Source organism: Triticum urartu, chromosome 7A (assembly GCF_056163025.1).
Source record: "Triticum urartu cultivar PI428250 chromosome 7A, HENAU_Tu73, whole genome shotgun sequence".
NCBI lineage: Eukaryota > Viridiplantae > Streptophyta > Magnoliopsida > Poales > Poaceae > Triticum > Triticum urartu.
Genome location: NC_141879.1, coordinates 684108384 through 684180472, shown reverse-complemented (window position 1 = coordinate 684180472; position 72089 = coordinate 684108384). Strand labels below are relative to the sequence as shown.

At 44.5% G+C, this 72089-nt stretch overlaps 3 protein-coding genes and 1 pseudogene across 3 annotated transcripts; 1 reads left to right on the top strand and 3 right to left on the bottom strand.

Annotated features, from left to right (window-relative positions):
• The first annotated feature begins 24923 nt into the window (after positions 1 to 24923).
• LOC125529773 (histone H2B.3-like) lies at positions 24924 to 25555 on the top strand. The gene has a single exon (XM_048694190.2). The coding sequence runs from the start codon at positions 25018 to 25020 to the stop codon at positions 25432 to 25434; it is 417 nt and encodes a 138-aa protein (XP_048550147.2). The 5' UTR covers positions 24924 to 25017; the 3' UTR covers positions 25435 to 25555.
• Positions 25556 to 43463: 17908 nt separating this feature from the next.
• LOC125529772 (histone H2B.3) lies at positions 43464 to 44103 on the bottom strand. The gene has a single exon (XM_087533697.1). It carries the CDS (start codon positions 44005 to 44007, stop codon positions 43591 to 43593), a length of 417 nt encoding a protein of 138 aa, XP_087389823.1. The 5' UTR covers positions 44008 to 44103; the 3' UTR covers positions 43464 to 43590.
• Positions 44104 to 46358: 2255 nt separating this feature from the next.
• Positions 46359 to 47892, bottom strand: LOC147961477 (uncharacterized; annotated as a pseudogene).
• A 12390-nt stretch (positions 47893 to 60282) lies between these two features.
• Positions 60283 to 60949, bottom strand: LOC125529771 (histone H2B.3-like). Its single transcript, XM_048694189.2, has one exon. The coding sequence runs from the start codon at positions 60867 to 60869 to the stop codon at positions 60453 to 60455; it is 417 nt and encodes a 138-aa protein (XP_048550146.2). The 5' UTR covers positions 60870 to 60949; the 3' UTR covers positions 60283 to 60452.
• Positions 60950 to 72089: the final 11140 nt, after the last annotated feature.

The window sequence follows — 72089 nt, the reverse complement described above, 5'->3', positions numbered from 1 at the left end:
CTCTTGCTATAAGAATTTGATTTGCATATTGCTGATAGAAAGTGAGCTGAGAACCCCGTTGCAGACAACTTGTCTAGGTTAGAAAATATTCTTGATGACCCACTACCTATTAATGATAGCTTTCCTGATGAACAATTAAATGTTATAAGTACTTCTCGTAGTACTCCATGGTATGCTGATTATGCTAATTATATTGTTGCTAAATTTATACCACCTAGCTTCACATACCAACAAAAGAAAAAGTTCTTCTATGATTTAAGACATTACTTTTGGGATGACCCACATCTTTATAAAGAAGGAGTAGATGGTGTTATTAGACGTTGTGTACCTGAGCATGAACAGGAAAAGATCCTACGCAAGTGTCACTCCGAGTCTTATGGAGGACACCACGCTGGAGATAGGACTGCACATAAGGTATTGCAATCTGGTTTTTATTGGCCTACTCTCTTCAAGGATGCCCGTAAGTTTGTCTTGTCTTGTGATGAATGTCAAAGAATTGGTAATATTAGTAGACGTCAAGAAATGCCCATGAATTATTCTCTTGTTATTGAACTGTTTGATGTTTGGGGCTTTGATTATATGGGACCTTTTCCTGCCTCTAATGGATACACACATATTCTAGTTGATGTTGATTACGTTACTAAGTGGGTAGAAGCTATTCCAACTAGTAGTGCTGATCATAACACTTCCATTAAAATGCTTAAGGAAGTTATTTTCCCGAGGTTTGGAGTCCCTAGATATTTAATGACTGATGGTGGTTCACACTTTATTCATGGTGCTTTCCGTAAAATGCTTGCTAAATATGATGTTAATCATAGAATTGCATCCCCTTATCACCCACAGTCTAGTGGTCAAGTAGAGTTGAGCAATAGAGAGCTCAAAATAATTTTGTAAAAGACTGTTAATAGGTCTAGAAAGAATTGGTCCAAGAAACTTGATGATGCATTATGGGCTTATAGAACTGCATATAAAAATCCCATGGGTATGTCTCCATATAAAATGGTTTATGGAAAATCATGTCACTTACCTCTCGAACTAGAACATAAGGCATATTGGGCTATTAAAGAGCTTAACTATGATTTTAAACTTGCCGGTGAGAAGAGGTTATTTGATATTAGCTCACTTGATGAATGGAGAACCCAAGCTTATGAAAATGCCAAGTTGTTTAAAGAAAAAGTTAAAAGATGGCATGACAAAAGGATACAAAAGCGTGAGTTTAATGTAGGTGATTATGTATTGCTATACAACTCTCGTTTAATATTTTTTGCAGGAAACTTCTCTCTAAATGGGAAGGCCCCTATGTTATCGAAGAGGTCTATCGTTCCGGTGCCATAAAAATCAACAACTTCGAGGGCACAAATCCGAAGGTGGTAAACGGTCAAAGAATCAAACATTATATCTCAGGTAATCCCACAAATGTTGAAACCAATATTATTGAAACCGTAACCCCGGAGGAATACATAAGGGACACTTTTCGGAACGTTTCAGACTCTGAAAAGGAATAGGTATGTGGTACGGTAAGTAAACCGACTCCGAAACAATTTTTAAGGCAATATTTCTCCGTTTTGGAATATTTAGAAAAATAGAAAAATAAGTAGCAGTCCGGGAAGGACACGAGGGCCCCATGAGGGTGGTGGGCGCGCCCTACCCCCATGGGCGCTCCCCCTACCTCGCAAGCACCTCGTGTGACTTCCGGACTCCGTTTTCTTGCACAATACATATTTTGGTCAGTAAAAATTCATTATATATTCTCCCAAAGGTTTTGACTCCCGTATCACGCAAACCTCCTCTGTTCTTGTTTCGAGCTGTTTTCTGTCAGGGTTTTCCAGGCTAGGCATCATGTCGTCTCCCTCCTCCAACAATGGTGACAACGATGCTTGGCTAATGAAGATAGATCTAAAGAGGGAAGAACCCACGAGGGTCAACAAGGATGAAAGGATCAAGAAGGCCACGGAGGATCAAGCTCCAGCAGCAAAAGACACCCTTCAAATTGATCATAACCTTCTTACCCCAACTGAGATTGAAGCTTTCATGATGACTGAGTTAGCTCGTGTTCAAAACAAGTATCTCACACAAGAAAATATTTTGTTGAAGGAGTATATTGTTGCACTCAAGGGCATTATTCGCAAGCTGGAGGACCTCTTACGCTCGATGTGCGATTATCCGTCACCGCCACCTTCTTCACCAACCAAGGAGACATAATCACATGGGTATGGGCACTCCCCTTGGCAACTGCCAAGCTTGGGGGAGGTGCCCCGGTATCATATCACAATCACAACTCCTATCTTTACCGTTTTTCTTAGTTCGATCCTATTAGTAGTATCTTGATCTAGTAGAATAAAGTTTATGGCATGATCTAGTTTTGAGTTTTGCTTTATGATCTCTCTATGTAATCGAGTCCGTGAGCTATATATAATAAAGGTGTTGAGTCAAGGGCTTGATTATTTTGCCATGATCTTGGGTGAATAAAAGAAAAGAGAAAAAGAGTAAAAAGAAACAAAAAGTTCATATTGATCTTATTGAGAGTAATGACTTCACATAGAAAGAGTATGATGATTAAAAGTTGTTGGGAGTTGGCAGACATAGCTTTGGTCATTGTTGCAATTAATAGGAAGTAATAAGGAAAGAGAGGTTTTCACATATAGATATATTATCATTGACATCTTTTATGATTGGGAGCACTCATTAAAATATGACATGCTAAAGAGTTGATGTTGGACAAGGAAGACAACGTAATGAGTTATGTATTTCTTATATCTGAGATAAAGTATGTTGTAATGGATCCTCTAACTTGTTGAGCTTGCCTTTCCCCCTCATGCTAGCCAAATTCTCAGCACTAAGTAGAAATACTACTTGTGCTTCCAAATATCCTTAAACCAGTTTTGCCATGAGAGTCCACCATATCTACCTATGGATTGAGTAAGATCCTTCAAGTAAGTTGTCATTGGTGCAAAGCAATAAAAATTGCTCTAAATATGTATGATTGATTGGTTTGGGAGAAATAAGCTTTATACGATCTTGTGATGTGGAAGTAATAAAAGCGACGGACTGCATAATAAAGGTTCATATCACAAGTGGCAGTATAAAGTGACGTTCTTTCGCATTGAGATTTTATGAATCAAACCATAAAAGCGCATGGCAACCTCTGCTTCCCTCTGCGAAGGGCCTATCCTTTATCATTATCTTCTACCTTATGCAAGATTCATGGTCATCTTCACATTTTCTTTTTCATTTTATCCTCTCGCAAGCTCAACATGTTGGATAGAACATGATATATATATATATATATCTAATTGGATGTAGGGGAGCATGAACCATTATTGTTGACATTACCCTTGAGGTAAAAGGTTGTGGGGCAAAACTATAAGCCCCTATCTTTCTCTGTGTCCGATTAAAACTCCGTAACCACAAGTATCGCGTGAGTGTTAGCAATTATGGAGGACTGAATGATAGTTAAGTACGTGGACTTGCTTTTTAGCTCTGACATAGACTCTTTCCGATGTTATGATAAATTGCAATTGCTTCAATGACTGAGATTATAGTTTGTCGGAGCCCAATAAGGTTTATGATTTATGCTTTTGCATTGTGAATAGATCATCACTTGAACATAAGTAATCATATGACAAAATCTATATATGTTGCTATTATGAGAATAATCATGATGCCTTCATGTCCGTATTTTATTTTTATCGACGCCTCTACCTCTAAACATGAGGACATATTTATTGTTATCGTCTTTTCGCTTGAGGACAAGCGAGGTCTAAGCTTGGGGGAGTTGATACGTCCATTTTGCATCATGCTTTTATATCGATATTTATCGCATTATGGACTGTTATTTCACTTTATGTCACAATACTTATGGCTATTCTCTCTTATTTTAAAAGGTTTACATAAGGAGGGAGAATGCCGGCAGCTGGAATTCTGGTCTGGAAAAGGAGCAAATATTAGAGACCTATTTTGCGCAACTCCAAAAGTCCTGAAACTCCACGGAATGTCTTAAAAGAAATAAAGAAAAATCCACGCCAAAGATGAAGGCCACGGGGCCCACACCCTGCTCACGAGGGTGGGGGGCACCCCCCCTAGGCCGTGCCCCCCTACCTCGTGGGCCCCCTGGTGGCTCTCCGACGTCCATCTTCTCCTATATGAGGTCTTTCGATGAGAAAAAAATAGGAGGGAACTTTTCAGGACGAGACTCCGCCGTCACGAGGCGGAACCTTGGCAGATCCAATCTAGAGCTCCGACAGAGCTGTTCTACCGGGGAAACTTCCCTCGGGGAGGGGGGAAATCATCACCATCGTCATCACCAACGCTCCTCTCATCGGGAGAGGGCAATCTCCATCAGCATCTTCACCAGCACCATCTCATCCCCAAACCCTAGTTCATCTCTTGTATCCAATTGTTGTCTCAAAGTCTGGGATTGGTGCTAGTAGGTTGCTAGTAGTGTTGATTACTCCTTGTAGTTGATGCTAGTTGGTTTAATTGGTGGAAGATCATATGTTCAGATCCTATATGCATATTATTACCCCTCTGATTATGAACATGAATATGCTTTGTGAGTAATTACGTTCGTTCCTGAGGACAAGGGAGAAGTCTTGCTATGAGTAGTCATGTGAATTTGGTATTCGTTTGATATTTTGATAAGATGTATGTTGTCTAGCCTCTGGTGGTGTTATGTGAACGTCGACTACATAACACTTCACCATTATTTGGGCCTAGAGGAAGGCATTGGGAAGTAATAAGTAGATGATGGGTTGCTAGAGTGACAGAAGCTTAAACCCTAGTTTATGCGTTGCTTCGTAAGGGGCTGATTTGGATCCATATGTTTCATGCTATGGTTAGGTTTACCTTAATACTTTTGTTGTAGTTGCGGATGCTTGCAATAGAGGTTAATCATAAGTGGGATGTTTGTTCAAGTAAGAACAACACCCAAGCACCGGTCCACCCACATATCAAATTATCAAAGTATCGAACGCGAATCATATGAACGTGATGAAAACTAGCTTGACGATATTCCCATGTGTCCTCGGGAGCGCTTTTCCTATTATAAGAGCTTGTTCCGGCTTGTCCTTTGCTACAAAAGGATTGGGCCACCTTGCTGCACTTTATTAACTTTTGTTACTTGTTGCTCGTTACAACCTATCTTATCACAAAACTATGTGTTACCACTTATTTCAGTACTTGCAGAGAATACCTTGCTGAAAACCGCTTATCATTTCCTTCTGCTCCTCGTTGGGTTCGACACTCTTACTTATCGAAAGGACTATGATAGATCCCCTATACTTGTGGGTCATCAGGCATCATGGTGGCATCAATGGCAGAGAGCCTGGCAAGGTCGATGCGTTAGTATCTGCTCTGAAAGATGGATCGATGGAAGACGATGGTGACGGCCCTTGCAGTGTGCGCATGTGGTGCCCACTAAGAGTGCGCCGGACCGGTGTGTGACCCTGTCCACGCATTGTGGCTTGGATGGTGTACCCGACTTTAGATGTTAGGCTTTGATGTGTTGTCTGTTTGGTATTCAGCTTGGACATTCAACACCCCTTCATTAAGGGGATAGTAGTGGCAGGTGTTGCCAATATGGTGGCTTCAGGTTTACTGATGTATTACTTTGTAAGGTCTTTGTGGCTGCATGCACCGTCCAGATGCAGAGGCCGGGGGTATTTCCTCCTTTTCTAAAAAAATATGAGTAGATAAACAAGAATTTGCATCAGATGATATGAGTTCCACAAATCTGCATCGATAAATCCACTCGCTCGATAAAATGGCATATAGAAACATATGAATGGCCTATGTGAGTAAGCAAGAATAGTGGCATAAAAGAAGGAGTAAAGAAATAAATTGCCTGTCAAATTGCAACTTTAATCCATCAAACTCCGCTCGGAAAGATACCGTATTAGTAATGCACATAATACGAATAGTAGTTGAATAAGCGAAGCAAAAAAATTAGGTGAATCTGAACGGAATAGAAAGCACCGGATCAGACTAGATGAAAGAATTGTGGCAATGTACATAAGGAAGAAGAGTTCATCCATATTAAGAATGCAGAGACATGATGAAGGAGATGAACATGATATGAAGAAGTAAGGGGCAGTTCTTTTCGCCTCATGATTCTCCAGAATATGATTTTGGGAAACTGCCCACAGAATCGTGCCCAAAGAATCAGGATGACTAGGTAGAGTTCTTTCCATCGTTTTCTCTCTCCCTTCCTAGTCTCTCTACTTGCTCCATAGTGTTTCCTCCCCCCCCCCCCCGCCTATGAGTTTGATTTCTTAGGGTGTGTTTGGTTCGAGAACGTAGTAGAATGGAATGTCATGGTTCCATTCCATAGGAATGGGTTGGTTCCGTTCCTGTGTTTGGTAGGGACAAGTGAGTGGAATGGAATGATTACATTTGAGTGTTCGATTGAAGAGATGGAATCGTATGGATTTAGTTCATCTGATCTAATATGAACAGTTGTAGCTATATTCTTAGCGACATTTTTGACTGAATATTTACACTGAATTGAATTTTGACATCAAACAAACAACGCATACAAAGATAAAAAACATCAAGTGGCATGCCTATGTCGGCTTCACAGCAAGCTGCTAGATCAATCGAATTGGATGTAATCGGATCGATGTGAGCAAGCTAGCCCATGCTGGCTTCACAACAAGCTGCTGGATCAATCGATCAAGGTGGTTTGAGCTAGCTTTCAACATACATCTATCTCCTCTGGATGAATCGATCCAGTGCCTTTACCAACAGGCGAGGGACTCCCACCGGCAGCGCCAGGTACGAGACGGGATGATGTCGAGCATGGGCGTCGGGAGGAAGGTCAACAGTTCCGTCGCCGGCTCGCTAGCCTTCGAGCCTGACGACCCCGAGGATCTGCACAAGGCTTGACACCAGATCCACGCCAGGATGGCTGATGCGTTGCTTGCCTCCCCACTCTGTCGCTCGCCTCCTCCTGCCATTTGCGTCCTCTGTCGCTGCTAGCTCGCCCCACTGCTCCCATGCTCCTAGACCGTCGCGACTGCTCCGCTCCCATGGCAGCAACGCAGGCGCAGATCGAGAAAGGGGAGAGCGGTTGTGGAGAGTATCTTCCTCACATGCAGCTCGCCGCTCACCTGCCCCGCTGGTAGCTCGCCGTCGCCCCATTGGGAGGTGAGGGAGAGGCCTCGCCGGAGAGGGGGAGAGGTGGGAGTGGCCTCCGGGGGCACATATGAAGACTGGGAGAGAGACGAGGGAGTTGTGGGCCGAGCCGTTCCGCGTGGTTCCACCGAATCGGAGGTATGACCCTGATGACCCACAAGTATAGGGGATCTATGGTAGTCCTTTCGATAAGTAAGAGTGTCGAACCCAACGAGGAGCAGAAGGAAATGATAAGCGGTTTTCAGCAAGGTATTCTCTGCAAGTACTGAAATAAGTGGTAACAGATAGTTTTGTGATAAGATAGGTTGTAACGAGCAACAAGTAACAAAAGTAATTAAAGTGCAGCAAGGTGGCCCAATCCTTTTGTAGCAAAGGACAAGCCGGAACAAACTCTTATAATAGGAAAAACGCTCCCGAGGACACATGGGAATATCGTCAAGCTAGTTTTCATCACGTTCATATGATTTGCGTTCGATACTTTGATAATTTGATATGTGGGTGGACCGGTGCTTGGGTGCTGTTCTTACTTGAACAAGCATCCCACTTATGATTAACCTCTATTGCAAGCATCCGCAACTACAACAAAAGTATTAAGGTAAACCTAACCATAGCATGAAACATATGGATCCAAATCAGCCCCTTACGAAGCAACGCATAAACTAGGGTTTAAGCTTCTGTCACTCTAGCAACCCATCATCTACTTATTACTTCCCAATGCCTTCCTCTATGCCCAACTAATGGTGAAGTATTATGTAGTCGACGTTCACATAACACCACTAGAGGCTAGACAACATACATCTTATCAAAATATCAAACGAATACCAAATTCACATGACTACTCATAGCAAGACTTCTCCCTTGTCCTCAGGAACGAACGTAATTACTCACAAAGCATATTCATGTTCATAATCAGTGGGGTAATAATATGCATATAGGATCTGAACATATGATCTTCCACCAATTAAACCAACTAGCATCAACTACAAGGAGTAATCAACACTACTAGCAACCTACTAGCACCAATCCCGGACTTCGAGACAAGAATTGGATACAAGAGATGAACTAGGGTGTGGATATGAGATGGTGCTGGTGAAGATGTTGATGGAGATTGCCCTCTCCCGATGAGAGGAGCGTTGGTGATGACGATGGTGATGATTTCCCCTTCCGGAGGGAAGTTTCCCCGGCAGAACAGCTCTGCCGGAGCTCTAGATTGGATCCGCCAAGGTTCCGCCTCGTGGCGGCGGAGTTTCGTCCCAAAAAGTTCCCTCCTATTTTTTTCTCATTGAAAGACCTCATATAGGAGAAGATGGACGTCGGAGAGCCACCAAGGGGGCCACGAGGTAGGGGGGCGCGCCCTGGGGGGGTGCCCCCCACCCTCGTGAGCAGGGTGTGGGCCCCCTGGCCTTCATCTTTGGCGTGGATTTTTCTTTATTTCTTTTAAGACGTTTCGTGGAGTTTCAGGACTTTTGGAGTTGCGCAGAATAGGTCTCTAATATTTGCTCCTTTTCCAGACCAGAATTCCAGCTTCCAGCATTCTCCCTCCTTATGTAAACCTTGTAAAATAAGAGAGAATAGCCATAAGTATTGTGACATAAAGTGAAATAACAGTCCATAATGCGATAAATATCGATATAAAAGCATGATGCAAAATGGATGTATCAACTCCCCCAAGCTTAGACCTCGCTTGTCCTCAAGCGAAAAGCCGATAACAATAAATATGTCCTCATGTTTAGAGGTAGAGGCGTCGATAAAAATAAAATACGGACATGAAGGCATCATGATTATTCTCATAACAGCAACATATATAGATTTTGTCATATGATTACTTATGTTCAAATGATGATCTATTCACAATGCAAAAGCATAAATCATAAACCTTATTGGGCTTCGACAAACTATAATCTCAGTCATTGAAGCAATTGCAATTTATCATAACATCGGAAAGATTCTACGTCAGAGCTAAAAAGCAAGTCCACATACTCAACTATCATTTAGTCCTCCATAATTGCTAACACTCACGCAATACTTGTGGTTACGGAGTTTTAATTGGACACAGAGAAATATAGGAGCTTATAGTTTTGCCCCACAACCTTTTACCTCAAGGGTAATGTCAACAATAATGGTTCATGCTCCCCTACATCCAATTATATATATATATATCATGTTCTTTCCAACATGTTGAGCTTGCCAAAGGATAAAATGAAAAAGAAAAGGTGAAGATCACCATGACTCTTGCATAAGGTAGAAGATAATGATAAAGGATAGGCCCTTCGCAGAGGGAAGCAGAGGTTGCCATGCGCTTTTATGGTTTGATGCATAAAATCTCAACGTGAAAGAACGTCACTTTATATTGCCCCTTGTGATATGAAACTTTGTTATGCAGTCCGTCGCTTTTATTACTTCCACATCACAAGATCGTATAAAGCTTATTTCTCCCACACCAATCAATCATACATATTTAGAGCAATTTTTATTGCTTTGCACCGATGGCAACTTACTTGAAGGATCTTACTCAATCCATAGGTAGATATGGTGGACTCTCATGGCAAAACTGGTTTAAGGATATTTGGAAGCATAAGTAGTATTTCTACTTAGCGCTGAGAATTTGGCTAGCATGAGGGGGAAAGGCAAGCTCAACAAGTTAGAGGATCCATTACAACATACTTTATCTCAGATATAAGAAATACATAACTCATTACGTTGTCTTCCTTGTCCAACATCAACTCTTTAGCATGTCATATTTTAATGAGTGCTCCCAATCATAAAAGATGTCAATGATAATATATCTATATGTGAAAACCTCTCTTTCCTTATTACTTCCTATAAATTACAACAATGACCAAAGCTATGTCTGCCAACTCCCAACAACTTTTAATCATCATACTCTTTCTATGTGAAGTCATTACTCTCAATAAGATCAATATGAACTTTTTGTTTCTTTTTACTCTTTTTCTCTTTTCTTTTATTCACCCGAGATCATGGCAAAATAATCAAGCCCTTGACTCAACACCTTTATTATATATAGCTCACGGATTCGATTACATAGAGAGATCATAAAGCAAAACTCAAAACTAGATCATGCCATAAACTTTATTCTACTAGATCAAGATACTACTAATAGGATCGAACTAAGAAAAACGGTAAAGATAGGAGTTGTGATTGTGATATGATACCGGGGCACCTCCCCCAAGCTTGGCAGTTGCCAAGGGGAGTGCCCATACCCATGTGATTATGTCTCCTTGGTTGGTGAAGAAGGTGGCGGTGACGGATAATCGCACATCGAGCGTAAGAGGTCCTCCAGCTTGCGAATAATGCCCTTGAGTGCAACAATATACTCCTTCAACAAAATATTTTCTTGTGTGAGATACTTGTTTTGAACACGAGCTAACTCAGTCATCTTGAAAGCTTCGATCTCAGTTGGGGTAAGAAGGTTATGATCAATTTGAAGGGTGTCTTTTGCCGCTGGAGCTTGATCCTCCGTGGCCTTCTTGATCCTTTCATCCTTGTTGACCCTCGTGGGTTCTTTCCTCTTTAGATCTATCTTCATTAGCCAAGCATCATTGTCACCATTGTTGGAGGAGGGAGACGACATGATGCCTAGCCTGGAAAACCATGACAGAAAACAGCTCGAAACAAGAACAGAGGAGGTTTGCGTGATACGGGAGTCAAAACCTTCGGGAGAATATATAATAATTTTTACCGACCAAAATACGTATCGTGCAAGAAAACGGAGTCCGGAAGTCACACGAGGTGCTCGCGAGGTAGGGGGGCGCGCCCACCACCCTCGTGGGGCCCTCGTGTCCTTCCCGGACTGCTACTTATTTTTCTATTTTTCTAAATATTCCAAAACGGAGAAATATTGCCTTAAAAATTGTTTCGGAGTCGGTTTACTTACCGTACCACATACCTATGAAGTCATTACTCTCAATAAGATCAGTATGAACTTTTTGTTTCTTTTTACTCTTTTTATCTTTCTTTTATTCACCCAAGATCACGGCAAAATAATCTAGCCCTTGACTCAACACTAATCTTTATTATATATAGCTCACGGACTCGATTACATAGAGAGATCATAAAGCAAACTCAAAACTAGATCATGCCATAAACTTTATTCTACTAGATCAAGATACTACTAATAGGATCGAACTAAGAAAAACGGTAAAGATAGGAGTTGTGATTGTGATACGATACCGGGGCACCTCCCCCAAGCTTGGCACTTGCCAAGGGGAGTGCCCATACCCATGTGATTATGTCTCCTTGGTTGGTGAAGAAGGTCGAGGTGTTGTTGATGATGCGGGCTTGTCATCCATCTTCCAAGGCATAGGTTCACCATCATAGAAGGATGATCGAGTCTCCGGAATCCTCGAATCTGCAGGCAAACTCATTCTTTTGAATCTATATTCATACTCACAGTTTTGGTTTTGCAGGTCATAGATTTGGGCTTGGAGGTGCTCGATCTTCTCATATAGCTTGAAGATGGCCTCCTCGGTGTTCTTGGCATCCGGATTGTAGTTGTTAGTGAACTCCGTGAGCATCCACGCTCCACCATCCCCTGGCACTTGAAATTTTGTTGCTCCATTGTTGGGGGTTTGGTGCGACATATGCCAAAGGATGGCTTATCATGGTGGGGGCGAGTAGAACGTCGTCGGTGCCTGGAAACGGGATGAGGCGAAGGCATGCACGCCTGCGAATCTTACCCAGCTTCAGGGCTATCCGGGGAGATAATACCCCTACTGCTGCTCTGCGGGGTCTCCGCATGATCACTATGGCGAAGTGTTTACACTGTTGCTCCTTGAGGTGTTTCTTGGAGGTAGGAGAGGGCAAGGCTAGCTCTCTCCCTTCTATATGATCTGGCCTAGAGCTAATGGGTTCCAACCCTTTGCATGGGTGCCCTGGGGGGTTTATATAGGCCTACCCCCCCAGGGGTACAATGGTAATCCGGCGGGACGCGGGCCCAGCCGTCAGCGCCTCTGGCCTCCGTCTTCCCCGCCGACCGCTGGGGCCCGCCGACTGGCCTAGTACGGAGCCGACAGGCCGCGTCCGCCGCGGGCGGGTCTTGCCGGCTGCTGATCACTGTGTTGTGCTTCTGATGACGCGGGCTTGATCATGGGGTCGTGGCAACAGCCCCGCCGCCTGGCGGGCGATCACCATTGCCACTCTCCATCACATCTTGATTAATGGTGCGTGGGCCCCGGGGGAGGGCTCGGCCGACTCCCCCGAGCCGACTCCCGACGGGTCCGACTGGTGGTCCTCTTGCCGTCTACTAGGGTCTCACCGACTGGTGGGACCCGCTGCCTCTGAGCCGTACAGAGAAGCCGTCGTGGGTGCAGGATTCGGTCCTGCGGTGCTGATGTCAGGGCCGGCATGGCAACAGTGCCACGCTGCACGGAGATCTTCCGGGGTACGGCATGCTATGGCCATGCCCGCCCTTGGTAAGGGGCGGGAGTGGGCTTCACTGTAGCCACTCTCCCGCCCCGTCCCCCTTGATGAGGTCACGGGGTTTGTTGGAGTCGCAGGCCGACTCCCCAAAGCCGGCTTCTCCGGAAGTCGCCAGTCAGGAGTCGGCTTACCCTGCGGTCGTCCCTGGGACTCGGCCGTGAGTGGTCAGTCGGCCGTCTTGCCATTGACTTCTTGAAGGCGGCTCTTCGTCCTGGGGCCTTGAGAGGCGCAGCCTGCCCCGATGTCTTGAAAGGTTCTGGGCCTCGGGTTGGCCTACCCATGGCCCATTACTCCGACATCCATTGCTTCGAGCCTCATCTCCACGTTTCCGATTCCATTTGGTCCCTCAACATCGCGGATGTGCAACAACCCATCACGCATCTCAATGGTTTAAGGGTGTCGCAACACCTCCGCGAGGTAAGGGTTGATGACCTTCTCGAAGAACTTGTCCTTGGAAGCACTTGGGGACATCATGATAATCTAGATCTGTCAGAAAAACAGCTCGAAACAAAGACAGGAGATTTTTGCGTGATACGGGAGTCAAAACCCCCAGGAGAATATATAATGAATTTTTACCGTCCAAAATACGTATCGTGCAAGAAAACGGAGTCCGGAAGGCACACGTGGTGCTCACGAGGTAGGGGGCGCACCCAGGGGGGTAGGGCGCGCCCACCACCCTCGTGGGGCCCTCGTGTCCTTCCCGGACTGCTACTTATTTTTCTATTTTTCTAAATATTCCATAACAGAGAAATATTGCCTTAAAATTGTTTTGGAGTCGGTTTACTTACCGTACCACATACCTATTCCTTTTCGGAGTCTGAAACGTTCCGGAAAGTGACCCTTATGTATTCCTCCGGGGTTACGGTTTCAATAATATTGGTTTCAACATTTATGGGATTACCTGAGATATAATGTTTGATTCTTTGACCGTTTACCACCTTCAAATTTGTGCCCTCGAAGTTGTTGATTTTTATGGCACCGGAATGATAGACCTCTTCGATAACATAGGGGCCTTCCCATTTAGAGAGAAGTTTTCCTGCAAAAAATCTTAAACGAGAGTTGTATAGCAATACATAATCACCTACATTAAACTCACGCTTTTGTATCCTTTTGTCATGCCATCTTTTAACTTTTTCTTTAAACAACTTGGCATTTTCATAAGCTTGGGTTCTCCATTCATCAAGTGAGCTAATATCAAATAACCTCTTCTCACCGGGAAGTTTAAAATCATAGTTAAGCTCTTTAATAGCCCAATATGCCTTATGTTCTAGTTCGAGAGGTAAGTGACATGCTTTTCCATAAACCATTTTATATGGAGACATACCCATGGGATTTTTATATGCAGTTCTATAAGCCCATAATGCATCATCAAGTTTCTTGGACCAATTCTTTCTAGACCTATTAACAGTATTTTACAAAATTAATTTGAGCTCTCTATTGCTCAACTCTACTTGACCACTAGACTGTGGGTGATAAGGGGATGCAATTCTATGATTAACATCATATTTAGCAAGCATTTTACGGAAAGCACCATGAATAAAGTGTGAACCACCATCAGTCATTAAATATCTAGGGACTCCAAACCTCAGGAAAATAACTTCCTTAAGCATTTTAATAGAAGTGTTATGATCAGCACTACTAGTTGGAATAGCTTCTACCCACTTAGTAACGTAATCAACATCAACTAGAATATGTGTGTATCCATTAGAGGCAGGAAAAGGTCCCATATAATCAAAGCCCCAAACATCAAACGGTTCAATAACAAGAGAATAATTCATAGGAATTTCTTAACGTCTACTAATATTACCAATTCTTTGACATTCATCACAAGACAAGACAAACTTACGGGCATCCTTGAAGAGAGTAGGCCAATAAAAACCAGATTGCAATACCTTATGTGCAGTCCTATCTCCAGCGTGGTGTCCTCCATAAGACTCGGAGTGACACTTGCGTAGGATCTTTTCCTGTTCATGCTCAGGTACACAACGTCTAATAACACCATCTACTCCTTCTTTATAAAGATGTGGGTCATCCCAAAAGTAATGTCTTAAATCATAGAAGAACTTTTTCTTTTGTTGGTATGTGAAGCTAGGTGGTATAAATTTAGCAACAATATAATTAGCATAATCAGCATACCATGGAGTACTACGAGAAGTACTTATAACATTTAATTGTTCATCAGGAAAGCTATCATTAATAGGTAGTGGGTCATCAAGAATATTTTCTAACCTAGACAAGTTGTCTGCAACGGGGTTCTCAGCTCACTTTCTATCAGCAATATGCAAATCAAATTCTTATAGCAAGAGAACCCATCTAATAAGTCTAGGTTTAGCATCTTTCTTTTCCATAAGATATTTAATAGCAGCATGATCTGTTTGAATAGTTACTTTAGAATCAACAATATAAGATCTGAATTTATCACAAGCAAATACAACTGCTAAAAGCTCTTTTTCAGTAGTAGAATAATTTCTTTGAGCATTGTCTAGAGTCTTACTAGCATAATGAATAACATTTAATTTCTTATCAACTCTTTGACCTAGAACAGCACCTACAACATAATCACTAGCATCACACATAATTTCAAAGGGTAAATTCCAATCAGGTGGCTGAACAACAGGTGCAGTGACTAAAGCTTTCTTAAGTATTTCAAATGCTTCTACACAATCATCAACAAAGACAAATGGTATATCTTTTTGCAATAAATTAGTCAGAGGCCGAGAAATTTTTGAGAAGTCCTTAATGAACCTCCTGTAAAATCCGGCGTGACCAAGGAAACTTCTTATACCTTTGATGTCCTTGGGACATGGCATCTTTTCACTAGCATCAACCTTGGCTTTATCAACTTCAATACCTCTTTCAGAAACTTTGTGCCCCAAGACAATACCTTCATTAACCATAAAGTGGCACTTTTCCCAATTCAAGACAAGATTAGTTTCTTCACATCTCTGCAAAACGCGATCAAGATTGCTCAAGCAATCATCAAAAGAGGAACCATAGATGGAAAACTCGTCCATGAAAACCTCACAAATCTTTTCACAAAAGTCAGAGAATATAGCCATCATGCATCTTTGAAAGGCAGCAGGTGCAATACATAAACCAAAAGGCATACGTCTATAAGCAAAAGTACCAAAAGGGCATGTAAAAGTAGTCTTTGATTGATCTCTAGCCGACACAGGTATTTGAGAGAAATCAGAATAACCATCTAGGAAGAAATAGTGTGTATGTTTGCATAATCTTTCTAGCATTTGATCGATAAAAGGTAAGGGGTAATGATCATTCTTAGTAGCTTTATTTAATTTGCGGAAATCAATTACCATCCTATAACCTGTGATAATTCTTTGTGGAATCAATTCATCTTTATCATTAGGAACAACAGTAATACCTCCCTTCTTAGGGACACAATGGACAGGACTCACCCACTCACTATCAGCAACGGGATAAATTATACCTGCCTCCAGAAGCTTGAGTATTTCTTTTCTTACCACTTCTTTCATTTTAGGATTCAGACGTCGTTGAGGATCACGAACTGGTTTGGCATCTGCTTCCAAATTTATTTTATGTTGACATAGAGTGGGACTAATGCCCTTAAGATCATCAAGAGTATATCCAATAGCAGCACGATGCTTCTTCGGAGTTTTCAATAATCTTTCTTCTTCATGCTCTAAAAGGTTAGCACTAATAATAATAGGATATATCTTCTTTTCATCAAGATAAGCATATTTAAGATTATCAGGCAAAGGTTTAAGCTCGAACACGGGATCACCCTTGGGTGGAGGAGGATCCCCTAAAATTTCAACAGGCAAATTGTGATGCAGAATATGTTCCTGTTTAAAGAATACTTCATCTATTTCCCTTCTTTCATTCATGAACATATCATTTTCATGGTCTACCAAATAGTGTTCTAAAGGATCACTAGGAGGTACGGCAATAGAAGCAAGACCAATAATTTCATCCTTACTAGGTAATTCTTCCTCACGATGTTGTTTACTAAATTTAGAGAAATTAAACTCATGAGCCATATCATCCAAGCCAACAGTAACAACATTCTTTGTGCAATATATGGTAGCATTGACAGTATTTAAGAAGGGTCTACCAAATATAATGGGACAAAAGCTATCTTGCGAAGAAGTAAGAACAAGAAAATCAGCAGGATATTTAGTTTTCCCACACAAGACTTCAACATCTCTAACAATTCCAATTGGTGAAATAGTTTCTCTATTAGCAAGTTTAATAGTAACATCAATATCTTCTAACTCAACAGGTGCAATTTCATTCTTAATTTCTTCGTATAAGTCAATAGGTATTACACTAGCACTAGCACCCATATCACATAAGCCATGATAACAATGATCTCCTATTTTAACAGAAATAACATGCACGCCTACCACAGGTCTATGTTTATCTTTAGCACAAGGTTTAGCAATTCTAGCAGTTTCACCTTCGAACTGAATAACATGCCCATCAATATTATCATACAAGAGATCTTTAACAATAGCAATATTAGGTTCTACTTTAACTTGTTCGGGAGGTGTATAAGTTCTAATATTGCTTTTACGAACAACAGTTGAAGCTTTTAGCATGATCCTTTACTCTAACAGGGAAAGGTGGTTTCCCAATATAAGAAGTAGGAACAATAGGATCATTATAAGTGACAGTCTTTTCTTCAACTTTAATAGGTGCAGCTACTTTTACTTCTATGGGAGGATGATATTTAAACCACTTCTCCTTAGGGAGATCAACATAGGTAGCAAAAGATTCACAGAAAGAAGCTACTATCTCAGAGTCAAGTCCATATTTAGTGCTAAACTTACGGAAAATGTCGGTATCCATAAAAGATTTAACACAATCAAACTTAGGTGTCATACCTGACTCCTTACCTTCGTCAAGGTCTCAATCTTCAGAGTTGCATTTAATTCTATCCAATAAATTCCATCTGAATTCAATAGTCTTCATCACAAAAGAGTCAGCACAAGAAGTATCGAGCATGGTGCGATTGTTATCAGAAAGCCAAGCATAAAAACTTTGCATAATTATTTCTCTCGGGAGCTCATGATTAGGGCATGAATATAACATTGATTTAAGCCTCCCCCAAGCTTGAGCGATGTTTTCTCCTTCGTGAGGCCAGAAATTATATATATAATTGCGATGACGATGAACAAGATGCATAGGGTAATACTTTTGATGAAATTCCAACTTCAATCTTTTATAGTCCCGTGATCTCATATCATCACATAGCCTATACCATATCAATGCGTCTCCCTTCAAAGATAAAGGGAAGACATTCTTCTTAGCAACATCATCGGGTATACCTGCAAGCTTAAATAATCCACAAACTTCATCCACATATATTAAGTGCTCATCAGGATGCTTTGTTCCATCTCCTGTAAAAGGGTTATTTAGCAGTTTTTCCATCATACCCGAAGGAAATTTAAAAGGAGTTTCATTTTCAATAGGTTCAGTAGGTTGAGGAGCAACTCTTTGCTCTACTGGACGGGGTGAAGATACCCCAAACAAGCCCCTCAGAGAATTACTTTCCATAGTAACAAGTGACGGTAAATTTCAGCACACTATATAAATTTTTCCTTACCAAATTCCACCTACCAAAGGCGCTACACTCCCCGGCAACGGCGCCAGAAAAGAGTCTTGATGACCCACAAGTATAGGGGATCTATCGTAGTCCTTTCGATAAGTAAGAGTGTCGAACCCAACGAGGAGCAAAAGGAAATGATAAGCGGTTTTCAGCAATGTATTCTCTGCAAGTACTGAAATAAGTGGTAACAGATAGTTTTGTGATAAGATAGGTTGTAACGAGCAACAAGTAACAAAAGTAATTAAAGTGCAGCAAGGTGGCCCAATCCTTTTGTAGCAAAGGACAAGCCGGAACAAACTCTTATAATAGGAAAAGTGCTCCCGAGGATACATGGGAATATCGTCAAGCTAGTTTTCATCATGTTCATATGATTCGCGTTCGATACTTTGATAATTTGATATGTGGGTGGACCGGTGCTTGGGTGCTGTTCTTACTTGAACAAGCATCCCACTTATGATTAACCTCTATTGCAAGCATCCACAACTACAACAAAAGTATTAAGGTAAACCTAACCATAGCATGAAACATATGGATCCAAATCAGCCCCTTACGAAGCAACGCATAAACTAGGGTTTAAGCTTCTGTCACTCTAGCAACCCATCATCTACTTATTACTTCCCAATGCCTTCCTCTAGGCCCAAATAATGGTGAAGTGTTATGTAGTCGACGTTCACATAACACCACTAGAGGCTAGACAACATACATCTTATCAAAATATCAAATGAATACCAAATTCACATGACTACTCATAGCAAGACTTCTCCCTTGTCCTCAGGAACGAACGTAATTACTCACAAAGCATATTCATGTCATAATCAGAGGGGTAATAATATGCATATAGGATCTGAACATATGATCTTCCACCAATTAAACCAACTAGCATCAACTACAAGGAGTAATCAACACTACTAGCAACCTACTAGCACCAATCCCGGACTTTGAGACAAGAATTGGATACAAAAGATGAACTAGGGTTTGGAGATGAGATGGTGCTGGTGAAGATGTTGATGGAGATTGCCCTCTCCCGATGAGAGGAGCGTTGGTGATGACGATGGTGATGATTTCCCCCTCCCGGAGGGAAGTTTCCCCGGCAGAACAGCTCTGCCGGAGCTCTAGATTGGATCCGCCAAGGTTCTGCCTCATGGCGGCGGAGTTTCGTCCCGAAAAGTTCCCTCCTGTTTTTTTCTCATCGAAAGACCTCATATAGGAGAAGATGGACGTCGGAGAGCCACCAGGGGGCCCACGAGGTAGGGGGGCGCGTCCTAGGGGGGGCGCCCCCACCCTCGTGAGTAGGGTGTGGCCCCCCTGGCCTTCATCTTTGGCGTGGATTTTTCTTTATTTCTTTTAAGACGTTCCGTGGAGTTTCAGGACTTTTGGAGTTGCGCAGAATAGGTCTCTAATATTTGCTCCTTTCCAGACCAGAATTCCAGCTGCCGGCATTCTCCCTCCTTATGTAAACCTTGTAAAATAAGAGAGAATAGCCATAAGTATTGTGACATAAAGTGAAATAGCAGTGCATAATGCGATAAATATCGATATAAAAGCATGATGCAAAATGGACGTATCAGACCCCGTGCCGCATATTGAGGGAATATGCCGCTCCAGAGAATCAGTGGGTTCCGGTTCCAACGCTGAGCTAAACACGAGAACGTGGCCCAGGAACGGGTTGGACCCGTGACATTCCAGTCGATGACTGCAACCAAACACACCCTTAGTTTTGATTCAAATTTTTAGGAATCACTTGTGCAACAAATGAACATGAAACACCCAAGAAAGTGACACTAAATGAATCAGGAACTTACAATTTATTTTGTACTCTGTTTGTATTTCTTTTAGTTTTGACCTTTTTTCTGAGTAAATGATGCATAGAGGAAGCGCATTGTATGATATTATATGAGAAAAAAGTGCCATAACAGTTCAAGGTTAGATTCTCCTTTTTATGTAGTTGATTATGGATTTACGGTAGATTGCGAATGCATAAGTACAAACTAAATAACTTTACTTCTTGTGCTTTTACATAGAAGAATTAGTGCTAGCAAATTCAAAATTAATTTGCAGTGGCCTAGATGAAGGTGCAGGGATGACATAAAATTGATTGGGTGAGTGTCAGATATAGTGTCCTACATCTAATTTTGGAAACCATGTAGGTGTTCTTCTTTGGTTCCACTATTATATATGCGCTTGCTTTCCCTCGGTTTTTCTACACTGCCTTCATCTTATCTATAAATATATACTACAGTCCAGAAGAAATGAATAAAGAAATCAATTAGTAGCATGTAATGTTACATCATACTCTTGTTAATAAATTAGCACTAGAATTCAAAACAGTTTCTTGTTGAACATTTGTTCAATTATTGTTTTTTATTTTTTTTGGTGTGAACTGTTTTCTCCAAGTCCTATAAAACTTCAGTTGAGTGATAGTCATGAATTGTCTAGAAAATACCAAGTTCACTCTCATTATAGTGAAAATGAAGTTTGTTTGTAATATGCTGGGTCAATGAAGTCTTAACATGTTTGATATGCGCAAAAGAAGCAGATTATCCCACACTGATTGGGTTTTTGGTTTGTGTGCCCAGGTGGAGCAGTATGGTAAGTTTTATGATAAAGTGGTATCACAAGTTCCTCATATATGTACATGTATGTCACAAAAAATAATATGTTTTCTAGGATTCTAAACATTATAAAGTTGATAGTTAGGCACAAAGCTATTGTTCTTGCAAAATTTCTTCTTGCACTGGAATTGTCATGTGGGAAAACTCACGGGTGTAGGCGCACTTCTTACCTTTCTCTTATGTTTATGGAATCTATTCTTACCCATAGTAGCCCAGTGTACATGCCGTCATTTAGTTACCAGGTGTCAATTAATCTTCATTCTCTTCTTTCTGTTATATGTGTTTTGGACTAAGTGGTGACTTACAACATATTAGTGCAAGGCTCCTCAACGAGCATACATCAAATTTCCCTTGGTTGATTTAGATATAGATAATCTCTCGTTGATGATTTTATTTCAATAGATAACCTATATTGGATGATTTTATCATAAGGGTCTGTTTTTCTATATTTTCTACAAGGGAGTAAACGGCGCAGCAAAGCGCACATTCCCTTCTATTCCTAGTCCTCTCATTGGAATGGAGTGCTACGACGGCTGGTCAAGGGGCTTTGTGGATCGCGGTGAACTCCGCTGGCACTCCTGGCTTGATGTTGGTGCTAATCCGCCCCTCAGACATGCCGTACTCGGCGGTGACCATGCAATATTGTGGAGCAGCATGGACGGTGGCATGAGGTGGCATGGGGGTCAAAGACATGGGTGGGTGGCTTCGTACCTCTGGTCGAGGGTCTGCTATCCGTAGCAGATATGCATCGTTGAATTCGGTTCCTCAATGGCATATAGCAGCCATAGTAGTCTTTATACTTCACCTCCCCCAAATCAGTAATGTTGCAATATAGCGCACAAACAATGTATAGCTAGGAATGAAGTTGTGGTGTAAACAGAAATGCATCTCACAAACAAACACTGCCATTAAGCAATTTCCTTTCTTCCGCACCCTTTGGTAATCTCCTAGTTTTATAATATGAATTTATACTTTCCATGTGGTTAGTACATCAGATAATTGGTCATAAGACCACTATTTTGTATTATCAACCTGATACCGAAATCACTGCAACTCTCGTCTCTCTCTCTCCCCCCTCTCTGTGTGTGTGTGTGTGTGTGTCGAATGGCCAATTGTCGTCCATCAATGGAAAAACCAAATACGACATATTACATAGCTTAGGGAGGGCATTGGTAATATAATGACATGTTGTAAATAAAAGTCACTTTTTCTAGATTCCATATTATACCTTACACGAGTCTTGTGTCTCTCTCAGAGTCCAATGGCAGGGTATGTAATTGTCGTCCATCAATGGAAAAGCTGAAGACGACATATTACATAGCTTAGGGACGACATTGGTAATATGATGACATGTTGGAAATAAAAGGAATTTTTTGTAGATTCCATATTGTCCTGTACACGAATGATATCAAATGTTATATGTGGAAAATGTCTTTTGTATCCCATTTTGATAGTAAAAATACACACATGAAAATGCCATTAAACTTTACGTCAATCCATTAGATGTTCAGACAATACCTTACATTAGGTGTAATGCCTTTATGTCATGTTGGTTTAAACTAAAGAATTTGTTCCATTTTGTATATTTAGTTTAAACTATCAATTCATATTTGCTATCATACTCTTTAGTGTGTTCATCTATGTGCATTTAATGAAATTAAACCGCGTTCCTTCTAAATGAGTTCTTAGTTTGATTTAGTTGAGTACCTAATGACAAATTTCTTTTAAGCAGGATCTTTCATTCGTTTTGGATGGTTGGGCACTCGAAGCATTTGTTGGCCATGCTGTCGAATGACACCTTTGAAGAAAACACAGGTTTCTCTTTGGCTATTTCTACCAACAACTTTCTTACATTTTGACATGTAAATTGATGCCTGAGAAAACTTAACATGACGTGCATATTTGTCTTTTGGCACTGAGTGTCGAATGTCCCTTTTTCCTGAAAATAATAATATTGGGATGTCACTGGATGTAGTGTTGTGGTTGCTGAACTATAATATGTCATGCTTATGTTTAAGCTGCTAAAAACAATAGTTCACAAGACGTCTATTTTGTTGTTCTTCATGAATAAAATTAAGCTGTTAGAAATCCGACTGACTAATGGTTCCCCTCCCACACTTCACCTTATATGCCGTGCAACAAAAATATATGTACATGTGCAAATTAATCAAGAAATAAGCAGGTGGAGAAGTGCTCAGATTTTCCAAAGCAGTCGAACAGAATAGGGCCATCAACTAGGCTTTAGGTCCATAAATGACTCAGTGAGTTAGATACATGTTTGGTATCGTTAAGTCCTTTGGTTCTTTAACTCTAGCAATAGGTGATGATAGTAATGATACAAGAATAATTCAAGAGGCTATCGTTGGAGTAGGGATTAGTGGCACAAGAGATGCTGATTACAACATTGGAAGTCTTTATTATTTTTACATCACTTCGTGACTGTGCAGTTATCGTGTGTACTATAATGGATCTGTTTGGATCTATAGGTTAGAATTAGTTTGGGTTAGTTTGGACTCAACTAACCCAAAAATATCCAAACATGAGGGTTTGTTTGGGTTAGATGCATCTAACCCACCTAAAAAATCTAACCTAGCTAAGAAGTGCTTATTTGGGTTAGTTCTCACCGGGACTATTAAAAAAACACATTTTTCTCTCACTCTCGCCGCAGCAGATATATGTTCGTGTTGTTTTTGTATTATTGAGCAAAGGTGTGTTTTTCTTACGCTTGCATTACTTTAAACTGGAAAATTTATAACACTATGTAAATTGCATGTTGTAGATGTCATTAAAAAAAGGAAACTCTGCTGAAATTTTGTTATGTAAGGGTTCAAATCTTTCAAACAATTGATTAAAATCACTTGAATCAATAACCAAACTCTTGAAAAATATTCTTCAAGGTCGATTAAAACACCACCCGGTCGAACTCCTCCGCGCGCCCCTACCTCTCCAACCACATCCCCCCTCTAGCTCAAAAACTCTTTTACGCACCACTCCTCTTCCATCCGAGGGCAGTGCAAATTTGAGGAGGCGCCGTGAAGGACATCCGTGCACTTCTTCAGCCCCTACGCTCCATGGTACGAACAACCACAGTTCTAAATGATCTAAGGGGGTGTTTGTTTTCAGGGACTTTTTTGTGTAAGGACTAGAAAAAGTCTCTCTTAGAGACTTTTTTTACCAAACGGGAGGAACTTTTAGGACTAAACTAGGCATTTGGGACTAAATGAAGAAGACTCTCAAGGAGAGTCTTTTTGGGACTTTTTGAGACTTTTTGAGACTTTTTGAACAATGCCCCTTCATGCACTCATTGGCCCGCCATCCCATGGTGTTGTTTGATTGTTATTTTTCTATATACTAAGGGCAACACGGTCATCTAATAACCTCTAGGAAGGGACTAGAGACTTTTTAGTTTGTGGAAACAAACCTGGAGGGACTTTTTAGGGACTAGGGACTTTTTAGTTGGGACTAGAAAAAGTCCTAGGACTAGAGAACCAAACACCACCTAACTATTTGACTTACTCCATTGAATAAATTCTTCAAACAATTAATGACCAACATTGATAAACGGCGCAGAAAGACGCACGTATGCATGTACAAAGTACTCCCTCCGGTCCTTTTTACTCTAAACATTGGATTTGGCAAAAGTCAAACTTTGCTAAGTTTGACCAAATTTATATTAAAAATTATTAGCATCTATAATATCTAATAAATATAATATGAAAATATATTTCAAGATGAATCTAATGATATTGATGTTGTTATGTGAATGTCTATAATTTTTTATATAAACTTAGTTAAAATTGGATGAGATTGACTTCGGACAAACCTAATATGTAAAGTAAAAAGGACCGTAGAGAGTATTTCCCCGCAAAAAAGAGCAAAATGTCGATGGAAAAAGATCTAACTCAAAATTGCCGCCACGGAGAAACTCCAATCGGTACATACGCGCGCGTGGGCCGAAACCCGTCTGTTCCCCCCCGCCAACCTTTCCGCCACGTCAGCGATCCGCGCCGTGGCGCATCCGGGCCGTCCATCGCGCACATCGGCGAACGGCTGAGATCGTATCAGATCATTCGAGGCCACCGATCCGTGGCACGCACCCCTCCACCAATCAGAGACACCCTCTCCCGTCCTATAAATCCTCCGCGCCCTCGCCGCCGATTCCTCACCAGTCCTCCCACCTCCCAGCGAAACACCACCGCACCCCACAATCCCACGGCTCTCCCCGGCGAAGTAGCAGCGGCATCCATGGCCCCCAAGGCGGAGAAGAAGCCGGTGGCGGAGAAGGCCGAGAAGACGACGGCAGCCAAGAAGACCAAGGCCGAGAAGCGGCCGCCGGCGTCCAAGGAGGGCGGCGAGAAGAAGGGGAAGAAGAAGTCCAAGAAGAGCGTGGAGACGTACAAGATCTACATCTTCAAGGTGCTGAAGCAGGTGCACCCGGACATCGGCATCTCCTCCAAGGCCATGTCCATCATGAACTCCTTCATCAACGACATCTTCGAGAAGCTCGCCGGCGAGTCGGCCAAGCTTGCGAGGTACAACAAGAAGCCCACCATCACGTCCCGGGAGATCCAGACCTCCGTCCGCCTCGTCCTCCCCGGCGAGCTCGCCAAGCACGCCGTCTCCGAGGGCACCAAGGCTGTCACCAAGTTCACCTCCTCCTAGGCTAGGATGGTTTTCTGTAATAGTCAGCTGTTCAGACCATGTCTTCCTGTAACTTGTGTTGGTTCTGTGGGAACACCCTGTTTCATTACCTCATGAAATATTAATGGTGTTTCTTTGGTCATTGCTCTCTATCATGTTCAGGTTCAGCTATTATCCCCGTCGCTTCACTTGACAGAGTTCTTGCTATGATCCTGTTTGTGTGAGTTCTGAATCTGCAACTTCTATTCTGATTTGTGAGTATGGCTTCTGTAGAACTCTGCTGACAACGATTCTGAATTTGCAAAGATGTTTCAGTTTCACTGTTCCATTTCTTAATTTCAGTTTTCAGCTATTGGTTTACGAGGCTGGTGTTGCCTTCGGCGTGAGGAGGGGAGGCTGTGGTGGTTCGAGTACTTTGTATACTTTGTACATGGTGATGGCGCCGGGGGCTCGAGCAAATCTATTGTCAAGTTGTTCAGGAAACTTGACGTTCTCTTCTTGTACCGTTTGTATTACCATCACACGTTTAGGCTACAGCTCACTTTAAGCCGTCAGTGACATGTTCCAAGCTGCAGCAACCATCTCTGTATCAGAGGGTTGCTTCTATTTTAGTGTCAACCCACGAGCACTGCCGCCAGTTCACGGGTGTCCTTACGCTGTTGGATTTCAGCTCGTGTTCCACTGCAAATTTGCAATTCTTTCTGCAGGTAGAGAATTTTCTTATGGGGCTGGGTGCTCCTGCAATTCTTTTTTCCTTTTCGAAAATGGTCTAGTTTTCCAAGGAAAACTAAGGCAAGACCACATCATGTGTAAGAAAAAAGAAAGAAGAAAAACGCACAACACTGATAACGACCTAAACCGACCACCACCACCACCTAAGACGACTTGAGGGCATGTACAATGCATAGCCTCAAGGTGATGCCTCGCATGCCATGTAGGATCGGATATGACGTAAAGTAGGTTTGGATAGGGAAGCCGGATCCTCTCCAGGAGGCGGATATTTGAAGAAAAAAAGTGTGGTCCGATGACAAAAGCTGAAAAGGTTGGAATGAAAAGTAAAGATGAATGTGTATTAGAGTCTTTATTTTTTATTTAATAATGAGGCCCACTAGTGAGAGCTTGCATTGAAGAGGAAAAAATTAATATAAACGTCTCAAATTACTTTTTATCATGAGGCATGTGGATATGCCACCATTATACATGCACTGGGAGCAAGATCTTTGGAGTGGCTTCAAAAAGAAAAACGACGCCCATGGACGATGTCATCGTCCGCATCGACCATCATCAACCACAAAGTGTTCGCACGAACCGTGCTTGACCAACCCCACCGAACCTTTGATAATGGTTCAGCCATGTCAACAACCTCCAACGCTGCCACCACTTCGACGGACACATACCAATGTTGGAAAAGTACCCTTCGATAATGCCTTCAATCATCGTCAGTAACGGCCCTTGTCGATCAAATCTTTCCCCCAAAATCTTATTCCTCGCCACTTTAACATACCTTGTGTATGGGGCCAGCTGCTACAAACCTGGAAGACTAAGTTGTGGCTCCGCTTGTATTCATTGGTGGTAGACCACACCGAACTAAGCAGGACATCACAGTCATGCAACATCAAGGAGGAATCCCCGAGTGGATGTCGGCACCACCTGGACCTGATCGAGACCACAACACAAGCAACACCACACCGCACAACCGTGCCGCGCCACGGCCAACAAAACACCAGTCGTACCGCCACAGAGCAGCAACCACAAGCCTGCATAGTCCAGATCCGACCGGATCTGAGATTCACCTTGACAATAGCCGCCACCCCGACCATCGCTCGTCGCCACCCAGGCTCGAAGATCCGAGCATGAACACCCCATCACCTTGGCCGCACTTGTTGTCCCACACAACCGAAGTAGACAAAACAAACAACGTCATGCCGCTGCCCCATGCCTCTGTGAACCATCCAAGTCGACCTCCACCGAAATGAAGTGCACAGCCGCCACCTTCCTTGATTTTTTTTAGACAATCCGTGAAACTTTATTAAGACGTCACCATGGTTACAGGGACGAAATGGAGGTCCCCAGGGTGGCCTAACCAAACATGGCGGCCAGGCCCCCGTCGCAGTGCATGTCTCGCTAGATTATGAGCTTCGAAATTCGAGCTCCTAAACTCATGAACAAAATTACATAAAACAAAAGACTTAGCATACTCCCTAATCTCTTGCACGATTGCTCCATATTCTGCTCCACTATTTCTCTTGATGTCATCTATTACCACCGAACAGTCTGAGGCCACCTGTATGGCAGAGACGTTCAAATCTTCCGCGAGTGCCATTGCTTCCCTCACCGCTAACGCCTCCAGCGTAGTGGGGTCGATTATACCTCTGAAAACGATCACCGAGGCACCCTGGAAACTGCCGCCCCTGTCTCTGCAAACTGCACCCACTGCTCCTATTCCCCTCCGTGATGCCACCGCCGCATCCACGTTGAGCTTCATTGTGTTCTCTGGTGACTGAATCCACTGTCTCGGCCGGGGCTGTCTCGATGGAATGTGATGCAAGTTCGGTTTCTTTGTGATTTGAAGGTCATTCCAATAAGACTGGATAAAAATGTGAGTCGACATGGGACTTTGGGAGATGTCTTCATAAATTGCTTTCCTCCTTGCTCCCCACACGGCCCAGAGAGTGATTGCCATTTGAATTAGCTGTTCATATGACAGCGTGTCTATCATCTTGAAAAACCAGTCTTTGGCGTTGTCACTATCACACTGGATCATTTTTTCCACCATATCCTCCTCCGCCAAGGCCCAAACACTTCTGGCCATAGAACAGTTTAAGAGTGCATGTCTCCAAGAGTCGGCAGCCCCACATAATTTGCATGCCCCAGATGTGGCCATATTTCGACGCTGAAGGAGATCCGCCGTGGGTGTGGAGCATCTCGCAAACCGCCATAAGAACATCTTGATTTTGGATGGAACCTCTATCTTCGAGAGCTTCGTCCATTCATTTGCTTGTTGCTCCTATGTACTGCCACCTTCCTTGATGCATGCTCACGCTTTGCTAGTGGGCCCTATGGCGAAGACAATACATGGGATCAGGATGATTAACTTCATGTATGAGAGATTGGGCCAGGCCCGCTCTTGCTTAAAGCATCCATGCCTCAGCTATGCCCCACGAGGAAGGGAGCTCCTATTTGATGCATTCTGCGTCAAATCGGGGTCGCGACTCATGTAGCAAGCCCCGAATGGGCAGGCCCATTAGTGTGCTCGCGCATTCGCCCCGCTTGTACTGTGGCACAAAAAAAAAAAATATCAAGTGCCTTGAACAGGAGTCGAATCGCAGACCACCGGGTTACAAAGCCCTGTCGACAAACCTATGCATTAGACGATAATACATTGGTAAAAAGCAGCACTAAATTTTAAGAACTAACCACAACGCCAGATATGAATACCTTTTCAAAAAAATGAACACTTTTCTTGCAAAGTGTAAATAAATAATTAAAAGGCAAGTATTTTTTGAAAGTCTGAACATTTTGTGCTAGATGTGAACAAATTCCGAAATTTTAAACTTTTCTGAAATGCGATTTGTCAAAAATGTTAACATCTTTTGGAGTTCTGAATTTTTTTTAAAAGTGTGAACTTAACAACACGAACAAATATTGAAATTTCAAACTTCTTCCCAAAATGGCGAACAATTTTTGTAGAAAGTGACCATTTTTTGAAACTGTGAATTTCTTGAAAATTCTGAACTTTCTGTTCAAATAATGAAAAATCTAAAAAATTCTGAACAAATTTGGAAACCTCGGACCATTTGTTGAAATACTCGAACATTTTTCAAGTTTGTGAAAAACATTTGAAAACAGGAATAGTACTTAAAATTCGAAAAAAAATTTCAAAAAACAAAGGTTTTTTCAATTCTTGATTAATTTTCCCATTTGTGAAGTAAATTGGAAGAAACAGGAATGGTTTTTATACGCTGACCAAAATTTTAAGACATGAAGAAATTTTGAAAATCCTGAACATTTTTTCAAGTTGTGATTTTTTTGGAAAAGGAGGAACATTTTTTAAACTTCTGAACAATATTTGAAAACATGAGCATTTTTTGAAAATTTGATAATTTTCTGAAACACAGAACTTTTTTCTCAATTTATGAACAAATTTGCTAAAAATGAAATAATTTTGAAAAGGAAAAAACTTGGAAAATGAAAAGAAACAAAAACCGAAAAAAAGAAAAAAAACTGAGTGAAATGCGCCACTAGTCCACGAACTCAAACTGATTGCACACTTTAAGCCATCAATTCAGAAAGTGATCAGATTTAGTCCACAAACTTGTTTATTTGATCAAACAAGGCCAAAACCGTCTAGAGAGGAGAAGAGGAGAAAAACCGACCACGTGGCCACCACATCCGCGTTCCTTAGACCGTTCTGTGACCAACTATTTTTACAGGGCCCTTTTTGCAAGCTGATCGGTTTTTTTAGCAACCTATCTTAACTAATGGCGTATAAAGAAAATAATAAATAAAAACCACCTTGCATGTGATTTGAACCTACAACCTGTAGGATTTGGCAACTAGCTGATTACCATTGGAACACAACCTATCTTTGTAATAAGTTGCATCGGATTATATATGTTACAATAAGTATGTTGACATTAAACTTTCCATGCACCATGGCGTTATATTGTTTTTAAGAAAACTGTTCTTTCCAAATCAGTAATGTCAAAGGCAGGAAACAAGCTAACGGGTAGTACTTAATAGGATTGTAAATATAAGGAAATCTACCGACCAACACTAGAAGGAAATCATGTGATTGCATGGGATCCACCCGCAGAAAAAGAAACAAAAAGGTGATTGCATGAAATCTCCTGGTTCTACATGAATATATAATTAGTCGGCTGTCACAAAATAAAGAAGTCAGATTGTGTCCCAATGGTTAGCTGCTGCTTGCTAACTCTGATTGGTTGTTGGTTCGAGTCCCCAGCAATGCAGGTTTTTTTTACTCTATACGCCATTTAACCCGACAAGTTTGCAAATACGCCCCTCTAAAAATAGTTAGTCCAACAGTCTAAGAGCCGCTGATGTGGCAGCCAAGTGGCTGGTTTTTCTCCTCTCTAATCAGTTTTGGCCTTATTTGATCAAATAAACAAGTTTGTGGACTAAATCTGATCACTTTCTAAGTTGATGGCCTAAAGTGTCCGATCAGTTTGAGTTCGTGGACTAGCGGCGTATTTCACTCAAAAAAACTTGATAAAGAAAAAGGAAGAAGGAAAGAAATAAGAAAAAACCGGAAAAAACCCTGAAAACCAGGTTCAGGAACTTGCTAGTAGGTTCCCAAAACCAGAATTCTGTAGCACGTTAATGCTACTGAAAATGGGCGGGCCCATATCGTTCGCTCAAACTCTCCGAAATCACTAGTTGAGGAGTCGTTGCAAAGATCACTCCAATTTCTCAGGTTGCGATAAGTGACGTACATGCAGCGCGCCATTTGTCGCAGCCCGGGAGTTTTCCATTTCTTCATAGATTCATTTATTCAAAATATTTTATCTCGCAAACCGTGCATGCAAATGTCAAACCGCTTTCACCGTTGGATTCCTAGCGTCGAGATTTTCAAAATTAAATCCCATATTAATAGGTTTAACGAACTTTTTTTTCACAAAAAAAATAGACGAAAAAACCGAATCGGTAGCACGGGCTTTTTCCCTCTCCGAAAGAGGCACGCCCGTACCTCTCAAGAAATCATAACCATGCCTCTCGCGGAAGCAGAACCATGGCTCTCACGGAAGAAAAAAAACACGTTTTTTTGTTCCCGAGGAAGCACGGTTGTGACTCCCGCGAAAGCACACTCATGCCTCTCGCAGAAGCAAAACCATGACTCTCGCGAAAGGAAAAAATGCGTTTTTTCCCGTTTCTGAGAGACACGGCCGGGACTCTCGCGAAAGCACAATCGTGTCTCTCGCGGAAGCAAAACCGTGACTCTCGCGAAAGGAAAAAAAAACGCGTTTTTTTCGTTTTCCAGAGGCACGGACGTGACTCTCGTGAAAGCACCACCGTGCCTCTCGCGAAAACAAAGCCGTGACTCTCGCGAAAGGAAAAAAAACAGAAAACGCGTTTTTTTTCGTTTCCCAGAGGCATGGCCGTGACTATCGCGAAAGCAAAACCGTGCCTCTCGCGGAAGGAAAACCATGATTCTCGCGGAAAAAAACGCGTTTTTTCGCGCTAATTTTTTTTTGAATTTTTTTTGTCGAGAAGCTAAGGAAGACCGGTGAAAAACCAAAACGTCAAAAAACCCCGAAAAAACCCGTTTAAATAGCCGAAAACGCATGCTGAAAAATAAAAAATAAAATCCATAGGAGCACCCAGAGCGCGACACGTGGCGAATGGCTGAAAGCGCCAACTGACGCTGATCGTTGCAAGGCTCCCAAAGAAGCACTTGTTAACTAGTGGCTTCCTGAACTCTCCCATGTGCGTTTCAGCGACAGTTTGTTGCGGCGCGCGTCATATATGATATTCTCTCCTATTCAGCGCCGTCAGCGCCGCGGAACCCAACCGGCGCTCGCTCGTGCAGCTGCCTGGCTAACGACTAGAGCATCACGTTACAAGTGACGCTTATACTTCAAGAATATTTATAGCCCGCTCATACGTGATTTTCCTAAAAAAATGAACAATTTTAGAAATTTCACATATTTCAAAAAAAACTTCGTGAAGATGCAAAAAACACGCTGCCTTATTAAAAAAATCACAAATTATAAAACAGTTCACGTATTCAGAAAAATTCATGAATTTTAAAAAGTTCATAAAGTTGAAAAAGTTCACTAATTTGAGAAAAAGTTCATGAAATTTGAAAATAATCACGAACGGAAAAAAGTTATCGGATTTTTGAAAAAATATGAAATTAGAAAAATCTTCAATTTAAAAAAAACACAAATATGAAAAAATTGCATCGATCTTGCAATAAGAAAGTTCATTGATTTTGGAAAAAAATTCATCAATTTTGAAATAAAATCACCGATTTCTGGGAAAAAGTTGATCAAATTAGAAAAACTGAACCGGATTTGGACAGAAGTTCATCAATTTGGAAAACAAAATTCAATGAATTTGAAAAAAGTTAATCAAATTTGAAAAAAGTTAATCAAATTTGAAAAAGGCGCATCAAAAATTTGAAAAAAAGTTCGACGAATTTGGAAATTCCTGTGCAGTTTCAAACAACAGAAACAGAAAAAGATAGAAATATAAATACAAAAAATGGTCCAGAAAAAACCCGACTGGAGGAAGTATAAAAAGGGAAAGAAAATAGATTTTCACAAGTGGTGGTTGGTTTGGTCTGGTCTCTCTATTTCACCCACTCGTCCCTTGTTCGGTTGCATCCCTCAAAGACCACCACTATGGCTCCTTAATACACGGTGCCGATGAAAGTGGCGCAGTTCCTTCCTCGACAATGAAGAAGCTGAGAATTTCCTCCTCACGGGTGGTAAGAACCTCAAAACCCTAGGATAGGATGATGTGGTTATATCATGCCATGTTGATGACTGTTGAAGGGGGATTCAAGATTAGCTTACTGAAATCACAAACCTTGAGCCCTTTTCTTTTGCTCACACAAATGAAAGTTAGGTTGGGTGTAGAAAGAGAGAAATGATAACATGAGATGGTTACCCATGCATGCGAACGTGATACACATTTTTTTACCACTCATAAACCAACCAAGATCATTATCGAGGTAAAGGCAACAAGATCATACCCTCGACGATCCATCAACGCAACGAAGATGTTGACGACGTTAATGAAGTCATCTGATTCTCGCAGTATGGTTGTACCTCCCAGCCTCGAGAGCTTCTCCTCGCCAAGTTCTGCCCGATCCGGCATTGAATATTATAATGCCTCCAAGGTATCCGCACATTCCAATGTAGAACACCTCAATAACTCATGGACCAACACAACGAAGTTGAGGGGAATATAGAGTGACATGGCGCTGCCGAGAGGTGTTAAGGTCTTGGTGGCCCCCCTGGAGCGCCCCTTGCCCCTCTATATACTACTCCCTCCGTTCCTAAATATTTGTCTTTATAGACATTTCAAATGACTACTACATACGGATGTATATAGACATATTTTAAAGTGTAGATTCACTCATTTTGCTCCGTATATAGTCACTTATTAAAATGTCTAGAAAGACAAGTATTTAGAAACGGAGGGAGTAGATAACATGTTACGTTATTAATGTAGAGACCAACTACAACCCTGATGACAAGTGAACTACTTGGGACATGTTTTTTCCTGGACTATCCGCAAGTGATTATGTTCGTACTTGGCCTGATGACGATCATATTTTACGAATGATCTGCAAAGGGGCAAAACACAGATGAAAGCATAATTCATATTTATAAGACACATTTGAGGTTTTGAAGTCGTGTCAAACATGATATGGAAAACTACATACACTATATTGACTCAACTGACGTGATATCTGTATGTGGGCGGTCATATACAAGCGATTTGATAAATTACTTCGGCAGATTGGAACACAAAGAGAAATCCAACAGCGCGAGACATTCCTGAACTAGCGGCAGTGCTCGTGGATTCTGACGGTCAACTGCAAGCAGCCAAACAACCTTTCGGGATCGTGGAAAAATACATTGCTGTCTGAAGCAGCGTAGTTGCTGTGTTGGTTAGCACCGATGGTTGCTGCATCTTGGAACATGTGTTTGACGGCTTGAAGTGAGCTGTAGCTTGAACATGTGAAGTTACAGTGCATAGGGTACAGATGACTTGTACAAGAGCAGCTATATTGCACTGGAGAAGTACTGAAAACCGGGCCGCGTCCTAAGCTACTCCTTGAACTAAAACCACGACGAGTAATTTGGAACGGAAAAAGTATATTGCAGTGCAAAATTGCTAAAAATCGTGTCTGTCTAGCCCTGTATTACGGCCGCTTGCGGAGGTAAAAACCTTGCCTTAACAGTTCCAAACCATGTCGTGCTCAGTCTGAAAAAATAGATTTTTTCAAAACTATGATATATTATATAGCATTTCCGAGAACTATAGCACGTAATGCAAAAAAACCAAAACTAGTAGCCCGTCGGCCAGGTGTTGGCCGAAGTGGCACTTTTCGGTCGCAGCTTGGCCGAAATGGGCTTTTTGGCCCGCGGTTGACCGAAGATACGCCTAGCTGGGCCGAAAACCGGGTGTCGGTGGAAGTAGGGCCGAAAATAGTAGCTTCGGCCTGGGGCCGACCGAAGTGGGCCTTTTCGGCCAGGCAGTGGCCGAAGTACCTTTTCGGCCACGCATCGACCGAAAAGTGTCGGATAAGGCACCGCGCGACGTCTCCTTCCTCTCGCCTCTGTTCTTCTTTCTCTCTCTCGTTTCTTCTCTGTACCTCACCACCCCTAGCTGATTTCCTCCGTTTTCCACCCATTTTCACATCTAAGCCACTGAATCGGTAGATCGTATCAATCTCAAACGGCCTACGGTGTTTTTTTTTTGCTATGGGATAGTTTTCTGTGCGTTTGGGGAGGAGTAGCCATGGTGGGGAGGAGGAGATGCGGTTGGGCAGCAGGTGTTGATGAGGAGGAGCAGGAGTTGTGGGGGAGCATGCAACAGCTGTGGAGGAGGAGGTGCGGCTTGGGGGTGACTGGAGTTGAACCTCCGGCCGTCGAGGGGGCGGCGGTGGTGCTGTCGTTGTTCGGTGGTGCAAGCACCTCCGCTAAGGTATAATCATCTCCTCACAAATTTTCTCTTAGTTGCATAGTTTAGTTAGCGTAGATAAATTATATTGCGAATTGTAGTGTTAATTTGTATGTGGTGGCATTTTAGCGGAGTAATAATTGTGTTAGTGTAGCGGAATAATAATGATTGTGTTAGTTTAGCGGATAATAAAAATTGTGTTAGTGTTAATTTGTATGTGGTGGCATTTTAGCGGATTTTAGTTAGTGTAGCGGATAATATTAGTGTTCGTTGTGATTAATGAGAAGATGACAATGTCTGACAGGTGAAAATATCCGAATCAGTAAATCTGAATGTTTACTACGGCGCTGGTAATGTTCGATATAATGAGTTGGGGGTTGATCTTAGTGAGTTTAAAAATGGCGTCATGGCACTAGCAGACCCGGACAGACTGGACATTAGACAATTGAAGTACTGGTTGACAACTAGTTTCGTGCTGGATCCTAAAGTATGTTCCGTCAGTATTCATGCATTGTGGACCAAATCTTGTAAAAATGTCAAGTGGGAGTTGATGCCGGTAGATAGGAGCCGGCATTGGTTGTCCTTGTTAAGACGGTGCCGAGACCAAAGAATCCACCCATATGCACTTGTGCAACCTGTGCCGAAGGAGGAGAATACCGTACAACTCCACAGGGGGTATGAACCCAGCCAAGGCAGTGAAGTGGCTAACGAGATTGTTTTATCCGGGTCACAGCCACAAGATGTGGATGCTAGCCAACCCGAGAAAGAGTCAGACTATGTGCCACATAATGTTTGTGGTCCTGATACTGGGCAGAGTAGCCAGTCGATAATATTAGCTGGTTCTGGTTTTGCTGATGGGGATGAGGAAGGGGATGAAATGCAGAGGGTGATGGAGGAAGAGGACGAGGATGGATTGGTGGAGGAACTGGATTCTGAAAATTCTGAGGATGAAGTGGAGGTACCGATTCCTTCTGCATGGGAGCATGACATATCCACCGGCCTTACGGTCAACGATGGCCATGAGACTCCATAGCAGTATAATCTGAACCAAATACAGATAGGGGCTATGTTTGATACAAAGAAAAAAATTGAAGTATGCGGTGATAAAGTGGGCTATGTCTACGCAGAGGGTTTTCCGGACACACATATCAAGTCCAACAAACTATATCGTGAAATGTGTTGTAACAGGTTGTCCTGGGAAGGTGCACGGGCACATGCCGAAGTATGACATCCACTGGGTTGTCACCATTGTCGTCCCACATAATTATGTGAGGAAGAACCTGCTGGTGAAGCATCCGAACCTGACTTCAAGTCTCATTGCGCAACTCATGTATACTGAGATAGTAGAGAAAAAGATATGGAAGCAAAACACATCCAAATAGCAGTGAAGGTCAGATGGAATTATGTCATTCCTTATGGAAGGCTTGGAGGGCTAAGCAGAAGGATATGGAGGAAAGGTTTGGGACGTTCTTCGACTCATATGATAATGTTGTCCGTCTCCTGAGCATACTAAAGGAGAGGAATCCCGGCACTTATGTGAACGTACAACACATGAGGTTGCTGAGTATACCAGATCAAGGTGTTGAAACGAGTGTTCTTTTCTTTTGCTATGTGCATCGAAGCTTTCCGACATTGTCCTCCTGTTATGTTTGTGGATGGTACATTCCTGACCGGTCAGTATAGAGGGCAAATCCTGACTGTTATTGGTGTGGACGGGAACAATCAAATCATCCCACTTGCCATGGCATTTGTGGAGGGTGAGAACTTTCTCAGCTGGGTATGGTTCTTCCGCCAAGTGAAAATTGCTATCGTGAAGGACCGACCAAACGTGTGTGTCATTCATGACAGACATGCTGGTATATTGAAGGCCGTGAAGACACTTCGTAATCCAACAGATGACAAACCAACACCTTGGAGGTGCTTGCAGAGCCGATGGTGCATGCGCCATCTTGGGGCTAATTTTTTCTCATAGTTCAACAACAAGTGGTTGATGAACTAGTTCAAAAAATTATGCAAGCAGAGCCAACAGCGCAAATACGAATTTATTTGGTCAAAACTACATGAGTTTACTAAGAAGCAGGTCCGTGCGAGGAAGAAAATGGAAGAAGATCAGGTTAAATTAGCAGCACTCATTGTGGAGTTAGAGGAGCCAGTAGGTCTTTGTGACTTGCCAGCAATTGACCCTCCTAATACTAAGAGAAAGAAGGGAAGGGCAATAAAGAATTTTTTCTGAGTGGATAGAGAAAGAGCCTCCAATGAATTGGTCTTTGCTGCATGACACACATGGAGCTAGGTATGGCCACATGACAACCAATCTTGCAGAGGTGTATAACTTTGTGCTGAGAGGGAATAGAGCATTGCCACTCACAGCTATTGTGGAGACTGTATTCCATGGCACTTTGAGATATTTCAGAGAAAGGCACGAGTTAGCAAAGAAGCATATTGAAGATAATCAGAACACACCTTATTGTAGCCGTGTCATGGAATACATGGCAAAGAAGATAGAGAAAGCAAAGAAGCACACTGTCAGACTCATAGGGAATCAAGAAAGGAGGTATGAGGTTCAACTTCCTACCGATGGTTTTGATTCTGGAAATGAGGTTAAGACACACGAGGTAAAAATTGGAACGGAATTTTATCCAACGTGTGAGTGTACATGCAACAAACCGAAGTTGTTGCACCTACCTTGCTCTCATGTGTTGGCTATCTGTGGCCAGATTGAGTTGGATGCTATATCCTTCGTGTCCCCATACTATTTAAAAGAGGCAGTGCTCAACACCTGGACAGGCGAGATGACAGGGTTTAGAGTCGTCGACAATTTCAAGAAGGTAAACGACGGTGAGAGAGTATACATCCCGCATCCAGACCTTCGGCGAACAAGTAGGGGCAGACGAAAGGCCCGTCGCATCTGGAACGATATGGACCAGTCTGAAGCTGGTGGAGCAATCAGACAATGTTTGTTATGCGCGGCTTATGGGCATAGGATGAAATATTGTCCCGACCTGAACAAAGATGGTGCTTCCGCATCGACGAGTGCTTCCACATCGATGGCTGCGACAACAGGAGCAAGAGGCGGACGTGGTCGTGGCAGTCGAGGCCGAAGGGGCGGACGAGGAAGAAATAACTCACAAGCTACATAACGTGTCGTAGTGGGTTTTAATATGTAATATGGCAGGACTATGTTTTAATATGTAATATGTCAGGACTATGTTTTAATTTGTAATATGTCAGGACTATGTTTTAATTTGTAATATGTTAGGACTATGTTTTAATATGTAATATGTCAGGACTATGTTTTAATTCGTAATATGTATGTGTGCATATAATGGAGTCCATATAATGACTTACTATGTTGGACATATTTTTCATAACCGCTAACAATCTCTTTATTTTGTAGGTTAAGTTGGGCTGGACTTCTACCCTTGGCACGGCTGGTTGAGGGTACATCGGATGAGTGGATTGATGGTCCGGACTTAGATGAGGCAGGTGAACCATTGCAGTTACACAAGAGGCAAGTGAAACGTTTCTCTTACGACAAGTCACTCCTTACCTGCTTAGTAGATAGATGGAGACTAGAGACACATATGTTTCACTTTCCCTGGGGAGAGATGGCGCCTACTTTACAGGACGTGTCTTACTTGTTGGGATTACTCTGGCCGGTGCTGCCATAGGTCCCTTAGAGGCAGAATCTGGGTGGCAAGCAGCGATGCAGACCCGTTTTTTGGCTGCGGTCCCGACTGCTAGGGCCATAGACAACGATACTCATGGACCTCTTTTTAGATGGTTGAGCCAGTTTCAGATAACCATCACGGCCACTTAAACAAATGTTGTTTTTTAGTTGTCCGATGTTCATACAATTATTACGTTTCTATGTAGATTATCTCGTTAGGATATCCCGACGTTCAATTGTCGGAGGCACAGATTGACCAATCCCTAGAGGCATATATTCTTTCGCTGTTCGGCAAGACGATGTTTACGGAGAACCACGTGACCACTGTCGATGCACGACTCATCGGTATTGCACGAGAGATAGCTGACACACGTTGCCCTGCGGATATTCTACAGAGGAGTTTTGGTTCTGCTGTGTTAGCGACTACGTACAGAGGCCTGTGCAAAGCTTGCTTGTTGAAGTCTAGAAAATCTAGTCTTGTTGGATGTCCATTATTGTTGCAGCTCTGGTCATACGAGAGATTCCCTATTGGACGACCCTATGTCTACGTTGATAAACCTTTTGGTTTGGAGGAGTTAGCTGGGACTTATGTGCCTGCTATCGGCGACTTACCTACTATGGGATCTGTTTGGACACGGCGAGAGACACTTTTATATTAAGTAACAATTAATTCAATTATTTCTTGCCATTCAATAGTATTACTAATGCTTATTTGTTGTCATGCACAGAGACAGTTTGCGCATACTCAGGTTAGGGGATGCTACCCGTCCTTCATGGCGCAGTTTGATAGTTTGCACGAGGATCAAGTTATTTGGGAGCAATACTCGCCTCAGGCTATATCATCGAGGTACCTAGTTGGGATTTCTGGATTGTGCACTAGAGATCGGCACTTTTGGATGACCAAGGCCAAGTTGGTGTTTGACGTGACGGTTGAGGAGATGTCTCTTCATAGGGTGATGAGACAGTTCGGTCTATATCAAGAGCCTGAGATTCCAGATATTCCACACTTGCCAGAACACGTGCACAAGTAAGTACTAATACTATTTTAGTTGTCAACTCTGCATTCATAATATACCTAATCATGTATCGCGCATGTCAATCTCAGGGACAGTCGCCTAGGAGGAAACAAGTCCATGGCTTATTGGCTTAAGAGCATTACCCCTTACGTTGACGAATGGACTACCGCTGCGATAAATATCCGGGGTGAGGTTCGGCCCTTTAACTGGGAAATGTTCGGGTTGTATCTGCAGCGTTACCGGCATACAACGAGGATCTACTTGGTTCCATCAGCTGCTCCTGATCAGATCGAAGCCCCTCTCACCAGCGATATGTACCCAACTGCCTCTGTTGTGGGAACCAGACACCACGCGGTAAATGCCTTGGTTCTCATATGTTAAGTCTTTTGTTAATCTGGACATATTCGCTTGGTTGTCTATTCGTGGTGTCTATCATACAACGAGGATATAATTGGTTAACTCTTTGTGTACAGGGTGATTTGACAGTACAGGCGCGAGAGGAGGTTTCCGCTTTAATGCGGCGCTTTCAGAGGGGAGAAACTATCCCACCGCGAGAGGGCGTCTCATGGTTGAGGCGTCTTAATGACAAGCTACGCGGGATTTACGCAGCTATTACGTGTAGACGGACTTCGGATGTTGCACTTCCTCCTCCAGCACATCGTCCGCCACGTCCCTCTGTACAGCATTCAGAACCACGACCCTCTGTGCACCGTTCAGAACCACGATCCTCTGTGCATCGTGCAGAACCTCATCCTTCACAGCAAGGGAGCTCTTCCTGGCATGAGTCACCTCCTTCACAGCCAGGGAGCTCTTCCTGGCATGAGCCACCTCCTTCACAGCTAGGGAGCGCTTACTGGCATCAGCAGATGAATCTAGGTAACACTACTCACTACATTCTTTTGAACAGTGTAGTAATCGTTTTTGCATTCTCAGCAGTCACTGATGCTTACTGGTGGTGCTTCGTTCATGCATTTGTATCAATTTTACATGTTTTACTTTACCGCAGGCGGCAACCAGTCGCAACCGTTCATGCATTCAGAGCAGTCACCGATCCTTAGTGGTGGTGCTTCGTACTTTGAGGGCGACCGCAAGGATGATGACCAAGCTACAAACATTTATGGCTTCTCGCAGACAGTGTTTCACACCCCACCACCACCACCGACGCAGGAGACATAGACCGTGACAGACGAGGTTAACTATGGTCGTGGTTATCGCGAGCCTCGTCCACCGCCTCAGCGCTTATCGCCTTCCGTTCCTCGCCCGAGGAAGACCCAGACTCGTCGTCGTCCCCCGCAGTGATATGTTTATCTATCTAAGTATGACTCATTATCTATGTTAGTTTTCAGACTATTCGCAGTTGTGTGTCAGTATTTATGTATGAGACATGCTTAATGTATGTGTTACTATCGCACTTGCTTCTATCTAATCAGGAGACATATATTGTTTTATGTATGCGAGAGACATATTACTATTAATCCGCATTCTTATTCCAGTTACATTTCCAAATAGACTACAACCGATAATTAAGATACAAGTACATCTGAATTGAACGGTGCGGCTGAACTTGTGCAATACATCTTACATACTACAAAATGAAATTCAGATAGAACATAATGCCCTACAATAATACAATACAAACTAATAATGCAAATACATATGAATGAAACGGTACAACAGGAATACATCTTACATACTACATGAAGTCATCATTGTCATCCTCCGTTGATGCAGCCCTCTTGCCCTTCGACCATGCGATCCTCTTGCCCTCCGTCGATGCAGAACTCTTGCCCTTCGAGGATGTAGAACTCTTGCCTTTGGACGATGCAGAACTCTTGCCCTTCGACGATGTAGAACCCGGAAGCAGCGGCATGAAGATATCATCGTCGTCCTCGCTCTCCTCAGTCCATAAAAATGGATGCTTTTCTGCAGTCCTTCTGAAAGTTTCACTCTTCGGCTCCACCACCTTCTTCCACCTTTCATGCAACCTAAGTTCTTTACGTACCTCCTCATAGGTCCTTTCAGGCCACCCAGACCTACGTAATTCGTGAGCCAACTCATTCATTATGGTGTCACTACCGGTGAGTTCGTCCCATGGAACTATCCTATTGTCCATCCTGAAATCGGTAGCTAGACTCAGCAAAGTGCTGCTCATCTCAGGGTGAAAACTACGATCGAATGGATAATGGGACATCTCGACTACACTACACTGGAATGCTTATCCACCTCCACCGGAAGGGGGTTTTATAGATAAAGAGGAGAAAATGGCGGGAAAGGGTTGGCGGGAAAATAAGACGGGAAAGGGTTGGCGGGAAACGGCGGGAACATATGGCGAGAAGGGGTTGGCGGGAAACGGGTGGTGGGAACATATGGCGGGAAGGGGTTGGCGAGAAACGGGTGGCGAGAAAATACATTTCAGCCTAATGTATGAGCCATGCAACTTCGGCCTACACGAGACCAAAAAGTACTTTTCAGCCTAGGCTTGACTAAAAAGTCTATTTCGGCCTACACTTGACCGAAAAGTGCCTTTTCGGCCAGGACCCCACCACTTCGGCCAAGAGATGGCCGAAAAGTCTACTTCGGCCTAAGTGTGGCCGAAAAGTCCTATTTCGGCCAAGAGATGTCCAAAAAGTCTACTTCAACCTAACTGTGGCCGAAAAGTCCTATTTCGACCAAGAGATGGCCGACGGGCTACTACTTCTGATTTTTATGAAAATCATGCTATAGTTTTCGAAAATGCTATAAAATATATCATAGTTTTGAAAAAAAATCCACTTTGTGCTGCAACAACAGCAAAACGATACCGGGAATGTAGCTAAGGCCCGATTGAAACGACCTTTTTCCCTCCTGATTCGTGTGGACAATTGAACTGTTCGTCGTGGATTTCCTGAACATATGAACTATGGCACAGATTGTCACCACAGTAGCTACAGTGGTATGCACTTTTACTAAAGAATCGCTTGTTCCCTCCTGATGACTTACTGAAATCAACAGAGATAATCAGAGGTAAAGATTGAGCATGATAAGAAAGGCATGAAACAGATCAAAGCAACACCGTTACTATTTCCTCCAGATCCTCAAATATTTTCTCCCCACAAATTACAGGATGATGAAGTACCACACGAGTGGATATATAGGAAAGGAATCCAAATCTGCCGAATCACTCATGTCATGATTGCATTCTGAACATCTAACTACATTCTGAGAAGACAGGGCACAGCATAGCCTAATTAGGAGGAGGTGAACCTAGATTTATGTCTGAAGAAATCGACACTCGTCAGTTGACTGAAACAGGGTGCTGAATCATGAGACTGAATAAATCAACACTGTTACTGTCTCTCCAGACCATGAAACAGTGTGTGTTCCCACACAAGTTACAAGATGACATGGTACCAACAGCTACCTACAGAGCAACAACGATCCACCAGGACGACAGGGAACAGGCCATCTAAGCGGAGGTGAACTTGGTGACGGCCTTGGTACCCTCGGGGACGTGTTAATTTAGTCAACCTCCCCGCCTCGCGGCCACAAGACTCATAAACAGACAGTTGAAAACTGAATTTCATAAACGGAACAGAGAAACGTCTCTGCAAGTTGAGTGTCATTGTATGCAAATATTTACTACAATTCGGAGCAAAATTTGCAACCAGAAACATCTCTCCAAGATAAACTCACACAAACAGGATCATAGCAAGAACTCTGTCAAGTGAAGCAACAGGGACTAGAACTGAAAATGGTACAGAGCCACGAGACAGATCAAAGAAGCACCATCACTATTTCACAAGATAATGAAACCGTTACCATCGATCGACCAAGAAGACAGGAGCAGACTATCTAAGCGGAGGTGAACTTAGTGACGGCCTTGGTTCCCTCGGAGACGGCGTGCTTGGCGAGCTCGCCGGGGAGGACGAGGCGGACAGAGGTCTGGATCTCCCTGGACGTGATGGTGGGCTTCTTGTTGTACCTCGCAAGCTTGGCCGACTCGCCGGCCAGCTTCTCGAAGATGTCGTTGATGAAGGAGTTCATGATGGACATGGCCTTGGAGGAGATGCCGATGTCCGGGTGCACCTGCTTCAGCACCTTGAAGATGTAGATCTTGTACGTCTCCACGCTCTTCTTGGCCTTCTTCTTCCCCTTCTTCTCGCCGCCCTCCTTGGACGCCGGCGGCCGCTTCTCGGCCTTGGTCTTCTTCGCCGCCGTCGTCTTCTCGGCCTTCTCCGCCACCGGCTTCTTCTCCGCCTTGGGGGCCATGGATGCCGCTGCTACTTCGCCGGGGAGAGGTGTGGGATTGTGGGGTGCGGTGGTGTTTCGCTGGAAGGTTGGAGAACTTGTGGGGAATCGGCGGCGACGGCGCGGCGAGTTTATAGGAGGGGAGAGCGGGCTCTGATTGGTGGAGGGGTACGTGCCACGGATCGGTGGCCTCCCGGTGATTTGATATGATCTCAGCCGTTCACTGCTATGCGGTATCGACGGCCCGGATGCGCCTCGGCGCGGATCGCTGACGTGGTGGACGTGGAGAAGACAGATTTTTTTTAGGGGTTCGTGGAGAAGACAGATGGGTTTCAGCCCATGCGCTCATACGGAGTGTCAATTGGGCTTTCTCCGTGGCCGGAATTTTGAGTTCAACTGCTCTTCCATCGCACCTCAAAAAAGGAAAAAAAACTGTTCTTCCATGGACATTTTTCTTTGAACAGCTCAGGGCTTCGAGGAAGAGCAAAGCGTGCACGTTCCTCGCTTCAAAAACCCCTCACACTTTGGCAAAGTAACAAACCATCGTTGCATAATTATTAGAGTATTTCCAACAGCACACAATAAAAAGCATGGCAATCCCAAAAATTGCTTCTTTTTTGGGGTGCAAAAAATGCACCAACAGTACACCAATATCTGCATGGCAATCATTTTATTTATCCAAACCAAAATTGTATAAGTGGTAAATTTGGGGCAGCACTGTTTGTCAGTCAAAAACCAAAATCGTAGCTGTGCAAACCCCAAACGCCCGATCTGAATCTTCTAACCGCCGAATCGTCTCCAACGACCGCGGCCCGCAACCGGGACACCAAGGCGCTAAGAGCATAGAGGGATGCACCCTGTATGAAACTGGACATTTTCTGCAGACATTTATGTCCCAAAATCTTACTGTAATTTTTTAGCTACCAACGTAATTCACTAGGAATGTTCAACATATCCACCAATAAAACCAGACCATAACCACATGCATAAAAAAATCATACCACGATGCAAAACATGTAATGCTTTTGTCCTTAGCATGCCATGCTACTGAAACAAATATACACAAGATCCATGTTTTTTCGGGAACAACAATATTTCTTTCGGTAACATTTGCAAATAACAACTACTCTCTCCGGTCCTAAATATATGACGTTTTGGTTGTCCAAATTAAACTACCAAAACGTCATACAATTAGGAATGGAGGGAGTAATACGCATTTTTAACATTTCAAACACATGCAAAATAGCAAGATCCTTTCCATGACAGCAAGCATAAGTTTAGAGAGCCTGCCTTCACCAGGGAGGTTGCATAAGTTTAGCCATTTAGAATAAATAATGACAATTTACTTTAAAAGGGATGCAAGAAAAATTCTAGCAAGTGTAAACCCAGAATACGCCATTGACGAAGAGGTAAGAATGGGCCTATGGGGCGATGACATGTGGGATCAGACCCCTTTAAAAGAATGGTTATCCCTCAGAAAACAGACGGCAACGAGGGCTCACCGGCGTGGAGATGGCTGGCGGTGCTCAACGATGTTCGAGACGTGTCGGATATGACGAGGACTACTGAACGGTGGGCAGCACTGTGATGGGGCTCCACGAAATGATTCGGTCTCTTCGTCTCGAAGGCAGCAACACAAGAAGTTGCCCGAGAGATCAAGACAAGGGACCAAAGCAAGGGAACGCCCTGACACTAACTTCCTGATGCAGAGAGGGGAAACGAATCGACCGGGGAAGCAGAGAACCGATGGCTACTGGCGGAGACCGACGCAGCGGCGCTGAGCTTCTCTAGCTTGCTCGGGTGGAACCATGAATCTCTTTGTGCCTTGAGGCTGCGATTAGTGTCAACGGTGAGTATCCCGCTATTTTCTTCAATCAAGAGTCCAAACGACTACAAAGTTCTTCTTGTCGGTGATCAACCAAAGACGTTGTTTTTAACCCAGGCCGGTACATCACATACTCCTGCTCAATCTTGACATATTTACTGTATGTGATTTTGTTACAAGGTCATGAACTCAACTCTCTCTCTCTCTCTCCATGTTCTTCTCTAGATTGTTAGCCCCTCCGAATGGCATCGGTCTCCCCTTATTTATGTAAGGGGGCACCATAGTGTCCTCACACATGCATGTGATACGCTGAATCTTAGAGCATCTCCAGCCGTTGGCCTCGCAGGGGGCGCCTGAAATCGCCTCCTTGGGGCGAGCCGGCGCAAAAAAAGGGCCTGGGGCGAGTTGTTCCTCAGTTGTAGGCCCCAAGACCGCCCCCAGACGCGCATATTTAAAAAAAAACGTTCGGCGAATTCGCTTAAACACGGCTAAATTTCGACCAAATTCGGCATATATTAAAATGCTCGGCGGTACATAACAAATATAACTAAAACAGAAAGTCGTTGAAAGCCGAGTAGTCGTCGTCGCCATCGTCGCCGCCGCCGTCGTCGTCGGGCTTCTCCTCCTTGACGCGGCAGTCCCTGGTGGATCCCCGACCGGCATCCTCAACGCGGACTGGTGGCGGCGGCACGTCGTCGTCGTCGCTGTCCTTGATGACGATGACTCCTCCTTCGTCGCGGCCCCGGCGGCGCTGCTCGAACCGCGCCAGGGCGGCGCGCTGGCGCTCACTCACCATCTTCAGGGTGTCCTTGCGCGTCCATTCCAGGGCCGCGTCGTCGTCGAGCTCCGCGTCGCTGTGCTCCGTCTTCACGACGGGGAGACCCGGCTCCATCTTCACTGGCGCGAGCCCCGGCTCCGTTTTTGGCTTGATGAAGCGAGGAGGAGCCGACGAGGAGGCACGCCGACCGCCCTCGTTGATGACGATGTCGGCGCTGCGCGTGCGCCGGCCGAGCGGCGTCTTCGCCGCGGACTCGGCCTTGACGCCGAGCAGCGCCGGAGAGCCGAAGGAGTGGGAGGAGGACGACGAGGAGGAGCCGAACCTCCTGGGCATCCATTGCCCGATGCGTCGGCGGTGAGACGGGGCGGCCGCCCTCGCCGGGGGAGGGTAGGCCAGCGGCGGGTTGTTGCCGCCCTCGAGGTGCGTCAGCACGCCCTCGAGTGTGCGGCCCGGGACGCCCCACCACAGGTGGCGCCGCCGACCACCAGCGCCCCGTTAGTGGACGCCAGCCTCTGTTGCTGGCGGCGCTCGAAGTACGCCGCCCACGCCGCGTTGTTGTCGGCGGCGTACTGGGGGAGGGCGCGCTGCTCGTCGGTGAGGGAGGCGCGCACGATCTCCACCTCATCGGCGAAGTAGCCCGGGCGCGCCACGGCGTCGGGCAACGGGGGAATGGGCACTCCCCCGTTGCTGAGCCTCCACCCCGTCGGCCCGGCGCGCATGTCCGGCGGCGCCGGGATGTTGGCCTGGAACATGAGCCACAACTCATGTTCGCGAAACGAGCGGTGGCCGAAGCCGTTAGCCGCCGCCTCGTCACCGGGGTAACGCTCGGCCATCAGGAGGGGATAGGGAGGGCTCGGCGGCGTACGTGCGGGAGAGGGAGAGGGAGGCTCGGCGGCGGCGCACAGGAGAGAGATAGAGAGAGAGAGAGAGCTCGGTGGCTGGGGCTGACGTGGCCAGAGGCAAGGGAGGCCACCGGCTTATATAGCCGCGCCGCGCCCGTGTGTACGCGTGCGAGGGAGGGGAGGCATCGGCATGCCACCCCGTGACACGCCGCCCGTGAGGAATCAATGGCAAGGCTAACCGGCGGCAGCCTTGCCATTGATTCCTCGCGGGAAACCGAGGCGTCGGGGGAAGATGAGGGCGGTGTCGCTGACGCGGCTGGCCCGCGGCTCTTCCGCGTCAAAACCGCTCACCCCGGCGTCCCCGGGCACCCCCAGCGCGTCGGGTTCGGCCTGGGTCCACCGGCGCTGATTTCGACCCAGGCCGGTGAAAATCAGGCTCCTGGGGGCGCGACTGTGCCGTTTTTTCGGCGCCGGCACAAAAAAAATCATCGAGGGAGACCTTCGTGACGGCGCGGCTGGAGATGCTCTTAGCGGACACAACACGTGGCACCCATGCGGGCTTCGTCAAATCGACGTGGTAATAGTGAATTGCAGATGAGTGGTTCCTTGGAGAAACGCATTGCCTCACTACTCAAACCGCGCTCAGATCCCAGATCCCATCTGCTCCCGCGCCGCTCCCTCCCCGGGGCGACACGGGCGGCGAACCCCCCAGCCTCTCCTCGCCCCACCCATCCCATTTGTTGAAAATATGCCCTAGAGGCAATAATAAAAGCATTATTATTATATTTCCTTGTTCATGATAATTGTCTTTATTCATGCCATAATTGTGTTATCCGGAAATCGTAATACATGTGTGAATAACAGACACCAACATGTCCCTAGTAAGCCTCTAGTTGACTAGCTCGTTGATCAATAGATAGTCATGATTTCCTGACTATGGACATTGGATGTCATTGATAACGAGATCACATCATTAGGAGAATGATGTGATGGACAAGACCCAAACCTAAACATAGCACAAGATCGTATAGTTCGTTTGCTAGAGTTTTCCAATGTCAAAGTATCTTTTCCTTAGACCATGAGATCGTGTAACTCCTGGATACCGTAGGAGTGCTTTGGGTATACCAAACGTCACAACGTAACTGGGTGACTATAAAGGTAGACTACGGGTATCTCCGAAAGTGTCTGTTGGGTTGACATGGATCAAGACTGGGATTTGTCACTCCGTATGACGGAGAGGTATCACTGGGCCCACTCGGTAATGCATCATCATAATGAGCTCAAAGTGACCAAGTGTCTGGTCACGGGATCATGCATTACGGTACGAGTAAAGTGACTTGCCGGTAACGAGATTGAACGAGGTATTGGGATACCGACGATCGAATCTCGGGCAAGTAACATATCGATTGACAAAGGGAATTGCATACGGGGTTGATTGAATCCTCGACATCGTGGTTCATCCGATGAGATCGTCGTGGAGCATGTGGGAGCCAACATGGGTATCCAGATCCCGCTGTTGGTTATTGACCTGAGAGTCGTCTCGGTCATGTCTGCTTGTCTCTCGAACCCGTAGGGTCTACACACTTAAGGTTAGGTGATGCTAGGGTTGTGAAGATATGTATATGCAGTAACCCGAATGTTGTTCGGGGTCCCGGATGAGATCCCGGACATCACGAGGAGTTCCGGAATGGTCCGGAGGTAAAGAATTATATATAGGAAGTGTTGTTTCGGGCATCGGGACAAGTTTCGGGGTTATCGGTATTGTACCGGGACCACCGGAGGGGTCCCGTGGGCCCACCGGGTGGGGCCACCTGTCCCGAGGGGCCACATGGGCTGTAGGGGGTGCGCCTTGGCCTACATGGGCCAAGGGCACCAGCCCTACTAGGCCCATGCGCCTAGGGTTTCCACCAAGGAGGAGTCCAAGTGGTGGAAGGCACCCCGAGGTGCCTTGGGGGGAAGGGAAACCCTCCCCTGGCCGCCGCACCTAGGAGATCAGATCTCCTAGGCTGCGCACCACCCCCCTTGGCCCTCCTATATATAGTGGGGGAGAGGAGGGATTTCACACCAGCCCCTGGCGCCTCCCTCTCTCCCCGTTACGTCTCCCCCTCGTAGTCTTGGCGAAGCCCTGCTTCTGTGACGCCCTGCATCCACCACCACGCCGTCGTGCTGCTGGATCTTCATCAACCTCTCCTCCCCCCTTGCTGGATCAAGAAGGAGGAGACGTCTCCCGTCCCATACGTGTGTTGAACGCGGAGGTGCCGTCCGTTCGGCGCTGGTCATCGGTGATTTGGATCACGTCGAGTACGACTACATCATCACCGTTCTTTTGAACGCTTCCGTGCGCAATCTACAAAGGTATGTAGATGCATTAGATGACTCGTTGCTAGATGAACTCCTAGATGATCTTGGTGAAACGAGTAGGAAAATTTTTGTTTTCTGCAACGTTCTCCAACAGTGGTATCAGAGCTAGGTCTATGCGTAGTTCTTCTTGCGCGAATAGAACACAATGAGTTGTGGGCGTAGATTTGTCAACTTTCTTGCCGTTACTAGTCTTTTCTTGCTTCAGCGGTATTGTGGGATGAAGCGGCCCGGACCAACCTTACACGTACGCTTACGTGAGACCGGTTCCACCGACTAACATGCACTAGTTGCATAAAGGTGGCTGGCGGGTGTCTGTCTCTCCCACTTTAGTTGGAGCGGATTCGATGAACAGGGTCCTTATGAAGGGTAAATAGAAGTTGACAAATCACGTTGTGGCTTTGATGTAGGTAAGAAGACGTTCTTGCTAGAACCCTAATTCAGCCACGTAAAACTTGCAACAACAATTAGAGGACGTCTAACTTGTTTTTGCAGCAAGTGGGTTGTGATATGATATGGCCAAAGTTGTGATGAATGATGAATGATCTATATGTGATGTATGAGATGTTCATGCTATTGTAATAGGAATCACGACTTGCATGTCGATGAGTATGACAACCGGCAGGAGCCATAGGAGTTGTCTTTATTCTTTTATATGACCTGCGTGTCATCGAGAATCGCCATGTAAATTACTTTACTTTATTGCTAAACGCGTTAGCCATAGTAGTAGAAGTAATAGTTGGCGAGCAACTTCATGGAGACACGATGATGGAGATCATGGTGTCAAGCCGGTGACAAGATGATCATGGAGCCCCAAGATGGAGATCAAAGGAGCTATGTGATATTGGCCATATCATGTCACGTTTATTATTTGATTGCATGAGATGTTTATCATGTTTTGCATCTTGTTTACTTAGAACGACGGTAGTAAATAAGATGATCCCTCATAATAATTTCAAGAAGTGTTCCCCCTAACTGTGCACCGTTGCGACAGTTCGCTGTTTTAAAACACCACGTGATGATCGGGTGTTTTATTCAGACGTTCACATACAACGGGTGTAAGACAGATTTACACAAGCAAACACTTAGGTTGACTTGACGAGCCTAGCATGTACAGACATGGCCTCGGAACACAGAAGACCGAAAGGTCGAGCATGAGTCGTATAGAAGATACGATCAACATGAAGATGTTCACCGACGTTGACTAGTCCGTCTCACGTGATGATCGGACACGGTCTAGTTAACTCGGATCATGTAATACTTGGATGACTAGAGGGATGTCTAATCTAAGTGGGAGTTCATTAATAATTTGATTAGATGAACTTAATTATCATGAACTTAATCTAAAATCTTTGCAATATGTCTTGTAGATCAAATGGCCAACATAGTCCTCAACTTCAACGCGTTCCTAGAGAAAACCAAGCTGAAAGACGATGGCAGCAACTATACGGACTGGGTCCGGAACCTGAGGATCATCCTCATAGCTGCCAAGAAAGATTATGTCCTACAAGCACCGCTAGGTGATCCTCCCGTCCCACAGAACCAAGACGTTATGAACGCTTGGCAGACACGTGTTGACGACTACTCCCTTGTTCAGTGTGGCATGCTTTACAGCTTAGAGCCGGGGCTCCAAAAGCGTTTTGAGAGACATGGAGCATATGAGATGTTCAAAGAGCTGAAAATGGTTTTTCAAGCTCATGCCCGGATCGAGAGATATGAAGTCTCCGATAAGTTCTTCAGCTGTAAGATGCAGGAAAATAGTTCTGTCAGTGAACACATACTCACTATGTCTGGGTTGCATAACCGCTTGTCTCAGCTGGGAGTTAATCTCCCGGATGATGCGGTCATTGACAGAATCCTCCAGTCGCTTCCACCAAGATACAAGAGCTTTGTGATGAACTTCAACATGCAGGGGATGCAAAAGACCATTCCTGAGTTGTTCGCAATGCTGAAATCAGCGGAGGTAGAAGTCAAGAAGGAGCATCAAGTGTTGATGGTCAATAAAACCACTAAGTTCAAGAAAGGCAAGGGTAAAAAGAACTTCAAGAAGGACGGCAAGGAGGTTGCCGCGCCTGGCAAGCAAGCTGCCGGGAAGAAGCCAAAGAATGGACCCAAGCCCGAGACTGAGTGCTTTTATTGCAAGGGAAGCGGTCACTGGAAACGGAACTGCCCTAAGTACTTAGCGGATAAGAAGGCCGGCAAAACAAAAGGTATATGTGATATACATGTAATTGATGTGTACCTTACTAGTGCCCGTAGTAGCTCCTGGGTATTTGATACCGGTGCAGTTGCTCATATTTGTAACTCAAAGCAGGGGCTGCGGAATAAGCGGAAACTGGCAAAGGACGAGGTGACGATGCGCGTCGGGAATGGTTCCAAGGTCAATGTGATCGCCGTCGGCACGCTGCCTCTGCATCTACCTTCGGGATTAGTTTTAAACCTTAATAATTGTTATTTAGTGCCAGCTTTGAGCATGAACATTGTATCGGGATCTCGTTTAATTCGAGATGGCTACTCTTTTAAATCTGAGAATAATGGTTGTTCCATTTTTATGAGAGATATGTTTTATGGTCATGCTCCTATGGTGAATGGTTTATTCTTTATGAATCTCGAACGTGATGCTACACATGTTCATAATGTGAGTACCAAAAGATGTAAGGTTGATAATGATAGTCCCACATACTTGTGGCACTGCCGCCTTGGTCACATAGGTGTCAAACGCATGAAGAAGCTCCATGCAGATGGACTTTTAGAGTCTCTTGATTATGAATCATTTGACACGTGCGAACCAAGACTCCGTTCTCAGGAACAATGGAGCGAGCAACCAACTTATTGGAAATCATACATACAGATGTGTGCGGTCCGATGAGTGTTGAGGCTCGCGGTGGCTATCGTTATGTTCTCACCCTCACTGATGACTTGAGTAGATATGGATATGTCTACTTAATGAAACACAAGTCTGAAACCTTTGAAAAGTTCAAGGAATTTCAGAGTGAGGTTGAGAATCAACGTGACAGGAAAATCAAGTTTCTACGATCAGATCGTGGAGGAGAATACTTGAGTCACGAATTTGGCACACACTTAAGAAAATGTGGAATAGTTTCACAACTCACGCCGCCTGGAACACCTCAGCGTAACGGTGTGTCCGAACGTCGTAATCGCACTCTATTGGATATGGTGCGGTCTATGATGTCTCTTACTGATTTACCGCTATCTTTTTGGGGCTATGCTTTAGAGACTGCCGCATTCACTTTAAATAGGGCTCCGTCAAAATCCGTTGAGACGACACCGTATGAATTATGGTTTGGGAAGAAACCTAAGCTGTCGTTTCTAAAAGTTTGGGGATGCGATGCTTATGTGAAGAAACTTCAACCTGAGAAGCTCGAACCCAAGTCGGAAAAATGCGTCTTCATAGGATACCCTAAAGAAACTATTGGGTACACCTTCTACCTAAGATCCGAAGGCAAGATCTTTGTTGCCAAGAATGGGTCCTTTCTAGAGAAAGAGTTTCTCTCGAAAGAAGTAAGTGGGAGGAAAGTGGAGCTTGATGAAGTATTACCTCTTGAACCGGCAAATGGCGCAACTCAAGAAAATGTTCCTGAGGTGCCTGCACCGACTAGAGAGGAAGTTAATGATAATGATTAAGATACTTCTGATCAAGCTCCTACTGAGATTCGAAGGTCCACGAGGACACGTTCCGCACCAGAGTGGTACGGCAACCCTGTCTTGGAAATCATGTTGTTAGACAACGGTGAACCTTCGAACTATGAAGAAGCGATGGCGGGCCCGGATTCCGACAAATGGCTAGAAGCCATGAAATCCGAGATAGGATGCATGTATGAAAACGAAGTATGGACTTGGACTGACTTGCCCGTTGAACGGCGGGCCATAGAGAATAAATGGATCTTTAAGAAGAAGACAGACGCGGATGGTAATGTGACCATCTATAAAGCTCGGCTTGTCGCTAAGGGTTATCGACAAGTTCAAGGGGTTGACTACGATGAGACTTTCTCACCGGTAGCGAAGCTAAAGTCCGTCCGAATCATGTTAGCAATTGCCGCATTCTACGATTATGAGATATGGCAAATGAACGTCAAAACGGCATTCCTTAATGGTTTCCTTAAGGAAGAATTGTATATGATGCAGCCGGAAGGTTTTGTCGATCCTAAGAATGCTGACAAGGTGTGCAAGCTCCAACGCTCGATTTATGGGCTGGTGCAAGCATCTCGGAGTTGGAACATTCGCTTTGATGAGATGATCAAAGCGTTTGGGTTCACGCAGACTTATGGAGAAGCCTGCGTTTACAAGAAAGTGAGTGGGAGCTCTGTAGCATTTCTCATATTATATGTGGATGACATACTTTTGATGGGAAATGATATAGAACTCTTGGACAGCATCAAGGCCTACTTGAATAAGAGTTTTTCAATGAAGGACCTTGGAGAAGCTGCTTATATATTAGGCATCAAAATCTATAGAGATAGATCGAGACGCCTCATAGGTCTTTCACAAAGCACATACCTTGATAAGATATTGAAGAAGTTCAATATGGATCAATCTAAGAAGGGGTTCTTGCCTGTGTTACAAGGTATGAAATTGAGCTCAGCTCAATGTCCGACCGCGGCAGAAGAAATAGAAGAGATGAGTGTCATCCCCTATGCCTCAGCCATAGGTTCTATTATGTATGCCATGCTGTGTACCAGACCTGATGTAAACTTTGCCGTAAGTTTGGTAGGAAGGTACCAAAGTAATCCCGGCAAGGAACACTGGACAGCGGTCAAGAATATCCTGAAGTACCTGAAAAGGACTAAGGAAATGTTTCTCGTTTATGGAGGTGACGAAGAGCTCGTCGTAAAGGGTTACGTCGACGCTAGCTTCGACACAGATCTGGATGACTCTAAGTCACAAACCGGATACGTGTATATTTTGAATGGTGGGGCAGTAAGCTGGTGCAGTTGCAAGCAAAGCGTCGTGGCGGGTTCTACATGTGAAGCGGAGTACATGGCAGCCTCGGAGGCAGCACATGAATCAATATGGGTGAAGGAGTTCATCACCGACCTAGGAGTCATACCCAATGCGTCGGGGCCGATCAAGCTCTTCTGTGACAACACTGGAGCTATTGCTCTTGCCAAGGAGCCCAGGTTTCACAAGAAGACAAGGCACATCAAGCGTCGCTTCAACTCCATTCGTGAAAATGTTCAAGATGGAGACATAGAGATTTGTAAAGTGCACACGGACCTGAATGTAGCAGATCCGTTGACTAAACCTCTCCCTAGAGCAAAACATGATCAACACCAGAATTCCATGGGTGTTCGATTCATCAGAATGAAACTAGATTATTGACTCTAGTGCAAGTGGGAGACTGTTGGAAATATGCCCTAGAGGCAATAATAAAAGAATTATTATTATATTTCCTTGTTCATGATAATTGTCTTTATTCATGCTATAATTGTGTTATCCGGAAATCGTAATACATGTGTGAATAACAGACACCAACATGTCCCTAGTAAGCCTCTAGTTGACTAGCTCGTTGATCAACAGATAGTCATGATTTCCTGACTATGGACATTGGATGTCATTGATAACGAGATCACATCATTAGGAGAATGATGTGATGGACAAGACCTAAACCTAAACATAGCACAAGATCGTATAGTTCGTTTGCTAGAGTTTTCCAATGTCAAAGTATCTTTTCCTTAGACCATGAGATCGTGTAACTCCCGGATACCGTAGGAGTGCTTTGGGTATACCAAACGTCACAACGTAACTGGGTGACTATAAATGTAGACTACGGGTATCTCCGAAAGTGTCTGTTGGGTTGACATGGATCAAGACTGGGATTTGTCACTCCGTATGACGGAGAGGTATCACTGGGCCCACTCGGTAATGCATCATCATAATGAGCTCAAAGTGACCAAGTGTCTGGTCACGGGATCATGCATTACGGTACGAGTAAAGTGACTTGCCGGTAACGAGATTGAACGAGGTATTGGGATACCGACGATCGAATCTCGGGCAAGTAACATATCGATTGACAAAGGGAATTGCATACGGGGTTGATTGAATCCTCGACATCGTGGTTCATCCGATGAGATTGTCGTGGAGCATGTGGGAGCCAACATGGGTATCCAGATCCCGCTGTTGGTTATTGACCTGAGAGTCGTCTCGGTCATGTCTGCTTGTCTCTCGAACCCGTAGGGTCTACACACTTAAGGTTCGGTGACGCTAGGGTTGTGAAGATATGTATATGCAGTAACCCGAATGTTGTTCGGGGTTCCGGATGAGATCCCGGACGTCACGAGGAGTTCCGGAATGGTCCGGAGGTAAAGAATTATATATAGGAAGTGCTGTTTCGGGCATCGGGACAAGTTTCGGGGTTATCGGTATTGTACCGGGACCACCGGAGGGGTCCCGTGGGCCCACCGGGTGGGGCCACCTGTCCCGGGGGGGCACATGGGCTGTAGGGGGTGCGCCTTGGCCTACATGGGCCAAGGGCACCAGCCCTACTAGGCCCATGCGCCTAGGGTTTCCACCAAGGAGGAGTCCAAGTGGTGGAAGGCACCCCGAGGTGCCTTGGGGGGGAGGGAAACCCTCCCCTGGCCGCCGCACCTAGGAGATCAGATCTCCTAGGCTGCGCACCACCCCCTTGGCCCTCCTATATATAGTGGGGGAGAGGAGGGATTTCACACCAGCCCCTGGCGCCTCCCTCTCCCCGTTACGTCTCCCCCTCGTAGTCTTGGCGAAGCCCTGCTTCTGTGACGCCCTGCATCCACCACCACGCCGTCGTGCTGTTGGATCTTCATCAACCTCTCCTCCCCCCTTGCTGGATCAAGAAGGAGGAGACGTCTCCCGTCCCGTACGTGTGTTGAACAAGGAGGTGTCGTCCGTTCGGCGCTGGTCATCGGTGATTTGGATCACGTCGAGTACGACTACATCATCACCGTTCTTTTGAACGCTTCCGTGCGCAATCTAAAAAGGTATGTAGATGCATTAGATGACTCGTTGCTAGATGAACTCCTAGATGATCTTGGTGAAACGAGTAGGAAAATTTTTGTTTTCTGCAACGTTCTCGAACACCATTCACCCCCTCGCCGTCGCCGGTGGCCTTCGGCAGGCAAAGCCTGTGCGGAGCCGGCGGCGGCGGGGCTCGTGCTCCTCGTCGGCTGCTATTTTGATGGGGAGATCTCAGGCGGCTGTGACTGTCTGGAGCTCGTCTTCACGGCGGCGTCCTCGATCGTGGCAGCGGTGGTCGCTGGCGCGCAGCGCGGTGTCGCCATGATGGGAGCTTCGTCGTGGGCGTGCGGTCGCGGTCTTGGCCGCCCATGCGGGCCCGATCTAGGTCCTCGCGGGCCGCGGCTGGCGTGGATGGTGGGGGCGAGATTCGGGCTCGGTCGGCGTGCCGTTCACCGGATCTGGTATGGCGCGGTGCTGCGGCTCAGCACGCGGCCTGGTGGTGGTACCGGCTGTAGGTATCGTGGTGGTGCCATGGTCGGTCAGGCAGCGGCGGCGGCCGCGGTGGTGGACGATCCATGCACAAGACGCTTGATGGAGGCCATTGTAACAGATCTGGGTGAAGACCTGCTCGCGGCTGCTGCCGAGGCCGGCGATGGCGGCACTATTCGGTGTCATTCCTTTGTTGAAGGCATTGCTGTTGAGAAGTTTCAGGCCACTATCTGCTACCTCCGGGGGAAACCCTATATCAGTAGATCGGATGACGGCGGCATTATTGTGTCGTTTCCCTCTTGTGGCGTTATTCTTGGAGGTGTACACGGGCTCGAGGGACCAGTGGACGGAATAATTGGTGGAGCGGTGTTTCATCCCGCACATTAATAGTGGCGTTTCTCGGCGGCGTGGCGCAGTGGAGACTTGGCGCCGATGTATGGCGAGGGACTCGCGCAGGAGGGTGACGTTATCTGGCGTCGTGGTGGCGTCGATGGCAGAGAGGCCGGGCAAGGTGGTGCAACAGTACATCACTGAAGATGCATTGGTGGCAGATGGCTGCGGCGGCCTCATACCCGGCAGGCGTCCTGATTGAGGAGTGCGCCGGACTGGTAGGTGCCCCATACCCGGCAGGCGTCCTAGTTGGGACCTCATGTCTTAGATGTTTAGGTTTGACTGCGATGTCTGTTTGGTATTAGGCCTAGACTATAAGCGCCCCTTCATCAATTGGATAGAAGTAGCGACAGTTGTTGCTTAGACGGTGGCTTTAGTCTTACTGTTGTGTGACTTTATAAGGTGTTGTAAGAATAATTAATAAAGTGGCCGTATGCATCGCCCATATGCAGAGCCCGGGGGTCCTCCTCCTTTTCTAAAAAAAACTCACTACTCATTGTGCTCCACCAGTCGGGACAGGTACTTGATGTAGATGTATCGTCCTTTGGCACGACCAAAGTCAAAAAGGTGGTTAAGAGCATGGTTAATAGTACAACTAGGTGATGGCTATATGGTGTTGTCATGTCATCTATAGGCAAGGTTATAGCCGACATATACAATAGTTAGATGTAAAGATGTGTTACTTTTTTAGTGCATGGCCTATGTTCCATTCTCACATAGTGCCTAGGAGCATGTGATGCAGCCGGCTCTTATTATGTACTTGGCTCCTTTTCTCTTTTCTTTTCTCTTTCCTCCATGTCAGGAGAAACATAATATTTTAACTCTTATAACCTGCTTACATGAGCTTATTGTATTTGCTCAGACGCCCGTGTCACACCTTCACATGCAACATGTCTTACTGTCTTGAGGAGATATAACATGACTTGTTATATCATCACCGTCAACCCCTGTAGGGTGTAGGCCGCTCTAGGTTTACCAGCGTTGTATTAAATGCGCTCATTGACCCACGAACAGAAGGGCTCCACAGGTTGTGCATTAAATGCCTTTTTGGTTGATAGACCCCTTGGAGGGCCCACCAAACCAGAGTTGAAGCCTTTGTGAGTTGAAGGTTCTCGACGCGGACCCAGAGCACTCCCCTTGGCTCCTCGAATTGTCTTAGGGATTATAGAAGTCATAGAGCCCAGGGGCTCAGGCGTGCTCGAGGGCAATGCGTGATTGCCCTACCCAAGATGGATGAGATCTTGTGCTCGAGGGAGCCCCGAGCACTATCCCTTTGGGTTATCTTTTGGGGCCTTGATCCTTGTGTCCCATTCTAGAAGGTCTGGGGTGACTGTTTCTCGTATCACAACAATCCACTTGCTCCAAAATTTAATTTCAGCACCAACATTTTTCATTTTTATTTCTAATACCACATGCAAAAAATAACCATGTGTGTTTTAGTTTCAGATAATCCGTTTCAATACAATAGACCACAAATTTCAACATCACAAACTATAAGAACAAATATTTTCTCGATAGTAATATCACAGTTTCAATACCACAGTTCATATTTCAGGACCATGAAACACAAATTCGGCGATTTCAATGCCACAAATCAGAATATTCTAAAAAAGAATGATTTCATTTCAGTTGACAAAATAATATCCATTTCGATAACACACACCAATTTCCATAAAAAGATTACATGTTTCCTAATCAAGTGGCAAGTATTCAGTAACAAATACTCCCTCCGATCCAAAATAAGAGTCGTGGGTTTAGTACAACTTTAGTACTAAACTTGCGACCATTATTTTGGATCAGAGGAAGTAACAGATTCATATCGATATCAAATATTAGTGTCGAATCCATCACAATATCAATATTCAATAACAAAATTAATTTTTGATATTCCCTCTGTTCACTTTTACAAGACGTGGTAGTCATTTCAGACAGTTCAATGCCTGTTGTCTGAAACATCTTATAAAAATGAACAGAGGGTGTAAGTAATATCAATTTTCAGTATGACAAAACACGATTTTGGTACCGCAGGTAACCATTTTAGTACCAAAAAAATATACCAATACCATATATTTTGGAAAGAATTATTTTTCTTAGTAGACAAAAGCATATCCATTCCAGTAACACATGTCAATTTCAGTTAAAAATTTCACATCAATTTCAAAACCTGGTGACGCCCATCAGTGTTGTTTTACTTCCTGAAGCCGTCTCCAAAGATCTTGCTCTTGGTCACTCCAGGTACTGCTCGTGTTAGCTGGTGGTGGTCGGTTTGGGTGAGGTAGTGGTCGGTTTGGGTCGTCATAGCTATTGCGTGTTTCCTTTTTTTTCTTGCTGGTGGTGGTCGGTTTGCGTTTTTCCAAGTTTTCCTTATAAATCGGATCATTCTCTATTTTTAGTACCATGCCCGCTGATTTCTTTTAAAAAAAAAGAGAATAACCCCCGGCCTCTAATGAAGTTCCATTACAAAGAATCCCTGACTGCAAATAGAATTGCAATGGAACAAAGAGAAATTTAACAACGAGGGCGCTCATGAACCGGCGACAGTGCTCATCGATTCTGACTGTAAAATGCAAGCAATCTTTCGGGGTCGTGGAAAGATGCATTGCTGTCTGAAGCAGCGTAGTCGCTGTGTTGCTTAGCCGCCGTCATGTACTATGCAGCGATGGTTCAGCAAAAGAACGTCTCGAGTGCTGCGCAGCAATATCGCACCAGATAAGTGCTGAAAACGGCCAAATTACAAGATGGTGTACTCTGAACATCTAACTACAGCGAACAATGGATTCACCAACAGCCAGGAGAAATCAACACATTCAGAGAAGACACAGGAGCAGGCTATCTAAGTGGAGGTGAACTTGGTGACGGCCTTGGTTCCCTCGGAGACGGCGTGCTTGGCGAGCTCGCCGGGGAGGACGAGGCGGACGGAGGTCTGGATTTCCCTGGACGTGATGGTGGGCTTCTTGTTGTAGCGGGCGAGCTTGGCCGACTCGCCGGCCAGCTTCTCGAAGATGTCGTTGATGAAGGAGTTCATGATGGACATGGCCTTGGAGGAGATGCCGATGTCCGGGTGCACCTGCTTCAGCACCTTGAAGATGTAGATCTTGTACGTCTCCACGCTCTTCTTGGCCTTCTTCTTCCCCTTCTTCTCGCCGCCCTCCTTGGACGCCGGCGGCCGCTTCTCGGCCTTGGTCTTCTTCGCCGCCGTCGTCTTCTCGGCCTTCTCCGCCACCGGCTTCTTCTCCGCCTTGGGGGCCATGGATGCCGCTGGTTGCTGCTGCTTCGCCGGGCAGATGTGCGGTGATGTTTTGGCTGGGAAGGTGGGAGGGCTGGTGAGGAATCGGCGGCGAGGGCGCGGAGGATTTATAGGAGGAGGAAGGTGGGCTCTGATTGGTGGAGCGGTGCGTGCCACGGATCGGTGGGCGTCAAGTGATTGGGTTTGATCTCAGCCGTTCGCCGCTGTGCGCGATGGACGACCCAGATGCGTCTCGGCACGGATCGATGACGTGGTGGAAAGGTGGGCGGGGAGGAGCCTGGTTTCGCCCCACGCGCGCATGTGTTTTTGTCAACTGGGCTTTCTCCATGGCGGGAATTTTGAGTTCAATTGCCGCCATCGACATTTTGCTTTGCTTTAAACAGCTCAGGACTTCGTATATTGCTAAAAAAACGCACGGCTTATTCTCTTTATTTTTTTGCGACCATAGATATACACAGACTCATGACCTCGACATCCGAAACTTGCTGGTGCGCTGCGCCAACATCGCTCATATGCTTTGTCTTCCAAGCCAGCCATCCACGCGGACGGGAAGTCGTCGTGCTTGGCTAGAAGGGACTCCCAGGAGAATAAGTCGTTGCCGAGATTGGCGCCTGATTCCGCGAAGAATGACGATCCGCCTATGCCATCATCACGAGGGACACCGCCAATGCCATCTCACAAGCCTCCAGGCAAACACCTCTTACACACCGCCTTACGAGTCTCATACCGTTGCACGAGGAAATGATGGTACATCGATGAAGGACAAAATCCCCACAACGAATAGTCACTTTCATCGCCACGTCGACCGCTTGAAGGAACAAACAACTTGCGTGATTCGGCGCTAGAACGAAGATCCAAGGAAGCGGCGTTGTACCAAGGTCCTCAGGATATGGATCCCTTCAAAGCCGGTGTTCCTCATGAGCGTTGTGACATCAACAAGCAGTTGGGCGTCCTTGGAAAGGGCGTCGAGAGAATCCTAGGAGCAAAGTCGCCTCAAAGCTCCTGAAACGAAGGTTGCCAAGCTACTGTTGAGGCCGGAGGCGTATGCTAGTTCTTGTGCCATGTCCACATAGACTTGCGGAATGACACGGGGAAGAACGTAGAAGAAGGCGCGCAACTGAAGGTTGACCCCTCCGAAGTCGCTGATGGCCTCGCCATTGTCTACACCCGGATGCAGAAGAAATGGCGAAACAACTCAAAGTGGGGAGCCATCCCGAGGTAGCACACGCAGAATGTAATGAAATTGGCGATATGAAGGATTCTGGTCGGTGTCAAGTGATGAGCTGACAACTGAAGAAAAGTAATAGTCCCGCACAAAGTTGTGCACGGGAAACCAAGCCCACGGCCAAAAAAGTCTTGGTGGAGCACACGCTCGTCGGCAGTCGGCGCCATAGCGACCTCTCCCTTCACGGGCATTTGGTATACCAAGTTCGCTAAAAATTACCCCTTCCCCTTCAGCTTACTGACCTCCGCTTCCGAGGTGACTAAAGGGAAGCACTTCCTGGTAGTCTTGATGTCCTTCTTCTTAGGCGGCGGCTCCCCGGTGGTGTCACCCCTCATCCGCTTTCGCTCGGCGTCATGGGTTGCTTGGATAGAGCTCTTCCCGCAGCCTCGGGACGCGTTGGTCTTCCGTTGCATCATCATCTTGGTCTTAGGGGAGGAGTCTCGCGGCGCAAATATACCTACGTAGCAATGATAAGGGTACAATGGAGATCGAAAAGCTCGGCGGATGATACGTCCATTTTGCATCATGTTTTTTTATCGATATTTATTGCATTATGGGCTGTTATTACACATTATGTCACAATACTTATGCCTATTCTCTCTTATTTTACAAGGTTTACATAAAGAGGGAGAATGCCGGCAGCTGGGATTCTGGGCTGAAAAATGAGAAAATATTAGAGACCTATTCTGCACAGCTCCAAAAGTCTTGAAACTTCACGGAAGATGTTTTCCAAATATATAAAAAATACTGAGAGCCCATGCCCACGAGGGCGGGGGGCGCGCCCTACCCACCTAGGCGCGCCCCCCTACCTCGTGGGCCCCCTGGTGGCCCTCCGGTGACCATCTTCTGCTATATGAAGTCTTTCGATGGGAAAAAAATAAAAATCCATCTTCTCGGACGAAACTCCGCCGCCACTAGGCGGAACCTTGGCGGAACCAATCTAGGGCTCTGGCGGAGCTGTTCTGCCGGGGAAACTTCCCTCCCGGAGGGGGAAATCATCGCCATCGTCATCACCAACGCTCCTCTCATCGGGAGAGGGTAATCTCCATCAACATCTTCATCAGCACCATCTCCTCTCAAAACCCTAGTTCATCTTTTGTATTCAATTCTTGTCTCCAAGTCCGGGATTGGTGCTAGTAGGTTGCTAGTAGTGTTAATTACTCCTTGTAGTTGATGCTAGTTGGTTTAATTGGTCGAAGATCATATGTTCAGATCCTATATGCATATTAATACCCATCTGATTATGAACATGTTTATGCTTTGTGAGTAGTTACGTTTGTTCCTGAGGACATGGGAGAAGTTTGCTATTAGTAGTCATGTGAATTTGGTATTCGTTCGATATTTTGATGAGATGTATGTTGTCTCTCCTCTAGTGGTGTTATGTGAACGTCGACTACATGACACTTCGCCATTATTTGGGCCTAGAGGAAGGCATTGGGAAGTAATAAGTAGATGATGGGTTGCTAGAGTGACAGAAGCTTAAACCCTAGTTTATGCGTTGCTTCATAAGGGGCTGATTTGGATCCATATGTTTCATGATATGGTTAGGTTTACCTTAATACTTTTGTTGTAGTTGCGGATGCTTTCAATAGAGGTTAATCATAAGTGAGATGCTTGTCCAAGTAAGGGCAGTACCCAAGCACCGGTCCACCCACATACCAAATTATCAAAGTACCGAACGTGAATCATATGAGCGTGATGAAAACTAGCTTGACGATATTCCTATGTGTCCTCGGGAGCACTTTTCTCTATATAAGAGTTTGTCCAGGCTTGTCCTTTGCTACAAAAAGGATTGGGCCATCTTGCTGCACTTTACTTACTTTTATTACTTGTTGCTCGTTACAAACTATCCTATCACAAAACTATCTATTACCACTTATTTCAGTACTTGCAGAGAATACCTTGCTGGAAACCGCTTATCATTTCCTTCTGCTCCTCGTTGGGTTCGACACTCTTACTCATCGAAAGGACTACGATAGATCCCCTATACTTGTGGGTCATCAAGACTCTTTTCTAGCGCCGTTGCCGAGGAGTGAAGCGCCTTTGGTAGGTGGAATTTGGTAAGGAAAAATTTATATAGTGTGCTGAAATTTACTGTCTCTTGTTACTATGGAAAGTAATCCTCTGAGGGGCTTGTTCGGGGTATCTTCACCCCGACCAGTAGAGCAAAGAATTGCTCCTCAACCTACTGAACCTACTGAAAATGAAAATGAAAATGACCGCTTTGAAATTCCTTCGGGTATGATAGAAAAACTGCTAGCTAATCCTTTTTTAGGAGATGGAACAAAACATCCTGATGAGCATCTAATATATGTGGATGAAGTTTGTGGATTATTTAAGCTTTGCAGGTGTGCCCGGATATGTTGTTAAGAAGGTCTTCCCTTTATCTTTGAAGGGAGACGCATCGACATGGTATAGGCTATATGATGATATGGGGTCTTGGAATTACAAACGATTGAAATTAGAATTTCACCAGAAGTTTTATCATATGCATCTTGTTCATCATGATCGCAATTACATATATAATTTTTGGCCTCGCGAAGGAGAAAGCATCGCTCAAGCTTGGGGGAGGCTTAAATCAATGTTATATTCATGCCCCAATCATGAGCTCTCAAAGAAATGATTATTCAAAATTTGTATGCTCGGCTTTCTGATAACAATCGCACCATGCTTGATACTTCTTGTGCTGGCTCTTTTATGATGAAGACTATTGAATTCAAATGGGATTTATTGGAAAGAATTAAACGCAACTCTGAAGATTGGGACCTCGACAAAGGTAAGGAGTCACGTATGACACCTAGTTTTGATTGTGTTAAATATTTTATGGATACCGATATTTTTCGTAAATTTAGCACTAAATATGGACTTGACTCTGAGATAGTAGCTTCTTTCTATGAATCTTTTGCTACTTATGTTGATCTCCCCAAGGAGAAGTGGTTTAAATATCATCCTCCCATAGAAGTAAAAGTAGCCGCACCTATTAAAGTTGAAGAAAAGATTGTCACTTATAATGATCCTATTGTTCCTACTGCTTATGTTGAGAAACCACCTTTCCCTATTAGGATAAAGGATCATGCTAAAGCTTCAACTGTAGTTTGTAAAAGCAATATTAAAACATATACACCTCCTGAGCAAGTTAAAGTTGAACATAATGTTGCTATTGTTAAAGATCTTGTCTGATAATATTGATGGGCATGTTATTTATTTATGTGATGAAACTGCTAGAATTGCTAAACCTTGTGCTAAAGATAAACCTAGACCTATGGTAGGCATGCCTGTTATTTCTGTTAAAATAGGAGATCATTGTTATCATGGATTATGTGATATGGGTGCTAGTGCTAGCGCAATACCTTATTCCTTATACAAAAAAATTATGCATGATATTGCACCTGCTGAGATAGAAGATATTGATGTCACAATTAAACTTGCCAATAGAGATATGATACGTCTCCAACGTATCTATAATTTTTGATTGCTCCATGCTATATTATCTACTGTTTTGGACATTGTTGGGCTTTATTTTCCACTTTTATATTATTTTTGGGACTAACCTATTAACCGGAGGCCCAGCCCAGAATTGCTGTTTTTTTGCCTGTTTTAGGGTTTCAAAAAAAAGGAATATCAAACGGAGTCCAAACGGAATGAAACCTTTGGGAACATGATTTTCTCAACAAACAAGACCCAAGAGACTTGGACCCTACGTCAAGGCACAAAAGAGGAGGCCACGAGGTAGGAGGGCGCGCCCACCCTCACCAGGCGCGCCCTCCACCCTCGTGGGCCCCCTGTTGCTCCACCGACGTACTCCTTCCTCCTATATATACCTACGTACCCCCAAATGATCAGATACGGAGCCAAAAACCTAATTCCACCGCCGCAACTTTCTGTATCCACGAGATCCCATCTTGGGGCCTGTTCCGGAGCTCCGTCGGAGGGGGCATCGATCACGGAGGGCTTCTACATCAACAGCATAGCCTCTCCGATGAAGTGTGAGTAGTTTACCTCAGACCTACGGGTCCATAGTTAGTAGCTAGATGGCTTCTTCTCTCTTTTTGGATCTCAATACAATGTTCTCCCCCTCTCTTGTGGAGAACCATTCGATGTAATCTTCTTTTTGCGGTGTGTTTGTTGAGACCCATGAACTGTGGGTTTATGATCAAGTCTATCTATGAACACTATTTGAATCTTCTCTGAATTCTTTTATCTATGATTGGTTATCTTTGCAAGTCTCTTTGAATTATTAGTTTGGTTTGGCCTACTAGATTGATCTTTCTTGCAATGGGAGAAGTGCTTAGCTTTGGGTTCAATCTTGCGGTGTCCTTTCCCAGTGACAGTAGGGGCAGCAAGGCACATATTGTATTGTTGCCATCGAGGATAACAAGATGGGGTTTTCTTCATATTGCATGAGTCTATCCCTCTACATCATGTCATCTTGCTTAAGGCGTTACTCTGTTTTTAACTTAATACTCTAGATGCATGCTGGATAGCGGTCGATGAGTGGAGTAATAGTAGTAGATTCAGGCAGGAGTCGGTCTACTTGTCTCGGACGTGATGCCTATATACATGATCATACCTAGATATTCTCATAACTATGCTCAATTCTGTCAATTGCTCAATAGTAATTCGTTCACCCACCATAGAATACTTATGCTCTCGAGAGAAGCCACTGGTGAAACTTATGGCCCCCGGATATATCTTTATCATATTGATCTCCTACTACTTAGTTATTTCCTTTGATTTTTTACTTTGCCTTTATTTTACTTTGCATCTTTATCACAAAAATACCAAAAATATTATCTTATCATATCTATCAGATATCATTCTCGTAAGTGGCGGTGTAGGGATTGACAACCCATATTCGCGTTGGTTGCGAGGATTTATTTGTTTTGTGCAGGTACGAGGGACTCGTGCTTAGCCTCCTACTGGATTGATACCTTGGTTCTCAAAAACTGAGGGAAATACTTACTCTACTTTGCTACGTCATCCCTTCCTCTTCGGGGAAAACGAACGCTGTGCTCAAGAGGTAGCAAGAAGGATTTCTGGCGCCGTTGCCGGGGAGGTCTACGCAAAAGTCAATATACCAAGTACCCATAACATACCCTTATCTCCCGCATTACATTATTTGCCATTTCCTCTCGTTTTCCTCTCCCCCACTTCACCCTTGCCATTTTATTCGCCCTCTCTCTCTATCCTCCCTCTCTTTCTCTATTTGCCTCCTTTTGCCCGCTAGCTTTTTGTTTGCTTGTGTGTTAGTTTGCTTGCTTGTCACGATGGCTCTACCTAAATTTGGTGACCTTCACCTTAAAAGGTTAGAAGAGATCGAAAGCAATGTCAGGAGTTTCATGGTCTTGCAATTCGAACATAATAATTTCTTCAGAAACGAGCTTAAAGAACAGAAACGTTTTATGAGTTTTATGAATAAAGAGCTTGATGATATGTCTAACGAATTCGATGGTTTAAGATCCCAAATTGCTCATCTTGAGAAATTAACTGCTGAAATTTCGGATAGGCAGGCTACCTTAGTTAATAAGATGGCCGCTAAACCGGATTGCTATGAAAATAAAGATGAAGATATAGAATTTATTGATGTGTCCCCTATTAAATCTTTGTTTTGCAATATGAATCTTGATAATGATGGGACTGAATATGATCTACCTTTACCTAGAAGGCGTTCCAAGAATTCGGAATTTGTTGATCTTGATGCTAAAATTGATAAAAGTGGGACTGAAGAAATTAAAACCCCAGATGTTGCTAAACCCACTATTATGGATTTCAAGGAATTTAACTATGAAAATTGCTCTTTGATTGATTGTATTTCCTTGTTGCAATCCGTGCTAAATTCTCCTCATGCTTATAGTCAAAATAAAGCGTTTACTAAACATATCGTTGATGCCTTGATGCAATCTTATGAAGAAAAACTTGAATTGGAAGTTTCTATCCCTAGAAAACTTTATGATGAGTGGGAACCAACTATTAAAATTAAAATTAAAGATCATGAATGCTATGCTTTATGTGACTTGGGTGCTAGTGTTTCCACGATTCCAAAAACTTTGTGTGATTTGTTAGGTTTCCGTGATTTTGATGATTGCTCTCTAAACTTGCACCTTGCGGATTCCACTACTAAGAAACCTATGGGAAGAATTAATTATGTCTTATTGTTGCAAATAGGAATTATGTGCCCGTAGATTTTATTGTTCTTGACATAGATTGCAATCCTTCATGTCCTATTATTCTTGGTAGACCTTTCCTTATAACGATTGGTGCAATTATTGATATGAAGGAAGGAAATATTAGATTCCAATTTCCATTAAGGAAAGGCATGGAACACTTTCCTAGAAAGAAAATTAAATTACCTTATGAATCTATTATGAGATCCACTTATGGATTGCCTACCAAAGATGGCAATACCTAGATTTATTCTTGCTTGTTATGCCTAGCTAGGGGCGTTAAACGATAGCGCTTGTTGGGAGGCAACCCAATTTTATTTTTATTCCTTAATTTTTGCTCCTGTTTAGTAATAAATAATTTATCTAGACTCTGTTTTGGTTGTGTTTTTTGTGTTTAATTAGTGTTTGTGCCAAGTAGAACCGTTGGGAAGACTTGGGGAAAGTCTTGTTACACTTGCTGTAAAAAATAGAAACTTTAGCGCTCACGAGAACTGCTGTCATTTTTATTTGAAAAGTGATATTTAGTTAATTCTTTTTGCAGATGATTAATAGATAAATTCCTCACGTCCAGCAATTTATTTTAGAATTTTTGGGGTTCCAAATCTTGCGCTAGCTACAGATTACTACAGACTGTTCTGTTTTTGACAGATTCTGTTTTTCGTGTGTTGTTTGCTTATTTTGATGAATCTATGGCTAGTAAAATAGTTTATAAACCACAGATAAGTTGGAATGCAGTAGGTATAACACCAATATAAATAAATAATGAGTTCATTACAGTACCTTGAAGTGGTCTTTTATTTTCTTTCGCTAACGGAGCTCACGAGATTTTCTACTTTAAGTTTTGTGTTGTGAAGTTTTCAAGTTTGGGGTAAAGATTTGATGGATTATGGAACAAGGAGTGGCAAGAGCCTAAGCTTGGGGATGCCCCGTAAGGCATCCCCTCTTTCGTCTACTTCTATCGGTAACTTTACTTGGAGCTATATTTTTATTCACCACATGATATGTGTTTTGCTTGGAGCGTCTTGTATTATTTGAGTCTTTACTTTACCACAATCATCCTTGTTGTACACACCTTTTGAGAGAGCCATACATGATTTGGAATTTGTTAGAATACTCTATGTGCTTCGCTTATATCTTTTGAGTTATGTAGTTTTGCTCTAGTACTTCACTTATATCTTTTAGAGCACGGTGGTGGATTTGTTTTATAGAAACTATTGATCTCTCATGCTTCACTTAGATTATTTTGAGTCTTAAATAGCATGGTAATTTTCTTAAAGTCTTAATATGCTTGCTATACAAGATTAATAATAAAACTTTCTTATGAGTGTGTTGAATACTATGAGAAGTTTGATGCTTGATAATTGTTTTGAGATATAAAGATGGTGATATTAAAGTTGTACTAGTTGAGTAGTTGTGAATTTGAGAAATACTTGTGTTAAAGTTTGTGATTCCCGTAGCATGCACGTATGGTGAACCGTTATGTGATGAAGTCGGAGCATGATTTATTTTTTATTGTCTTCCTTATGAGTGGCGGTCGGGGACGAGCGATGGTCTTTTCCTACCAATCTATCCCCCTAGGAGCATGCGCGTAATACTTTGCTTTGATAACTTTTAGATTTTTGCAATAAGTATATGAGTTCTTTATGACTAATGTTGAGTCCATGGATTATACGCACTCTCACCCTTCCACCATTGCTAGCCTCTCTAATACCGCGCACCTTTAGCCGGTATCATACACCCACCATATACCTTCCTCAAAACAGCCACCATACCTGCCTATTATGGCATTTCCATAGCCATTCCGAGATATATTGCCATGCAACTTTCCATCGTTCCGCTTCATCGTTGTCATATTGCTTAGCATGATCATGTAGTTGATATTGTTGGGGAACGTAGCAGAATTTTAAAATTTTCTACGCATCACCAAGATCAATCTATGGAGTCATCTAGCAAAGAGGGAGAGAGGAGTGCATCTACATACCCTTGTAGATCGCGCGCGGAAGCGTTCAAGAGAACGGGGTTGATGGAGTCGTACTCGTCGTGATCCAAATCACCGATGACCAAGTGCCGAACGGAAAACACCTCCGCGTTCAACACACGTACGGTTGGGAAGACGTCTCCTCCTTCTTGATCCAGCAAGGGGGAAGGAGATGTTGATGAAGATCCAGCAGCACGACGGCGTGGTGGTGGAAGCAACGGTGATCTCGGCAGGGCTTCGCCAAGCGCAGGGAGACGGAGGAGTGTCACGGGAGGGAGAGGGAGAGGCCAGGGGCTTGGGTGCGGCTGCCCTCCCTTCCCCCACTATATATAGGGGCCCTAGGGGGGGCGCCGGCCCTAGGAGATCCAATCTCCTAGGGGGGCGGCGGCCAAGGGGTGCCTTGCCCCCCAAGGCAAGGGTGGCGCCCCCCACCCCTAGGGTTTCCAACCCTAGGCGCAGGGGGAGGCCCAAGGGGGGGCGCACCAGCCCACTAGGGGCTGGTTCCCCTCCCACTTCAGCCCATGGGGCCCTCCGGGATAGGTGGCCCCACCCGGTGGACCCCCGGGACCCTTCCGGTGGTCCCGGTACAATACCGATTACCCCCGAAACTTTCCCGATGGCCGAAACTTGACTTCCTATATATAAATCTTTACCTCCGGACCATTCCGGAACTCCTAGTGATGTCCGGGATCTCATCCGGGACTCCGAACAACTTTCGGGTTACCGTATGCTAATATCTCAACAACCCTAGCGTCACCGAACCTTAAGTATGTAGACCCTACGGGTTCGGGAGACATGCAGACATGACCGAGACGCCTCTCCGGTCAATAACCAACAGTGGGATCTGGATACCCATGTTGGCTCCCACATGCTCCATGATGATCTCATCGGATGAACCACGATGTCGAGCATTCAATCAATCAGTATACAATTCCCTTTGTCAATCTGTATGTTACTTGCCCGAGACTCGATCGTCGTTATCCCAATACCTCGTTCAATCTTGTTACCGGCAAGTCACTTTACTCGTACCGTAATGCATGATCCCGTGATCAACCACTTGATCGCATTGAGCTCATTATGATGATGCATTACTGAGTGGGCCCAGAGATACCTCTCCGTCATGCGGAGTGACAAATCCTAGTCTCGATTCGTGCCAACCCAACAGACACTTTCGAATTAAACGAGATCTTGATACAATGTTCATGCTCAAAGCTGGCACTAAATAACAATTATTGAGGTTTAAAACTAATCCCGTAGGTAAATGTAGAGGTAGCGTGCCGACGGCGATCACATCGACCTTGGAACCATTCCCGACGCGCATCATCACCTCGTCCTTCGCCAGTCTCCGCTTATTCCGCAGCTCCTGCTTTGAGTTACAAATGTGAGCAACCGCACCGGTATCAAATACCCAGGAGCTACTACGAGTACTGGTAAGGTACACATCAATTACATGTATATCACATATACCTTTAGTGTTGCCGGCCTTCTTGTCCGCTAAGTATTTGGGCAGTTCCGCTTCCAGTGACCACTTCCCTTGCAATAAAAACACTCAGTCTCGGGCTTGGGTCCATTCTTTGGCTTCTTCCCGGCAGCTTGCTTACCGGGCGCGGCAACTCCCTTGCCGTCCTTCTTGAAGTTTTTCTTACCCTTGCCTTTCTTGAACTTAGTGGTTTTATTCACCATCAACACTTGATGTTCCTTTTTGATTTCCACCTCTGCTGATTTCAGCATTGAATATACCTCAGGAATGGTCTTTTCCATCCCCTACATATTGAAGTTCATCACAAAGCTCTTGTAGCTCGGTGGAAGCGACTGGAGGATTCTGTCAATGACCACGTCATCCGGGAGATTAACTC

Excerpts from the sequence above, each read along its gene's own strand:
- LOC125529773 (XM_048694190.2), top strand. The coding sequence starts at position 25,018 with ATGGCCCCCAAGGCGGAGAAGAAGCCGGTGGCGGAGAAGGCCGAGAAG.
- LOC125529772 (XM_087533697.1), bottom strand. The coding sequence starts at position 44,007 with ATGGCCCCCAAGGCGGAGAAGAAGCCGGTGGCGGAGAAGGCCGAGAAG.
- LOC125529771 (XM_048694189.2), bottom strand. The coding sequence starts at position 60,869 with ATGGCCCCCAAGGCGGAGAAGAAGCCGGTGGCGGAGAAGGCCGAGAAG.